This window comes from Magnolia sinica, chromosome 4, assembly GCF_029962835.1.
Source record: "Magnolia sinica isolate HGM2019 chromosome 4, MsV1, whole genome shotgun sequence".
NCBI lineage: Eukaryota > Viridiplantae > Streptophyta > Magnoliopsida > Magnoliales > Magnoliaceae > Magnolia > Magnolia sinica.
In genome coordinates this window covers 25750833-25822921 of record NC_080576.1, presented here as the reverse complement: position 1 = coordinate 25822921, position 72089 = coordinate 25750833, and the positions used below count along the sequence as shown (strand labels likewise).

The 72089-nt window shown below is 39.7% G+C and overlaps 2 protein-coding genes across 9 annotated transcripts; both read right to left on the bottom strand.

The window, feature by feature from the left end:
* Window positions 1-327: 327 nt before the first annotated feature.
* On the bottom strand, window positions 328-16221 carry LOC131242844 (probable ribosome biogenesis protein RLP24). Its single transcript, XM_058241758.1, has 5 exons — window positions 16091-16221; window positions 2299-2408; window positions 1109-1222; window positions 880-1016; window positions 328-749 (listed from the first exon to the last, which is right to left on the bottom strand). Exons 2-5 carry the CDS (start codon window positions 2377-2379, stop codon window positions 578-580), a joined length of 504 nt encoding a protein of 167 aa, XP_058097741.1. The 5' UTR covers window positions 2380-2408; window positions 16091-16221; the 3' UTR covers window positions 328-577.
* A 4862-nt stretch (window positions 16222-21083) lies between these two features.
* LOC131242843 (uncharacterized) lies at window positions 21084-54913 on the bottom strand. 8 transcript variants are annotated; one of them, XM_058241752.1, is made up of 15 exons: window positions 54758-54892; window positions 54607-54677; window positions 38650-38942; window positions 38410-38507; window positions 31584-31745; window positions 30750-30974; window positions 30430-30507; window positions 30153-30230; window positions 28738-29069; window positions 28522-28632; window positions 27925-28415; window positions 25079-25247; window positions 23825-24064; window positions 23611-23745; window positions 21084-21531 (listed from the first exon to the last, which is right to left on the bottom strand). In XM_058241752.1, the coding sequence occupies exons 4-15, from the start codon at window positions 38501-38503 to the stop codon at window positions 21403-21405; spliced, it is 2244 nt and encodes a 747-aa protein (XP_058097735.1). In that variant the 5' UTR covers window positions 38504-38507; window positions 38650-38942; window positions 54607-54677; window positions 54758-54892; the 3' UTR covers window positions 21084-21402. The 8 variants fall into 8 exon arrangements, with proteins under 8 accessions (XP_058097735.1, XP_058097733.1, XP_058097732.1 ...); XM_058241750.1 differs by lacking the exon at window positions 54607-54677 and having other exon boundaries at window positions 54758-54913; XM_058241749.1 differs by lacking the exon at window positions 54607-54677 and having other exon boundaries at window positions 38650-39066; window positions 54758-54912.
* Window positions 54914-72089: the final 17176 nt, after the last annotated feature.

Genomic DNA, 72089 nt, shown 5'->3' with positions numbered 1-72089 from the left:
ACCGGCAGCAAACAGTTTAAACATTAGCACATGAAGAGATGACAATGGCATTGCCTACAATACACAACAACAAAGACCCCTCAAATTTGAAGTCGCATTCATTTAAATCTAACCTGAAAGCTACCTGCAATTGGGAGCCCAATCCATCGATATCAATGGTAAGAAAGGTAACTAAGATTTGGTTGATTTTGCTGCTTCTAATAATAGCAATTCAATCTGACAGCATGCCCAAAGGCAAGCAATGCCAAACTCCGTTGGAATTCAATCATGGTGCCCAAATGATGGGCAAAACAACTTCCACCAAGCAAGAGAGATGGCCCCAGATCCTTGAACAAGGAACCAAAATAATCGCAATCCCATAATCAACACGCAGCAGTATACACGATTCAATAGCAACAAGCATCTCAAAACAAGAAAAACGAAATGCTTTACTGCATCTGCTGAAACTACCGGCCATACAAAAATAAGCTGTTTTCATTATATCTTTTGGAAATTTGTAAGCTCAGAACAATATTCCTAAGATATATAATCAGTTGCGATGCCTCACAGAAGATCTCTTTTCTCACGAGTACCATCATCATTCCTCCATTAGATGGTCCTCTGTTTGCGGTTTTGAGACTTGGACTTTGATCTTTGGAAGGGTGAGTGAGGGCTCCTGTTGGAGGGCGACAGGAGCTTTGACCATGTGAATGCTTTGTTCCAACTCCTTGGCTGCTTCCTTCTGTTCCTTGGCTCTCTTCCCCTTCATCCTGCAAATTTCCCCAAAGTGTAAGTACGAATACAACATACATGCATAGATCTGTCTGTGTATGAGAAATGATCATATTTGCAAAATACACAATTCATCTTAATAAACTGGATGGAATGAGATGGAGAAACCTTTGTGAATGGTGTTTGGCCTCCCTATCTACTCTTATTTTATCAATCTTCTTTATGGCCTTCAATGTGTTCTCCGCAAGATTCCTGTCATATCTCTCTGGCCTGTTTCGCTTCCTTTCAAACTCAAAGGTTGAATCCTTGAAAGAAACCAACAACCATCTTATTCATGCAACCATATGTCAAGGCAAAGTTGCAATTTGAGAAGGAGAAGGAAAAAGAATTGTCTTACCTGTGTCATATCCTTTCCATGCAGCCGTCTGTATGCCTTTGTCCATTTTACTTTGCGAGGATTCCTCTTCATCTTGAAGTTTTTGTGGCATTTTGATCGGCAAAACCGGAAAATCTGCAGACAGATGTTCAAGAGAGGCAGATATTATCACCGGGAAAGGCATCCCAGTACTCATGCGAAGTCAGAAACAACACATGAATTAGAATAGATAGCATAGAAAAAAAAACAAAAGAAATACATATGAACATGTGACCGACACACTCCCTAGTAGCAATGCGCCAACCAGCCTCAAGCTCGGGTAATGGATGGGGGTTGATATCAGACAGGCAGCTAGTTGTCAAAGCTTTGCCATAAATCTTGAAAGCTGACCCCAAATAGCTGGGACAAGGCTTATGATGATAAAGACGGACAATGACGATGGAGATGATGATGTGTGGATGGAATAGCACACCAATGTTTACGAACTTGAATGAGCAGACTCGATGGCATGATGACTCACATCAGGTTAAAGGAATAACTCGGTTTCATTTCTTTTAATAGGTGACCTAGGCCTGAACCCCGAGACCTCAATGTTGATACCCCCCATCTAACATTGACCTACAGGCTTGGACCCAGTAACATGGTGTTTTCTTCTTCTTCTTTTTTCTTCTTCTTCTTTTTTTTTTTTTTTTTTAAAAAAAAAAACGTAGGCTGGGCTTGAACCCTAAGAACTCAATCTGGATTCGCACCGTCTACCATTGAGACTCAGTAACTTGGTTTCTTTACAACACAGGAAAGAAACAAAGAAAATGGTAAGTAGTCAAAGCACTCAACACAGCACTCAAAACCGATCAAGTGCTCCAAAGACTTAAATGGGGAATGCTTACATGGTACCCGAATGATACCACCACTATCAGTGCTGGCACCAAGTTAATGGCTCTTGAATCTCATACATGTATGACATCCAACTTGACCAATATGTTGGCCCCCATCATGAAGATTGTCCAGTATAAAACCAGGTCAATCCACTTGTCAGGTGGGCCACATCATTGAAAACAATGTACAACCACCCATCCAAAGTACACACATGGCCCACTTGATAAGTGGATTGGCCAGATACCTTTTTCTACTAGGAAGGGATCCTAAAAAAAACGTGTAGAGATAGATAGATAGATACATACATACATAGAGAGAGAGAGAGAGAGCATTACCGTCGCATCATTGCGAACATATTGGATACCGTGCCCTGGATAAATAGTGGAGGAGCAGAACCAACACTTCTCTAACCTCATTGTCTTTCTGAGTCACGCAAAACTGGCCTCTGCCAAGCAAAGGAAAATCAAATGACAAAAAAGAGTAAAATGATTGCCCGCACGCATGCATTTATTTACTTATAGTTGATTGGAGTCTACAGGGGCCTGAAATGCACATAACAATCAGACATGCTCAGCCATGTAGCGAGACAAAAACAACCTCATCTAGCCACCTATTCACAGGTCGAAATTCCACCTAGGGCCCCTTTCCGACATTCCCATATCCTGAAGTGCCCCTAACAGTGGTCGATTGACCAATCACTGACCAACTAAACGAGGTTTCTATGGGCATGCAACTCGGTTTCACATTCATCTAAAATAAAAGTGGTGTTTGGATGCCACCTATTGTTCAGTTCTCTTTAAATCTGCTACTTACTGTGAACTTGTCAGGAAAGCTGCACTCTCCCCCCTCCCCCCTTTTTTCTTTCTATTTCTGAAGAAAAACACTTTTTTGAGAGGCAGTGATGACTGTGACTCACACACACTAATATGTGCCATGTATTTGAAATCTGAACTGTCAATCTAACTCGATATCAAGAAAACCAGTTTCTGGCGAAATTTCTGTCCCATTGGATGCCTAGGAGGGCACTCTTAGTTTGAATATAACCATTGGTGTGCATTCAATGGGCGCTGTCACCCATGGCATGAGAAAAATGCATTAAAACTCATTTTTAGTGGCACCGTAACATACCCTAAGGGCATGTTTGGATTAATGGAAAGGAAAGGAAACACCATTTCCCATGGAACTAACTTTCCGTTGTTTGTGAAGCCTTTCTTTGTGGGAAAAACCATTTCCCACTTGCTTTTTTTCGTTGGAAAATCAATAAATTTATTTTCTCACCTCCACTCCTAATGAAGGCATTTTCTAATGATGGATGGAGAATGAGTTTTTCAAGAGTTCAACACAAATGTACCATAGACCACCTTCAATCACCTCTCATGTGCCATTGTCCATCTTTGGTTATCACCCAAATGTGCCAATATGCCACATGTGCCTCCATCCCTCTTTTCTTGCAACCCACATGCACTAGTGCCTAGTGTCTCACATGAGCTACCATCCATCTTGTCTCGCACCCCACATGTGCAAAGTGTCCCACGTGCTAAAGTGCCACATGTACCACCATCTATCTTCTCTTGTGCCCCAATGGGCAAAGGTCCCATGCAGTAATATGAGACATGTATCACCATCCATCTTCTCTTATGCCCCACATGTGCAAAGCAACCCACATGTGCCAATGTTTCACGTGCCTTCAGCCATCTTCAATTGCTCCACATATACCACATATGCCAATGTGCCAATTGTGCACAAGTGCTACCCACTAGCTTTAAGTGCACATGTGTCAAATGTGCCAATTGTGCACAAGTGCGACCCACTAGCTTTAAGTGCACGTGTCAAATGTGCCAATGTGTTTCTTGTGCCACACGTGCCACCATACAGCTAAGCACGTGACATGTGCCACAATTTTGCTTCAAGCACCCCACGTATGTTATGAATGCCACGTGCAGCTGTCCACTTTCTAGCATCCCATGCGCCAAATGTGTTAATCTGGCACATGCCAATGGCTATTAGGATTTTTTTTTTCCAAGAAAACTTTTTTTTGGCAAACAATAAATTTGAAAATAGGTTTGACATTTCTAGGAAAATCTTGTTGAAAACATGCAGGGATAACTATGTTACCTTCCCCCAATTCCCCGGAAATAAGATTCCTGAGAAACACTATTTCCTTTACCATGCTTTTCACAAATCCACACAGGCCCTAAAAGTTAAATTGGATCGGAAAATGCAAATATTGATGCATGTTTGATGTGATAATACACTGATTTTCTTCCGGAATTTCCACAAGCAATGACTATATAATGCTAATTAAGTATGAACTGTGAAGGCAACTATAATTCAGAGACCATCTTTCACAATATTAACAGCCCAGTTACAATGTGATAAACATAAAATGTATGACAATGTGGCACTTGTGCGTGAGATCAGGGCCCTGTACCAAGCTTGGCTCAACAAGAACATGTACAGTCCAAGGTCCATACTGATCCATACTCCAGGTGGGTGGTACTTGTGCAGGTGCTTTTCTCTCTAACTGTCCATTTTTCTAGTAGGCTAGTACAAGTGTGGCCAACCTGATCAGTGGATTTGACTAATTTATGAGCCAGGACTACTCACAATTGAACCCACCTAATGATTGACCTGGATCACTCAAACTAGTGCAGTGATTCACCTCTTCAATCTCTCCTCACAGGAGTCGTGAGAGCATTCCAATGAAACTAATAAAGTGGAAATGATCAAATTGCAGTTACAATCCTAGGCGTGTCTGGTAGCTACTCTTCTTTCTTTTTCCGTTTTTGAACCAAATTTCAATGGAAAGCAAATTCTGAAAACTTAGTTCCAAAACCTAATTTTATTTGCAAACATTGTTTAATGGCATTGTCTGTTTTATATATTTTCGTACAATGTTGTTTAGATGTTGTTGTTTTGAAATAAAGGAAAAAAAAATTATTTTGCGAAAATAATGCCACATGATGCATTATTAACATAAGTAACTCTCCTAACCTCCCTTCACTTCTCCTCTCCAACCCCCCTTTTTTTCCCCTGAAAATGGGAAACAAAGGTGGACCTCACTTCATAGAGAATTCAAATCAATGACGGGACCTCTATTATAATCAATTTGGACCATCCATTTTCCTATCTATTGCTCAGATGGTTAGGATTATCCGATCAAATTGACCTTTAAGAGGGATGGGCAGCCAACGGTGGTTTATGTGGGGCTCACATAATTGACAGTCCAAATCACTAATCGAACTTACCATGGTTTAATAAATTCGGGCTGTCTATTTTCATAACCATTGATCATATGGTTAGGATCATCATCCATTCAAAAAAGTTTTTATTTTTTTTTGGCAGAAGGATAGACAACCAAAGGTGAGCCCAACGTGATGGACAATTCAATTGAGATTTGGACTTCTATCGTGATTAATATGGACTATCCATTTTTTGTCCATGATTAGATGGTTAGGATCCTAATTTCAAAGAAACTTTCAAGAGGTAATACTAATAAAAGGTTGACCCCACATGATGGACGACATAAACCATTAAGTGGACATTCTTTAGTGCAATAAATATGGCCCTTCATTTTCCTAGGCATTGAACAAATGGTTAGGGCCATCAAACCAAAGTGGCTTGTAGAAAGAATTGGCAATGAAGGTCTGGCCCATGTGATGGATAGTTCATATCAATGATTGGGCCTCCATTCTAACTAGTAAGACCTTCCACTTTTTCAACTCTTGATAGGATGGCAAGGAGCATCCAATTTAACGTGTTATTGAGACGGATTACTAGCCAAAGCTAGGCCCAACATGATAGACAGGCACAGATCATTAGATTGGACCTTCTCTAGTATACTAAATATGTTCCATCCATTTTCCTAGGCACTGATCAAATGGTTAGGGCCATCAAACAATGAGTTTTAAGAGAGAGACTAGTAATGAAACATAGCGCCCACATGATGGACATTTTCTTAGGCATTGATAAGATGATTAAGGTTGTCAGATTAAAGTGACCTTTAAGAGATTGACAATTGAAGGTAGAGCCCACTTGATGGCCAGTTTATATTAATTATTGGGCATCTATTCTCGTCAACAAAGGAATCCATTTTTCTAGTTGTTGGTCGGATGGTTTGGAACATCCAATCAATATATATTTTTAAAGGGATTGCTAATTAAAGTTGGTCGCAAATGATGGATGGTCTTATTATTAAGTAGACTCTCTCTAGTATTATAAACATAGCTTGTTCATTTTCTAAGGCATTTATGATCTCTGTGGGGTTTTTAATACTTAAAGGCAAATGGACTCATCTTCAAGGTGAATGATCACCAAAGAATATTGTTGAAATGTCAGCAAATGGTTTGATTAGAATGTTGGAATCAGTTTCACAACATACAACTTTGTTCATTGTGACCAATGGTTACCATAAAAATCGCTAATTATTACTCAACGCTTACATTTCTCATCTTGTAGCAACTCTTTGTCTCTAAGGATGTCAGAGAGCTTTACGAAGACATTTTTGCCTATTCTGAATAGTTCTCGTGATAAATCATCACAACGGTATAAAACACATCACATAAAATGTGCACTATTAAATTAAAAAGAGATGCTCACACACAACTGGTTTGATGTCCAACTAGTTTTTGTAATTTAGGGATTTATCAATGTCAATAAATATTCCCAAGAGAACAGTTATTAGACAATAGTTTGGAAAATGGGCCGTGGCTCAAATGGGCGCCACTGTGACGTTAACGTGAAGTCTACCTCGATCGTCAGGTGCATCGCCCTATGTCAGACCCGATGCTCGAAAATTATCCCCATTCATGGTTCAGGTGGACCACACGATTGGAGACAATGTACAGGGAAAAGTTCACCCTCCAAACTTTTCCCTTGGTGTGGCCCACTTGAATTATGTATGGGCCTAATTTTGGCATCCAGGCCTACCTTTTGGTGTGGCATCTAATGATTGGAGTGGATTTCACATACTTACCATGGTGGGCACTATAAAAATCAAGGGTGGATGTCTCTCTCCCATCTATTTCCATTGGTGCGGCCACCTGAATCATAGGCAACCTAATTTTTGGATTTGGGCCCAGCATGGGATCACACATCTAATGGTTGGAGTGGATCTCACATACACATCACGGTGGGCCCTGTCAAAAGCAAGGGTGGGTGTCCATCTCCCACCTATTCTGAGAAAACCAACTACCTCACCTAATTTAAGGGATTAATTAATGTTAATAAATGTTGGCAGAGAAGAGTTATTTAAACCTCACTTTGCAAAAGGGGTCGGTAGCTCACATGGGCCTACTGTGGTGTTAATGTTAAATCCACCCCGACCATTAAGTCTATCACCCCATGTTAAACCTAGGGTCCAAAAATCCACCCCATCCATGATTCAGGTGGACCACAGGATTGAAAATAGTGAATAAGAAAAAGCTCGCCCACCAAATTGTTTCCCTTGGTGTGGCCCACTTGAATCACGAATGGACCTAAATTTTGGGCCCTAGGCCTACATTTTAGTGTGACATCTAATGGTTGGAGTGAATTTTGTATAATCATCATAATGGGCCTTGCAAAAAATCAAGGGTGGATGTCTCACTTTTAATTGTTTCCCTTAGTGTGGTTCGCCTAAATCATAGGTCAACCTGATTTTTTTGCTCTAGATCCAACATATATTACACATCTAATGGTTGGAGTGAATCTCACATACACATCATAGTAGGCCCCGTCAAAAATCAAGGGTGTGCGTCTCATAGAATTCCTTTTTACAGGCTGGACTATATGTTAAGGTCCAACCGTCAGATAACGTTCAACCTTTCATGTGTATATGATATCCAACCTGTCTAATAGGTTGGCCCATCATGAGCATCACCTTCTAAAAAGCTCCCCAACAACCACACATTGAGTGGACTAGACTTTGTTTCACTATTTACCAATATCTAAATATTATTTTATATGGTGTGGACCACTTGATGTGTACATACTACTGACTATTGCACTAGGTGACCCTCATGGTGGGGCCAACTTGTTGGAAGGGCTAGATTTCACATGCACTTAATACTTTGGAAGTTCTTATATGGCTGGATTGTAGCTTGTGGTTCAACTAGTTGGACTTGAGAACTCCACTTTTTGGAATGTATCATTGTTTTCTCGGAATAGGTAGGAGATGGACACCCACACTTGATTTTTACGGGGCCCACCTTGATACAACCATTAGATGTGTAATCCCATGCAGGGCCTAGAGCCAAAAAATCAGGCTAGCCTGTGATTCAGGTGAGCCACGCCAATGGAAACAATTAGGAAAGAGACGTCCACCATTGATTTTTACAGGGCCCACTGTTATGAGTGTGAAATGCACTCTAACCATTAGATGCCACACCAAAATCTAAGCCTGGGGCCCAAAAATCAGGCCCATATGTGATTCAAGTGGACCACACCTAGGGAAAAAGTTTAGAGGGAGAGCTTTTCCATGCACACCGTTTCCAATCATGTGGTCCACCTAAACCATGAATGGGGATAATTTCCAAAACCTAGGTCTACCTTGGGGTGACGAACCTGATGATCGGGGTGGATTTCACATTAACACCTTGGTGGGACCCACTCGAGCCGCTACCCCTTTTCCAAACTTACATGAAATAACTCTTTTGTCGGAACATTTACTAACATTAATTAATCCCTAAACTACAAGGACTAGTTGGACGTATAACTAGTTGTGTGTGATCATGTCTCAGTTAAAAATATGTTTTAGTTGCTTAGACATGTATTTAAAATAAAATGTTATAACTTGTTCCACTAGTTCTTCCACGTCAGAGTCAATGTGAGAATACGTATCTATTACACAACTGCGTCTAAATAGTAGTGTCATAATCCAAACAAACAATAAAATTATATTAATGTCTATTAATTACTATTAAGTAGATAAAATCATATTATGAAGCAGATAACATCATCCAGCGTGGTCATATTACCTAGTTCTTCAAGTTGAACAACTCACTCCTTTTAATAGGTGCAATTCCAGATCTCCATTGCACAACCATCTACATCAACTTCTCCTCATCTTATTACCTACTTGTGTTACTTCTAAATTCCTCGCATAGGTTCATTTCTAATTCTAATTTTATGTGTCTTACCAGTAACCTTGCCTCAACGTCCTCATTTTAGCTACACTTGTCCTAACAACACGTTGTTCCGTGATTGCCATTTCCCGAACAATTGGTCCCATAAAGCATGGCCGGCCTTATAGCAATCCTATAAAATCTCCCCATCAGTTTGATCAATATGCAGCGATCGCATAAACTCCAAACTCGCATCTCTTCATCCGACCAATTCTAATTCTATGACCAACATCCTTCTCAATCTCTCATGAATTAACAACCCAAGATATCAAAAAAGGCCATGGGGTACTTCTTGGTCAGCAATATTAACTAATTCCTTGTTTCCACCTTATTGTTACTAAAATTGCATTCTACAACGTCCCTCCATAGTTTCGTGTGTTTACCTATTGCCTCATCTCGCCAATCAAAACTGTCATTTGCAACCAACATACATCATGGTCACTCTGCCTATAAAACATCTTTTACCCATCCATAACCAATGTAAAAATATATGTGCTCAATACCAACCTGGTGTAAGCCTACAATAATTAGGAACTCACTTGTCTCTCCACTAGCGGTCCTCACATTTGTTACTGTTAAGGGTGCAAATTGGGTTAGGCCAAGGTTACCGGGATCGTTGGTCGCTTTGGTATGTGGTACAGGAACAAGTACACGGTACACTATTTCCTCCAATGCGTGATATGCTGGGGTTATGCAATATTGTTTATAAATGAACTCATATTGTAATTTATATATGAAATGATGAATGCCATTATTATAGACCTTGCATGTTTGCTGTTATATTGAACTATAAAAATAGAAGTATAAATCTCCACATTGTAAATATAAATTTGCATTAACTTAATCAATAGTAAGAAACTCATTGATTGTAATCAACCTATGTAATAGAATATTAGGTAGCACTTGCTTGTAATCAACCTATGTAATAGACTATTACATTGCACCTATGGGAGTTCTATGCTCGCATTGATGGTCCTGAGCCCAAATAAAGGAGTGTCGCATTAGGTTGGCAGCAAGTGTCGTCACCCGATAGGTCCAACCCGAACTTTGGGTCGTTTGGGTTGAGGTGGGGTTGCCCTATCCTCAGGCCAACCTAGACTAGGTTAGTTTGGGCTGAGGCGGCATCGAGCAACCCGACCGAACCTTATGCGTAGTATATATACATGTGACTTATGACTAATATACATGATATAAACGTAAAATTATGGCCTAGATAGAAAATAGAGTTCATGCAAGTTTGACATACATGACCAGCAGACCACCATTACTTTTCGTCCATAGCATATTCACATTGCGTACTACTTGATGAATGATAGGGATCTCTGGCAAGCGTGGTGTTGTTTGGGATTGCTCACAAATGTTCTGCCCCTTCACGTAAGGGGCTCTCCATTGAATATTTATAAGTTGCAACTCACAAGTCACAACCCTATTAAAACAGTTCGCTTTGCCTTTACAACTCAGGATATAGGGTGTGTTGCTACATGTTGAGTGGTTCGATGATTGGAACTGTCCATGTTATGAACTTCTTGCTATACGGGCCACTGAAGAAACCTACACTAAATGGATGATTATGAACATCATTATTAGCAAGCTAATTTAACACAATGATGAGAAATTTTTCAGTGGCTCTCACTCAATTTAAAAATCAAAGGTTAAGATTGTAGACTTTATTTTGTCAGTGGTATGTCAGAAGCTATGTTACTTAGATGGTGTTATGAATGTTTCAAATAGCGCCCGTAGCGTAGCGTGGTAGTAGCGCTACGTAGCATCTCAAATAGCGTAAATCCCCTGTAGCATATGCTACAAGGGTCGTAGTATACGCTACAACTATGTAGCATGTAGCGTGAGCTACAATGTATTTTTTTTATAGATTTAAAAAAATAAAAATAAAAATTCACGTTTTATTTCTTTCTAATGTTGAGGAATGTGTAGAGGTGTACACGAGTCGAGTTAGCTCGTTAGCTCGCTCGGATCGACTCGGAAAAGCTCGACTCGACTCGAATTGAAATTGTGTTTGAGCTGAGTCGAGCCAGTTTTAATGAGCTCGAAACATTTCGAGTCAAGTCCGAGCTGGACCTAGCTCGAGTCGACTCGGTTCAACTCAGATCAATTTTTGAGTGTAGTATATATAGGTTTTTTTTTTAAAAAAAAAAAAAAACCCTTACCACCCCAGCGCCCAAATCATCTCAACTCTCGCTCGTTCGCCCAACTCTAACCCCAGTGCCCAAATCCTCTCGCCCGTTCACCCGAATTGTCTACTTCTCGCCATTCTCCAGTGCCCGACCGGCTATTACTCTCCATCATCTCCTCTCTCTCCATTTTCCAGCGTTTGTCCGAACGACCGGCAGCTAAAAGTGAGTCTCCTCTCATCTCTCTCCATTTTTCCAACGTCTATTCGGCGAGTAGTGTTCGTACGATTAGCGAACCCCACCCGACCAGCTTTGGTATAGTCGAAAACTCGGCTCGAACTAGACCAAGCTGCTGACTGAGCCAAGCCGAGCCGAGCCGAGCCGAGCTGCTGATCCAAGCTCAAAGGCCGAGCTGAGCCGAGCTCGAGCTGAGGACTCTAGCTCAACTCTAGGAATGTGACACTTGTATTGTACTTACTTTTAACCCATGGGATTTTTTATTTCTTTTCATAATTGTGACTTGTGGTTTCAATTTGATATTATTAATTAAAGTGGTTTGCTTAGAAAGTTGTTGATGTGATAATTATTTGATTTAGCTTATATATGTGGATTGGCTTTTGATAAATGATAACTAATAACTTTTTTGAACATGCTTATAATTGATAAAATAAATAATCTTTTAGGCATTTTTATATTTTTTCCCTTTTTTTCACTATTTATTATATTTTTCCTATTTTTAAATTAAAAAATAAAAGTATCATGTAGCTTACACTACACGCTACGTATATCTGCTACATGCTATATAGGGCTGAGCGCTACGCATCATACTACCACTATTTAAAACACTGGGTGTTATTAGATGGTTAGATGTTTTCACTTCATGCATTAGTTTACTAGTTGTAGGTATTAACCCGACCCCACCAAACCAAACCCGATCTAACCTAACCCAACCCGAATTTCGTAAGGTTGAGTATTAAATACATGGGTTAGGTTGGGCTGAGGTAGCATGGGTTGAGTTGGGCCTTGGCAAACTCCTCTTGAGGTTGGGTTGGGCTTGAGTTGACCCTCAACTCAACCCAACCCGCTTGAGTTGCACCCCCAGTTAACAGTCTCCTCTACATATCCTTAACCATGTTGATATATCCACTTGAGACTCCTTTCTTTCCCAACACCTACCAAGTTATCTCTCTAGGGATCGTATGCTTTCCCTCATTTAAGTTAAATTTCCCACATCTTATTACGCATTGGTATTAATCCTAAAAGCAGGAATCGTCGGTAAAATGCAAGAAAAAAAAAAGGATTAAAGAATGGAGGTTCATAATAAGCATAAACCAAACTCAAAATCATTAAGAAAACGAATTCATAAGGTATCGGAACATCCTCCCGATATTCTAGTGGATATATGACGATTAACTTGCTCAACCAGATGAAGATACAAAGAACGTACCAACAAGAGTAAATCAATTGTTGACACCATCAACCCCGTGTCTCAGTGGAAGAGAGCGAGTTTGACATGCTGGGAAATGACATGACCGATTTACTTTGAGAGATGGAAAGTACAATCGAGTTCAAGGTAGAAAATTGGCATGCTGATTCAAAAGGGGCGAATATTATTGTGGACAAGGCAGTGAATAGAAGTGGGTTTGCTAGCTGTGATGCTGCTGAAGGATCCGGGACTAGATATAGGTCTCGATCTCACTCTATAAAGTCAAGGCTTTAGCGCGCAACAGCTTTGAAGCTGGTCTAGCCGAAAAGCTTATGACTATAAAGGCACTAGGGCGCTTACATTTTTCGGGGGTGCGTCACGTTTTTCAGTTGGTTTGGCTCCAGGCTCCAACTCGATCCTGTGGTAGACTGCCCTCCTAAGGGGGACTTGGGCAACTAACTCGTGGGGCATGACATCCCCAAATTCCTCAGGTACTTGCTGCACTTCCTGAGAAAGTTATGCAAAGTGGAACTCCTCCCCAACTTGCGTCAAGGAGATAATGAAGTCCAAACAACTAAATGTTGTTACTCAAGTGAGCACAAGCAAAAAGTTTGACAATCATAGTATTAGAGCAATGTTTATGACTTAGGGCGGATACGTCCTTTATCGATTAAGAAAACTCTTTGAGGGTTGTAGCTTGTTGGCTCTTTTATGTTTGTTAAATTTTTGTAAGATGAAATAAGTATTTGATTTTATTATCAACATCATCATGGTTAGTTCTTAAAGCATTTTATAACTTATTTTGATATATGGAACTCATGTTAATGTTTTATTTATATACAATTTTTTTATATAATTCCATTAGATGATTGTATTATTTTATCTACTTATAATACTTGATAAGTATTAATATAAATTTATTATTTGTTTGAATTATAAAATTGTTATATAAATGTAAATATATGATGGATCTATACTCTGATATTGACTCTAACATGGACGAAGGATTAGTAAAACAATTTATAACATATTATTTTAAGCACGTGTAAGGAGCCGAAACACATTTCTACATTTAGTAGAACACATTTGATTCATGATATTTTATATCGCCATGATGATTTATCATAGGAATTATTTAAAATGGACAAAAGATGTTTTCATGAAACCCTTTGACATCCTTCAAAACAAGGTGTTAATATAATACGTGAGAAAAGTTAGTAATATGGAACAATTGACAATTTATTTTCTACGTTAAAATGAGCAAAACCGTACGTTGGGAAGCCGATTCCAACATTTCAATGGAACCAATAATCACCATTTCAATAATGTCCTCCGAGCGATCATTCAAGTCGACTTGAAGATGGGTATATTTTGCCCCTAAAGGTTAATACTTAACTAGAGATCATAAATGCCTAGGAAAATGGATGCATCATATTTATGATACTAGAGAAGGCCCAATTAATAATATAAGTCGATCATTTAAGCCCATCTTTGATTAGCAATCCCTTTTCTAAAATATGTTGATTGCATGCTCATATCCATCCAATGGACAACTAGAAAAATGGATGACCCTTATTGCTTAGAATAGTGGTCTAATCATTGATATGAATCGTCCATCATGTGGACCCTACCTTTGATTGTCAATCCCCCTTCAAAGTCACATTGACTGGATGATCCAAATCATCTGATCAATGCCTAAGAAAATGGATGTGCCACACAACTATTCTTTAAAAGGTCATAGATTGTCCTATCCATCATGTGGCACTCGCCTTTGAATAAAAATCCCTTTAAAAATTAAATTAATTGGATGCTCCTAACCATCTGACCAATGGCTAAAAAATGGACGACTCTTATTGATTATAATAGAGGTCCAAGCATTGGCCCTACCTTTTATTACGAATGATTTGATGGCCATAACTACATGATCAGTGCTAGAGAAGGTTTAATTAATGATATGGGCCGTCTATCATGCGAGGTCCACCTTTCATTAGCAATCCTTTCTAAAAATATGTTGATTAGATGCTCCTAACCATATGACCATTACTAATTAAAATAGACATCCAATCCTTGATATGAATTGTCCATTATGTGTGCCCTACATTCAATTTGTGATCCTTCTTACAAGTGATTTTGTTCCAATTACTCTAATCATCAGCTTAGAAAATAGATTCACCATGTTTATTATTCTAGAGAATCTATAATTGTTGATCCAAGTAGCCCATCATGTAGGCCTACCTTTGATTGGCAATCCCTCTTCAAAGTACCTTTAATATGATGATCCTAGTTATCTAGTCATGGATTGAAAATGGGCAGTCGATATTGATCATAAGTCCGATTAATGATTTGAATTATCCATCATGCAATGCCCACCTTTGGTTGCCTATCCCCCCAAAAAACCTTTTTACATGCATGCCTAACCATCTTATCAATGACTATGAAAATGGATGCGTACATATATAATATATTAGACTAGAGGTCTGATTAGTGGTTTGGAGTTTGGACTGTCAATCATGTGGGACTCACACGAAACACCTTAGGTTATCCATTCCACTTGATGGCAAATTTGATAAGATACTCATCATATTAATGGCTAGGAAAATGATCGGTCCACATTGATTATAATAGAGGACTGAGTCATTGTTTTACATTATCCACGAAGTTGGTCACCTTTGATTGCCATTTTGAGATAAATGGTAGAGGAAGAAGAGAGGAGATCGGATGCTTAGAGAGTTGTTTATGTTAATAATGTATCATGCTGCATTATTTTCATAAATAATTTTCATTAATTGGGCTTCAATATCAGGCACAGATCTGACCCACATGCCTTCAACAAGGTCAGGCGCAACATACAAAGGGCTGGGACCAGAAGCCCAATGGCCCAGCTCAACAAGCTGCCACTCCTGCCTTTTGAGCTGTGGACTAGAAAGGAGCAAAAGCTGCAATCCAAAGGCTGCTTCCTCGTCAAGATCGCTACAAAGAATCATTATCTTGTCATTTCCTCTTGACTAAGATCGAATGTTTGTGATTCAATTCACTTACGTTTGGATGCACCACATAATCGAATTGCAATCATTTGCCTAGCATAGTAGAAATAACCGGATTGAGATTTCTTTCAGTATCATTCACACCAAGTGTCTGTCTTCCAAATTGCAACTACATCGCTTTCGAGTTAGACTTGAAACTCGAAAGAACAGTGACGGCGATTTTGAGGGATAACTCCGCATGGCGAATGGTAGAAAACATCAACAAATTTTCATCATTTCCGCTTGATTAATCTCAATTACCTGAACCCCATTCGCCTGCCTATCCAAACACATCTCATGCCTCAAACAAAAAAAACAAAAAAAAAAAAGAAAAACAGAAAGTAGACCCTGAATTCTAACAACAAATGCCCGGAGGGTGATATACACACAGAGAAGGAGAGAGAAGAAGAAGAGAAAAGGAGAACCGTGAAATTTTACAAGCGTACCTGCCCAACCTTCTCTATCGTTCTTCTTCTTCAACGATGGATGCACGGTAGAGAGGTGCGGAGAGAGGAGAGAAGCTCCTAGGGTTTTAGGGCAGAGTAGTTACACGCAATCCACGACCCAAGGCTTTGCGCAGTGCACGCGGGTTTTCAACCGGACGCGGATTAGATACTCACAGGTTGAGTAGCGAGTGGGCTACTGAAGTGACGTCACCAAGTTCTGTGGGCCCCACTATGAGGTATGTGTTGTATCCACACCGTCCATCTATTTTGAGATATCATTTCAGGTCATGGGCCAAAGAATGAGGCAGATAAAAACCTATAGTGGACCCCACCATAGAAAATAATGGGGAGAGTGATTCCCACCGTTGAAACTATCCTAAGGCCCATCATAATTTTATTTGAAATCCATCCTCTTCAAAAGTTAAAAAAGACATAAAATAAGAGAAAACTCAAATATCAAATTGATCTAACCAGATTAATTTAAAACTTTTGTGGCCCACTAAGATTTATTACTCTAAAATGATTTCTCCAAATGGATAGATGATATGGATACAAAACATACATCATGATAGGGCCACAGAGCTTGGTGACACTTCAGTAGCCAGGCTCGCTACTTAACCTGTCAGTAGCTAATCCGCGCCCTGCTCAACCCCCCATCTAAGGGAAGCGGATTGGCTAGTCTTCCTCCGCCAGCTATATTGCTGATATTGACGGCAGCAAGTTTTGTGGGTCTCATTACGAGGATTGTGTTACATCCAAACTATCCATCCATTTGGCGCTTTATATCCAAATTAACCATCCATTTGGCGAGTTATTCTTAAGGGTTGAGATGAAAAATAAGATGGATCTAATTATCAAGTGGATCACACTTCAAAAAGTAGTGAGAGTGAACGTCTACCGTTGAAACCCTTTTTGGGGTCATAGAACTTTTGGATGAATATGAAATTTGTTTTTCCTCTTCATGTATGTCTTTGTGACATTATGAACAGATTGGATGGAAAATAACCATTATGGTGGGCCTTACAAATTTTTTAACGGTGACAATCATTATCTCCATGGCTAATTATGGTGTGGTCCAGATGATCTTTGGACATGATTCTTTTTTTGGATAATGCTCTAAAGTGATATCTAAAAATATATGAATGGTTTAGGTATAATAAATACATCACTATGGCCCATAAAACTTTGATCTCCTTTGAACCGTCCGTGGTGCTCGTCTTCGCGCGACACGTACCTACAACAGCCATATAGCTGGTGTGTGGTACACCAGCCAATCCGCCTCCCTCTTAAGTGAGCTGCAGGGAACTGAGTGCTGTGGGCCCACTATGACGTGTTGATGACATCCGCGCCCTCCCCTGTTTAGTCTTGGGCCCGAAAATCAGGTTTGATCCATAACCTTGGGGCGTGGTTTCGGTGGATCCACACCGTCCATCCATTTTGAAAGCTCATTTTAGGGCGCCATCCCAAAAATGAATCAAATTCAAATCTTAGTTGAACCATTGTACAGGAAATAGCAGTTATTGAATCCCCACCATTAAAAACTTCATGGGCCACCAGAATGTTTATTTGCTATCCAACCTGTTGATAATGTCACAAAGACCCAGACGATTAAACCACACAAATAACACCTTATACAAACTTTTGTGGCACATGAGAAATTTTTACTGGTCCATTACTACAATTTCTTATATTATGGTCCACCTGAGATTTGTATCTACTTCATTTTTGCGGTCATCTTAAATTGAGTATTCAAAACGGCTGGACATCATGGGTGTAAGACATATATTACATTGGGCCTCACGGTCAAGGATCCCACCCACCTCAGCAGATCCAAGGATCCACTTAAGCTGCACTTTAGTCATCATCCCTTGGTTGGATTAGCCACCATAGGGCGGTAAAAGTGGTAAAAATGTCTCGAAAATCATGAAAATTTGTCTGTGCATTAACGAGACAACTCTTATCACCTAAACTATATCGAAAAAATACAAAAATTGGCTACATCATTGAGAAAAATCATATTCCTACCAATCTAGTTCACAAAACGTGGCTCAAGTTGCTTATTGCTCATGTCTTCTCGTACGTCAAGAGAAGCTAAGTGAGAATGAGAAGTTCTGGAGTAAGGGTTATTTTGAGTGAGAAGTGCACGTGATGAGAATTTGCAAGGATAACTCTACACCATAAGTTTGACAGTTCCAAGGGAAGTTTATCAATCCATAGAGTTAGAATTAAGGATGCACGATCATCTATTTTTGCAAAAGATTATCTCGTTTGCTCCTTTCTCAATCTCCCAAGTCCACATCAATATCTATACATACCATTCACCTTCTTGCTTGTATCTTGATATTCTTTTACTCCACTGTAAGTTAGCTAGACTGTTTTAGTAAAATGACTCTCAAATGTAGTTTCTTCTATAATTTGTTTAAATTCTGGAAATTTTCAAATTTTCGAGTAGAAAAAGATGCTTAATTTCTTCATTTTTTATTTCTGAAATATTTAATTAGAATTGTCAGCCACAGATCTATCATAAAAGTCACTAGGGTCGAGAAATTTCACAATTCCCCAGCCCTTAAATTATTTTATGATTTCTAACTAGCTATAAATTTTAAGCCACATTGCGGCAATTCCAAATTATATATATTACTCTAAATCGACACCACACCTAGCATAGCAAAGCTCATTTACCGAATGTGCCAAGGAAGTTAGTGTGGCTGCTCGAACGGAAGCATTTGCAAGCATCTCACACGGCCTATTCAAGGTGAGTCCCGCCAAAATGAGGGGAAAGCTAAACAACAAGGGCTCTTCCCACTTTTCCGAGTGGTGTGGCCCACTTGAGTTTTAGATTGACCTTGATTTTTTGTTACACGTCCTAACACAAACTGGGACAAATGATGGACAGAGTGGATGCCACAAATACATTAAAATGGCCCCCACAGAGTTTTTTGTTGCCCGAGCTCCCTAGTGGTTGAGAATTCACACATCACGCAAACGGAAGTGGATTGCTCAGTGACCTTACCACCGGGGATATCCCAGCCGCCGAGCATTGTAGGGCCACCATGATGTATGTGTTTTATCCACATCATCTATCCTTTTTTTTTTCCAGGTCATTTTGGAGCATGAGCCCAAAAATAAAGTAGATATAAAGCTTAAGTGGACCACACCAGAGAAACAGTAGTGATTAAACGCCTACGGCTAAAAACATCTTGGGTGCACGAAAGTATTATATTATTTTAGAGGAAAATGAAATTCTAAACATTTTTTTTTTTTTTAAGGTGCAATTGTACGACTCTGAAGGAGCATTTCTATTATATTATTTTAATTTTTAACCCATTCCAATCCACGTAAGATCTTAAGAGATTGATCGTTATTTGTGTCTAGCCATCCATTTTTAGCTGAGATGCCTTGCTCATTTGATGAGTGGAACACAAGAGGATAGGATACGTTGGTGGGGGCAGCAGGTGGTGAACGGTCCGGATCTCTGGAGCCCTTCTTCTATCCGTCCTCTAGACGGTCGCCTTGGCATTTCCATGGCTTGTTAGGCACGGGATATCGTACCAATATAGCTCGAACAGTCCTGGGCTTTCCAGATTGTACTGGCCGTACGATGGACTTGTGATCCAACCGTCCCACTTTGGATGGTCCATGCGCCAAAATTCTTCCACTTCAGGAGATCCTAGACATTGGATAGGGTAGGCTCTCCTATCAATTTTGCACCACTTGCAAAATTGTGGCGACTCTTTAAACGTACGCATGGTTTAAATTACACTTAGAAAATAATATTAACTATCCAATTTTTTTCACCTTTGAATTGGGACCACTCACTATTTTACTTTCAACCATCCATTTGATAAACATTAATAACTAGTTAGGATAGATTAATTAGTAGAGAACTGTACAGATTACCGATGGGCCATCTGATTACAACAAGCGTTCATTGCAGGTGGCAGGTAGCTCATCAGAGTCCCCTCAGTACAGACTAGAATAGGGTGGAAATGGATGGACCGCCGGACCTTGTAGGGCCATGGTGCCAACCCTAAACTTGGGTCGAGATTTGCCAGTCTGAAGCCAATGATGATTGGCCCGGTCCATTCATTGCCACCCCTAAGAAGAATATGGTCCCAGTTCCGAGTCAAGAGATGAAATCAAATGGTTAAGGTTGTTCAATCAGGGCAATTTGTTCCCAACTCCATAAGAAAATAAAATTGGACTCTGCGAGTGTACATGAATGCCAGGTTTACCCATGCACGAGATGCCATGATTTCAGTAGCTCGTTGCAAAATCCATTCCGGGCTCAGTCGTAAAACGGAGGAGCTCCTTCAACTTCAAGGGTGGAGTGCATAGATGCTGATCCAGCCCGTCCAAATTGCACCCCTGACACCATTCTAATAGAGCCATTGATTAGATCGATCAAACTGTCAATTGGTGATCATGCCCATGACTACAAATCAAGGGATACGATCAGATGTAAGGCCACGCTAAAGTCCATCCAATTCATAAAACAACGCATTGGCAGGCCAATGCTAAAAACCCAGCAGTAATTTGGTGTTTTTAACCACAACATCCCTTCACAAGTGTGTTTGTTTTTTTTTTTTTCCTTCTTTTTTATTTTCTTTAACCACTCAATACGGTTCTGATGGTCAAACTCCACGGCTATAGCTTATCCAAGCTGTGGCCCACTTGCTGGGCTATTTACCATGTGGTCCGACCAACCAACCGTTCTTCAGGCCTGTACAATTCATAGGTGGTATCCACGTGCCCCCAATTCCTGAGCTTTGTTTTCCTTATATGCACAGGATCACACGCATGGCCATGGATCTGAACGTCCCAACCGTTGGACCCTGTTGTGGATAGACCGTTCATGAATTTTGGGGGTTGAGGCAAACAGCCATACTTGCACAAAATTGTGCGGTCCACACATTGAATCAAAGGGCTGTTAGAACATGCTACTGGAGAAATCGTTCAACCCACTCAGCAGGAGCTGTTGATTCAACGTGGATGGCAAAACCAATGGTGAAGATGCACTTTCTGTTTCTATTAAAAAAAGGTGTAGCCGTGTCACAATATAGGCTATGCAGTTTCCAATGCTTTGCGTAGGCACATTGCAGACAAGCATTCTTCAATGGCTTGGAAAAATCCACATTGCACCTGTTTGGTCAACCAAGACCCAACCTAAGTAATTCTACACCCTGTTTCTGAAGGCGAAGGTCTATGGATGCTGAAGCTCTTCTTTGTATCTTCTCTTTTGGCAATCATCACCAGAACAGCAACGGCAGCCTGGTGCTCTACTGTTGAGATGGGGACTGACCTCTTCCGAACTAGTTCTGTTCGATTACTCTGTTTATGATCCCTACTGCAACAGTCTTTCCCGACGATCGCAAGAAAACCCTCCCAAGAGCCTTACAATTAGAGAATTCTTCAACACAAACTGCCCTATCCAGAGCCACCTGAAATCAGAGGAGCTCCATGAGTGTCGCTGAGGCTGTTCTCACTTCTTTTTTTTCCTGATCTTAAATCACAACAAGAAGAGTGCATGTGCCCCATTCAGTGCAAGTGAGGCCCATGGTTCATTGACCCAAGACTGTTGTCCAACGGGCCACACCGGACAGGAAATGCCCCAAAATATTTTGGATGGGAATTTCCTAGCTGGGCGGCTCTGGCTTCTTTCCGCACTGGCTTACTTCCCTAACCATCCATCCATTTGTGGGCTATTGAAGTATGTTGTCAAAAACATTATCGAATCGCACATCGTAATAGAGGTTGAATCATATCAAATTGTAAATTGCAAGATTTTTTTCTGATTCATTTAAAATATTGAAAAATCAGAAAAAATTAAAAACACATCAATCGTTAATTTGCACCATGCAAAGTAATACGTGTCATGACATCGGTAATTGAGAACTTGTATGGAATCCACTGAGCGTGATAGAGTTAAAAATGACTTGTTTTTCCTTTTATGATTTTTCTTTCAAGAAATTTACCTTTAGAAAACATACAAGTGTACTTCTATAATTTTTACCTTTACTGAGTGTGGGATTATGTTGGGAATACCAGCACTTGACTTTGTTGACCAAAGAAAAAGATATTTTGATTTCTCTTGTTTGAGTTTTTGAATATCAAAATCACAAATCTTCTCTTATAAAGAATAAAATAAAAAATAATTGACCTTTTTAAAGCTATTCTCAAATCCCCCACCAATTAAAAAACATAAAATGAAAGCCAAGTTTAAAAAGAAGAGAACAAGTTTTATTTGAATCCTAAATTGTAGGATTCAAATCATAGGATAGTACGATTCATCTAAAAATGGATTCAAGTTGGAATTCAAATCATTTTGCTGAAGATTCGACTCAAATAGTAAATTGCAAATTGTAGGGTTTTGACAACTATGAACTGAACAAAGGCAGAGGGCAATCCAACCAGAAATATTTTTGGGCAATCCCAAAAACTACATGGGGACAATGTTGTCATATGTGATTGCATATCATGGCTCAGATCGCTTATGCCATGGTCGCATATGCCATGCAAGAAGTAAGCCATGATTATGCCATCACATAATCGCACATAATGGCCAATAGTCAAGTTTCGTGTAGATTGTAATAAGTTGTAAGTTATAACTTGTATTGTATGCATCAACTCATCAAGATTCAAGTTATTAATACAATTTCTATATTTGTAGTTTTCAATAATTAATTCCTTCTTAGTGTTAACTTGTCAATTATTTAAATCTGTTTTGTTATATATAATATAATATAACTCAACATATAGATGACCTAATAGTCAAACTACAATGAAATAGGTAAATAAACCCAATCCAATCACTTGTACTAATTATACATAGTTTTCTTAAAAACTATTTTTACTTTTTTTTCAAATTTTTAAATTTTCAAAAAGAGAAAAAAAAAAGCCATCAACCTGAGCGATCGATAATGCAATTTTATGCGATTTGACAACATTGCACGGGGGCCCAATCATATTACTGATCCTGAGCACCAAGCCATGGGCACCAACTGCATGGAATGAGCCCATCAGGAATTACAGGGCCTAATGACTGAACAGCAATGCTGAAAATATGTAAACACCCAATGCACCAAAAATAGCAACCAATGGAGAAAAGTATGGTTGGAAAGCTGGATATACAGGGACTAGAATACTGGAAGCAGTGTAAGAAAAGCAATAGTGACCAAGCCTTGGGTTGCCTCAGGGTCAACCTTAGCCAGACCTGATAATGAAAGGCCCATGCCGACCCGATTAATCAGGCACAAACTCATCCCAATGTGCAATTTCTGCATGTACATTAATGGAACAAATTGATAAAAATACAGTTAATCTGCATTATTATCATCACGGTTCAGAGTCTTCAGTTTGCCCTGAGCCAACCCAGGAGCATGGTGACCAGGATGCAAACCCACCTGAACTTTTAGAACCAACCTGGCCCAGTGGTCCCAGATTTCTAAGCATTAGCTTGGCCTGTCTTGAAGTCCTGAGTTTTGCAAACTAAAAGCAATTCAAAGATAATGATATTTTACCTCTATTACTGCACTCTGTCTTGCTAGAAGACAGCGCGGTGCCTTTTTAGAGACCTTGCCTGTCTTTGGATCAAGCAGAGACAATATCCTCACCACTTTCGCAGCCTCCTTTGCATGATGCACGTGAAACTCCACCTGCAGTTTCCATGTGAATTAGGTGAAAGTGCAACGGCAAGCTCAAATAACAAAAACAGAAGCTCGTTGGAGACGGCACCTGAGACCCAACTAGGATTGGCATTGAAATATCCAAGATAAGGATCTTCAGCTCCAAACATGTCGCAATCGCCACAGGGAAATCTGGGTGACAGAGCACTCCACCTGTCATCAGGCAATTTCCATCAATGCCTTGCAAACTGACTGATATATTGTCTCCTGCTCTTGCAATGCTGCACGTGCCAGAATCCCGTTCAATGGACCGCACTGTGGCTGAATCTCCTGAAGGCAATACTAGAACCTGCAACCATTGCAAATAGCAGCAGTCAAAACAGTAACTGTAGCTACATTGGCAATACTAGTAGCTGTATTACCAATAGTGGCAGAAGCAGCGGTCATAGAACAAAACCACAAATAGCCCAGAAATTTTAAATGCTAGACTTGCCAACAGATCTCCCACCGGACACTGATCACCAACAGTTCTCCCAAAGATGGGGAAAATGCCATTGTCATGATTCTTGGAAAAAACAGGGGAATACCAGAGTCCAGATAATTCAGAGGAGATCAACATATTCTTTCCTGTGATGACAAGCATAAATCCCAAACTTTTTGGAAGTGATGGGTTCTGCTGCACGATGCATGCATCTACTTGTGGCCACACATGCCAACCTGGCACCACCACCACCCCCATCATCATCATCTAAGCCTTATCCCAATTAGTTGGGGTTTGCTGCATGAATCCCATTCCACCATTCCACTCTATAAAGGGCCACATGCCAACCTGGCATATATGTAGGAAATCCAGGCAGTGCATCAGGTAGGCCCCAGAGTGTAGATAGCATTGCCCATAGGTAAGGCTAGTAAACTCACTAGGTCAGCTGTGTATGTATGAAACAATAGACAATGGGGAAAAACATCTACCATTGACCATCCATGTGTGGACCACTTAATGTGGACTGACCTGATTTTGGGCCATATCATCTATATGGTAGAAAGGGTCATGTAAAATTAATGTGCCAAGTTGGCATGTGTGATTGGTCATAGAGAACTGTGTTGACCTGGCAAATTCTAAAAATGATGGTGGCGGCATCAATGGTGACAAACATGACATGGTGCTTATTAATAACCAAAGTACCCATCATTTAAAATAATTACTGAATGAAATTGTCATAGAACTGACAAGATTGCACCCTCTCGGTGCAGTGCCCAGACCTAGTCCACAACGTGGGGTACCTCAACCTAGAAAGTTTGCGTCTGTGGATATTTGCTTGATTTATTCAATTACAAATACAAGGTCTACATGAAAAATCCATACCTTAGAACCATTTTTTAGAGCTCCCATCTCCAGTTTACCGTTAACTGCTACCTGGCCCAACGAATGTGACTTGATGACATCACATATGGGCATACGAAGTGGCTTTGAGACATCCCTCAAAGGAGGTTGCAACGAATCGATGGCATCCAACAAATGTGGTCCTTCATACCTGCAATGCACTTTTCTTAGTTCTCAAAGCATGGAATGTGACATCAATAATACTTGAATAGAAGTGTGTAAGCCTTATGATGAGGATGGGGCTAGTATTAAGGACTTGGAGGTGATAAATAGGGTGTTATTGCACAAGTTGTTGTGGAGGTTCAGGTTGGAAGAAGATGCATTAGGAGGGTCATGATTGCTTCCAAATATGGTTGTGGTGTTGGTGGATGGTGCACCAAGAAATCATACTTGTACAGAGCGAGAGCGATCTGGAAAAGGATTCTATCCATAAAATCAAGTTTCAATGAAGGGGTTAGCTTTAGTCTTGGGGATTGGAAGAAGATTCGATTACCGAAAGATGTGTGGGTAGGGGATACACCGTTGAAAATTTTGTTTTCAATAATTGCCCGTCTGTCTCCATCCCACAACATCCTGGTCACACAATGTGCCTCGATGTGCGGTATCTCTGTGGTGTAGTCTCCACCATGCCGCGTATTCCTTTTGGATGAAGAATTGGCTGATTTGGCTTTGCATCTTAATCTCATTCATTTGTATCAACCAACAAACGGGAAAAATTACCAAATGGTATGGCAAAGGGGGAAATCAGGGAGTTTCTCAGTTAGGTCTTTCTACTCTATGCTTTACAAGATAGAAGTCGATGTTGTGTTCATGAATACTAAGCATGTATGGTCCAATGCCACTCATTCAAAGATCACAGCTTTTTGTTAACTTGTTGGTAGAGAAAGGATCTTAACTACGGACAATCTTCAGAAAAGGGGAATGATTTTACCCAATATATGCTTGTTGTGTGGTGCTAACTCGGAATTAGTCAATCACCTCTTCATCCATTGTCCGTTTGCTGCCAAGGTGTGGAATGCCGTTTTCTCCATTTTCAATGTTTCTAGGGTCATGCCGAGTTCTATTGGGAATTTATTGATGGCTTGGCATGGTGCGGAAGTAGGGAAGGATCTTAACTATGGACAATCTTCAGAAAAGGGGAATGATTTTACCCAATATATGCTTGTTGTGTGGTGCTAACTCGGAATTAGTCAATCATCTCTTCATCCATTGTCCGTTTGCTACCAAGGTGTGGAATGGCGTTTTCTCCATTTTCAATGTTTCTTGGGTCATCCCGAGTTCTATTGGGAATTTATTGATGGCTTGGCATGGTGCGGAAGTAGGGAAGGATAAGAAGGCTTTATAACTACTGTGTCTGTTGGTGGGTCTTTAGCAAGGTGTTCCGTAGCAGCAATGGTGGGCATAACAGTGCCCACGTGCCCACCGTTACGGATACGTTGAATTGGCGTAACGGCCGATACGGGGGGTGTAATGGCCAATATGCCCCTGAATCGGGTTTTTTTTTTTCTTTTTGCTCCAAATAATTCAGAAATTTGTAACTATTCCAAATATACATTCATTTATGATTTTAAACATATTTATGGTAGTATAATGGTCCAGACTTTGGTAAGAATGTTGTATCAGTTGCCTGATGAATTTATGGATCTGACAATTTGGAATTGACGACAAATCTTTTATATTTATTTTTTCTAATGATATAATATCAATATAAATTTATTAGAATAAATGTAATACCAAAACATCTCATATTTATAGCTTTTACTATTATTTATACTATTTGTGTATTACATACGTTTTACTCGTGTATATTTCATTTCAACATACAAAATATAAAGACTGTCCTATTATGTAATTCATACAACTAGCAATTTGATATCATTTCTTTTAATAGATCTTAAGAAAAAATTAAAATTAGATTCGAGTAAAAAGTGTTGTCAATTTGGGGCTGATTTGGCGGACCACTCGGCCCCAAATCATCCTAAAACTCATGCCATTTATTGGCACTTATACCACTAATGGATCCACGGACATTCATTGGAGAGTGAAGAATGGAAAATATCAAATGGTCCTATTTCAAAAAAACAAGTGTCTGCAAATTAATGGTTAAAATCATTCAAACAATTTGATTCTGGGATTGTGACTTAATAACAATGGTCTAATAATTTAATTGATTAATTTTGAGTTAATATATGCCTCTTAATCTCATACAATTTTTTTAGCCCTTGTATGTGGAGCCCACCTCAATATGTGTAGTATATCCATGCCGTCCATCCATTTGCCAACTCATATTAAGTAATGGTCCAAAATATGAGGCAAATCTAGGCCTCAGGTGGACCACTAGTGAGTGAGGCCCTGAACATGGGGCCCACCTTGATATATTTGTTTATCCATGCCATCCATCTGTTTTGCCAACTCATTTTAACGTATGTTCCCAAAAAATGAGTTAGATCCAAATATCAGGTGGACCGCTAGTGAGTGGCCCCTTGAAGAAGAAGAAGAAGAAGAAGAAGAAGCAGACAAACAGAGAAGAGAGGGCCGCACAGCAGCCGCAGCAGCCACAACAGCTGCAATCGATGAAGAAGAAAAGAAGAAGAAAAAGGTAAGGCACCAACTGAATGGATGGTTTAGATTGATGACTGGAATACTTTTGTCATAAAATATCATGCCAATTCCCATTTCTAGAGGCACTAGATCATCTCCCTAGACATACATGGACATATACATGCATATATTCATAGCTAAAAACTTTATCTACTAGGATAACAAGATACAAGTCATATGAAATGTTAGTAAATTACTACCACATCGATATGAGAGGTATAACTCACCAAGATGATAAACGGGCATCAGATGCAGCAGCCACCAAATTCTGATTTTCCATGGCACTCAAAGGGATCCACATCATCAACGATTCCTTGAACCCACACAAACGGAGAAATGTGCCGAGTTGCAATTTTATGTTATCAAACCTTTCCTTGGAGTACTCCACAACATCCATTTTATTAACAGCAACAATGATCTGTTCAACGCCAAAACTTCTAATAAGTTGTGCATGCTCCTTTGTTTGCCCTCCTCCATTTCCTTCCATACCGGCTTCAAATGAACCAATAGAGGCATCTATAACAAGAATAGCAGCATCTGCTTGTGTAGCACCCGATATCATATTCGGAACAAAATCTTTATGTCCTGGAGAGTCGAGCACAACAACATGGTATTTCTTTGAGTCGAAATATGCGACAGCCACTGTCATGGTTATACCTCTTTCCCTTTCTTCACCACTCGCATCTAGTGCCCATGCATATGCAAATGATCCTTTCCCCTGCATTTGAGAAATAACAGCACATCACATTCACAACAGCTAAGCTGTACTGACTATAAGCTGGATGTTGTAAGCAAAAACAATAACCATTTCAGTGAAAGGATACCTTTTGTTTGGACTCTTTCTCAAATTTATGCATTTCCTTCTGAGAAATCCGGCCCATAAGGTGTAGCAGTCTCCCCGATAGTGTTGATTTTCCAGAATCAACATGGCCAACCTATTACAACATTGTAAAAAGATAAAATGTATTTTTATAATGACTTAAAAGCAACAATCAAACCATGATCAAAATGTGTGAGGTTCAGCAAGATGAAAAGCTTACGATTGCAAGACTTAGTTGAGTCAGGGTTTTTTCTTCCTGAATGGGAAGCATCCATTTTTCTGGCTTATACTGGGCATGTGACGTCGGTCTTCTAGTATTTGTAGAACTTTTCGAAGATCCAGTGTTTCTATCCAAATTCAAATTGCGTAAATTGCTCATCAGGGCCTGTGGCTTGTCCTCATTGACAGCAGAACCGGTGCTCTCATCTTGATTAGGTTGACGAGCTTTAGTCGACAAGGCCGACGAACTCCCTCTCATTTTATCGTTTGGGAGAATTTTCATCTCACTGGTGCTTGAAGACACTTTTGAAGGTGGCAACTGCAAAGTGTTGGCTACAGAACAAAGTAATATAAACAAAAGAATGTTAAAAGTAAAGTTTGACAAGTTAAAGAAAAAGCAACCAAAAAAATGAAAATAAAATAGATTTGTTATTCAGTTACAGCGGTTAGAAACCTCTGTAAGCATGAAGACAACACAATGAACTACTATCACCAAATATATATTGTTTTAAGGTAGCAATAATTTATTAAAGAAAGGCACTGAGGTGGCACAAAGGACTATAACCGAAACTAGAAAGATAACACCAAACAACATATAAGTGAGAACTTCTGAAAAGTGTGCTATCCAGCACTTCAACAAATAGCATGGTGAGTTGGTACAGGTAACTAGAGAAAAAGGTAATAGCACGGTAATGAATTGGGAAGGGTAGGCACTAGTGATGCTGTCGAAGTCTTGTTTCCAAGTACCATAATGTCCCTTCTAATCCCAGTGTTCAATGAAACGATGAGAAAGGAATCTACCAGGACACTCATCAAGGCTTTGCATGACCCCATGATCAACTACACCCTCCATGATTCAATGAGAGAATCACATAAAATTTTCAGGTTGATAATAGCTTGCTAAAAGCATCCCAGAAAGCAGATATGGGGATTATACCAATGGAGCATTGGATCTATGGCCGTCTTTACCTCAGACATGGGAAGTAAACCAATGTGGATCTATGGCCATCTTTGCTAGCGTTTTCTGAGAGACTGCATGTTAATATTTGTTCCCTATACTTCTCTGATTATTCAATGCTCTTGGTATGCCATCAATAGCTGTTTGGCAAGTTTTATTCATGGCAGAAGATAGAATGTAAAGCGTCTTTCCATGGTCGTCAACCTCCACTTTCACTAACTAGCTACCCGTATTCAACGAAAGCACGAAAGTGCATAACCAAACTCTGCGAAAAGAGAAGGTCTGGACATCATACACAGAAAGTTGGACAATTTTGAAAGGAAAACATGGTTCTCTGCGATCTCCTTTTCGTTGACATTTACATTGCAAGAATAGCAATAGTTCTAAAAGAAGAGACTTAAATACAAATCACACGCCACTAGTATCCTCATAACTTCTATGCAATAGTCACAAGATACCTTTTGAAGCTTTCGTAGAAGAATTCTTCCCAGCTGAAACCATATCATGTGGAGAGAAGTTATCAAACTTGAAAGGGGCTGTTACCATTAACAAATATGACTTAGAATCCACATATGGCATACAAGAAAACTAAACTGGAAAACTGAGCTGGCAATAATGGAGAGAAAATGTACTGTCCTTTCAGGAGGTAACTAAATTTGAACTACAGCAACTAAATATATTTAAGCCATATGCCACCAGTTTCATCATAAATTCTATGCAAAAGTCACAAGATACCTTTTGAAGCCTTCATAGAGGAACTCTTCCCAGCTGAAACCATATCATCTGGAGAGAGGTTATCAAACTTGAAAGGGGCTGTTACCATTAACAAATATGACTCAGAATCCACATACGGCAGACAAGAAAACCAAACTGGAAAACTGAGCTGGCAATAATGGAGAGAAAATGTACTGTCCTTTCAGGAGGTAACTAAATTTGAACTACAGCAACAAAAAATATTTATAGAGTATGGCAGGAAAATATTAGAGGAATGGAAACTCAAAGCCACATGATTGCATGATTTTCTGATACACATCCTTCCTTGATTACACACAGACCTATATCTCTAGAGTGACTGCAGTAAGGAGCCATAAAAGCTTTCTGGAAATCATTAAAATGTCCACGAATATTTCCAAACCCATGGGAGTTATTGGTCCCTTTACTGAGAAAATCATAACTTAGCTGCTGAAAGATTATATCCATTTTGGGCGTTCCACGAGGCGATGATGCAAAAAGAGACTTGGCCATAACCGATACTCCAGAATCTTTGCACATGCCATCAACTGCATGAAACAGCTCCACTCTATAACTGACCAGAGGGGCATGAACATGATGCGGCAGAAAAAATGCTGGATGAGATGCAAATAGCACTCGCACAAGTGCCCTTTCCAGGTACTAAAAGTTCACACATGCACAGCCCAGTCTGCAATATTGCGGGCCAAATATCTGCATTTAATGGGGACAGCTGATCAAAATTATTAAGGGACTCGTTCTTTTTGTACACATGGCCAACCTGATAAGTGGATCAGCCTATTTTTTGGCCCAAGACATCCGAATGATCTACACCTGATGCCCACCTGATGATAGCTTAGATGCCACACGCCAGCACATTGGCATATGTCAGCCATGAGTTCCAGGAAAGTGCACTTGTGTGGGAGCACGCTTACAAAGGAATCAAGGCTGGACAGAGGTCCATTTACAGCACTTAATTTGTCAATGTAGGAAGATATGATTTAACTGAGGATACAGTCCTCAATAAAGTGTAATGAAAGAACAGTATTTGTGTAGCCAGCCCCAGTAGTCAAGATAGGGCTTAGATGGTGATGGTGATGGTGATGTAATTTACATCTCTGCAATCTGAAAGAAAATAGTTTCCAAAGCATATCACTCACCTTTTTTCTCAGCACCATTATTGGAAATGTTGACGGAAGAATCCCGAAAAACTCCACATATATCACATGAAGACAAACTTTCATCGTTATCATATGTACAAATGGAGCAGCGCCAAAGCCCAGACTTCGCAACTGCCTTGTCTCCCTGAGATGTTTCCCCTTCTGTAACAAAGATATGTAAAAGTAAACTAGCATCATGGAATGGACTAAGCTCAACCATGTAGTATACCTTCATATGCAATCTTTTTAACTTTTGACTCAATTTATGAAAGGCAATAATTAACAAAATGCAAGAAAAATAAACTTGGAGAGAAGCCTACTTCTTTCCTAGCATTGGCATCAACCACTTAATTGGCACATATGCTCAAATGTAACAGTTTCAAGTAATTTAGTTGCAAGTTTCATGGCAAAACCAAATGAGTCATTGATCACAACACAAATGCTAAGAGAAAAGTCTGCAGAAATTTAGGCTCATCATATGCTTGGGACAGCCATGTTGGCATGCAAACAGTGTTCAGTAAACATGCAACGGCGGGCCTGCTACTCTTTGCGGCAAACTACTTGATCATATACTTTCTGTTTTTGGTCTGATTGTGTGTGTGTGGCCCAGTACCAACTTGGCTATTTGTGCTTATTACTAGATAAAAGGAAGCTCCATGTGTGCACGTGCCTACTGCTCAAAGGTATCTAGCACATCACCGGCCTGTGTTTGCTCCTAGTTTATCTAAGAGGAAACCCATACCCTTTGAGTTAGTCCAGTAAGATTTTTGGGGTCCTGCTCTTGTTACCTCTTTTATATATATATATATATATATATATATATATTTGCACACATATGACCGGAGTTTATCTTTTAAAATCCAAGCATGAAGTTTTTGATATGTTCGAGTTTTTTTTTTTACAATAAAGTGGCCAACCAATTTCAATGCCCCATCAAAGTTTTACATTCTGATAATGGGGGCAACTATATGTCAAATGTCTTTTTGTCTTTCTTGCAGGATCATGGTATCTTGTCCTGAACATCATGTCTACACACCCTTCAACAAAATGGGGTGGTTGAGCGAAAGAATCGTCATCTTCTTGAAGTTACTCATGCCCTTCTACTTGGAATGAATCTTCCAAAACGATTCTAGGATGATGCCTTACTGTTGTTTTTCTAATTAATCGCATTCTATCTCAAATATTGTCTCACAAGTCTTCATTTGAAATCTTGCACCCACCGGACAAAATGTTCCCATGACCCCCTAAAGTTTTTGGGTGTACATGCTTTGTTTGGATTCTTGATGTGAGTGATGACAAGTTGTGTCATCGGGCCACAAAGTGTTCTTAGGTTACTCTCAGTCTCAAACGGGGTATAAGTGTTATGATCCTTTGACTTGTAAAAGGTATGTGTCAGAAGATGTCACATTCTTCGAAGAGATTCCATACTTTTCTACTGAAGAAAGATCTCTACACCATCCTCTTGCTAGTCAGAGGGAGTTTATACAATCTAATTCTAACTCTATACCTCTTCCAGTTTTATGTGTAGATGATATGCTATCTCCCTCATCTGTCCCAAAACTTATTCTTGTGAATCATCGACGAACTAAAACTTCTATTGATCACCCTCCTACCACTTCATCTACTCTTGTTGGTGGTTCACGCATAAGCTCTCACTCTCAACCTCACGACGATCTTCCTATCGCCTTACGTAAACATTCCCACTCATGCACAAAGCATCCCATTAATAATTTTGTTTCCTACCACCATCTTCACCTTCCTTCAATCTTTTATAGCTTCCATATCTTCCTCTGCTACCTCATACAGCTTGAAGGAAGCCATGAGTAGCCCTAACTGGACTAAGGCTATGATGGAAGAAATGCAGGCACTAGAGAAGAAGAATGCCTAGGAGATGGTTTCCTTACTTGAGCAAAAACAAACGTTGGATGCCAATATGTTTACACCACCAAGTATTGTCCAGAAGGTTTCGTCAACCATTATAAGACACAATTGGTTGTAAAACTTTAAGACATTCTCTCCAGTGGCAAACCTTAACTTTGTTCGTGTGGTTATCTTTGTGGCCGTAAATTTGTCTATGCCCTTATTTTAACTAGATGTATTAAAAAAAATACATTCTTACATGGTAATCTTGTTGAGGAAATCTATATGGGCCAACCTCAGGATTTTCCATGTCTCACGATTCACCCCTTGTGTGTCGCCTGAAGAAATCAATTTATAGTCTCAAACAGTCTCCACATGCCTTCTTTGATAAGTTCGGTCATGCTCTTCTGGACGTCAACCCACATGAGTTATGGTACAAATTGTCTATGTGGATGACATGTGTTGTTAGGAGATGATATCGAGGGAATGGTGGATGTTAAATCATTCCTCAAAACTCAATTTGAGATTAAAGACTTAGAGGCTCTTCAGTATTTTCTGGGGATTGAAGTCGATTGAACAAAGTCGGGAGTAGTGCTCTCTCAAAGAAAATATGCCCTTAATATGCCATCAAAGACAAGGATGCTAGGATGCAAGCCTACCACTATGCCTATGAATATTAATATGAAACTCAATCTTGATTATGGTGCTCTCCTCTCTGATCCAGGGACGCACTGTCGGTTGGTTGGTCGACCTATTTATCTCGCTATTACTCAATTGGATCTTTCTTATGTTGAGGGTATAACTAGTCAATTCATGCATACTCTCATGCATACCCCTCATACCATGCATTTGATGGTTGTGTATCATATCCTTCGGTATCAAAAGTCTGCATTGGGCAAAGGCTTGTTTTTTCAACAACATGGTCATCTTCACCTTTCGGGCTACTCCGATAATAATTGTGCTAGAAGTCTACATGATCGATGACGGTCTACCTCTGGATATTGTACGTTCGGCAACGGCGATATTGTCACCTGGAAGAGTAACAAGAAGTCCGTTGTTACATGTTCTTCTACCAAAGCAGAGTATATAGCGATAGCTCATGCAACATGTGAACTTGTTTGGCTTTGAACCCTCTTACAAGAACTTGGCTATAATCCTTCCAAGCCAATTCCTTTGCACTGTGATAATCAAACTACCATTCACATTGCCAACGATCCGGTGTTTCATGAGCGCACAAAGCACATTGAGATTGATTGTCACTTCATTCGGGAGAAGGTGGCTAATAAGGAGATTGTAACTCGCTTCATTCGCTGTGAGGAACAACTAGCTGATGTCCTCACCGTCAATCAGTCAAGATGCTCTTCTCCACATTACTGGCAAGTTGGGCATGATTGACATCTATGCTCCAACTTGAGGGGGAGTATAGAAAGATAATACAATGTACTTATATAATGTTAGTGTGTGGGTGAGTTTTGTACACGGTCTTTTTGTGCTCTTCAGGAACATGTAAGGGGGTTCACTAGTAATAGAATAAAAGTGTGTCTAGTCCTATGGCTTTAACACACAAAGGTGTTTCTCTCTCAAAACTCTCTTTTCTCTTCTTCTTCCCTTCTTTCCTTTTCCTCTCTTCTTCTTCCCCCTTCCAAACTTCTCAAATCAACTGGGACTTGCAAATAATCATGAATTTTAAAAAATCGTGCTTTAGAGACTTCCAAATTTGTTTGGCATTCCCATCTCTTCAATGAGACAATGACAAATAGAGATAAGCATCAATACTGAATGTCTAGCACTACAAATGAAGATCATGTATACATAATAGTATTATTGCCAACAACTCAAGCCTCGAAGAATAGTTGATGTTTTGTTGCATGACATACAATGCTACTAAAATGTCCTAGTAGCCTCCACTATGAGACAACATTTCCAAGATAATCTCTTTTATAAAAGATGACTACTTTCTTTCCATATGTGGCATTTTTCGAAGTATCCCCAATATCATCCGTATCCCCAGCTCGGCAATACTGATAATACTGGTAGTATTAGAAATTCCTAGTATCGATGATATATCGCCAAATTTCGTTAATGTATCGATATTGCCAATGTTTTTGACTATGTAAATTGCAGGTGTCTCTTGTATCACCAATGTATTGCTAATATCTTCAACTATGTACATTCCAAGTGTCGCTTGTATTGCCAATGTATCGGTGATATTTCAAAAATATAAGAAATGTATCGCCAATGTATAGATATCGCAAAATAATAATAATAATAATAATAAAATTGTTTTAAAAAAACAATTTCAAATTTTTTTATGGGTGCATGGTTGTATGATGAAATGCATGTGTGTATATGTATGCATGCATGGATGGATGAATGGATGTATACATGGATAGAAGGATGACTAGATGGTTGGATGGATGGGCGTGTGTGTGTGTGTGCATGCGTGCACGCATAGATAGATGGATCATGCACGTGTGTTTGTATGTATGTATGTGCATGCACAGATGGATGGATGGATCCACCATTTCCGCATGTTTCCCCAGTGTTTCCATGAGTCAACGATACATGCTTTTAGGCCCCATTAAAGGGAAACCTATTATTTGATTCCTAAATATGCAAATATGTGTTTTTTTCCCTATCATTTTATTCTTAAATACGCAAATGTGTATTTTTACATCTACTGAAGTTTCACTAAAAAATTCCACCATTTTCCCTATGTTTCCCCACATTTCCGGGAATCAACGATAATAATAAAATATTAAATCCGATAAGAGTCAACAATTTTAGGATCATCAAAAGTTATAGAACATGGGCTTGTAATAATAATAATATATATATATATATATATATATATATATATATATATATATATATATATATATATATATATATATATAATCTATCACTTATAGCAACTTGATTTATTTTCATTTTGGGCAAACCTCTTATGAATTTTATTTTTTTACAATTCTATTCTAATTTCAGAGCTCCCATAGATTTTGAAGTACGATGCGTGCTTCAATGGTACCGATAACCACAATAATCTTTTCATAAAAGATAACTAGTTTCTTTCCATATAAGTTGTTGTCGCTACTGCTACTTGATTTATTCTCATTTTGGGCAAACCTCTTGCAATTGGGTTTTTTTTTCACAATTCCGTTCTGATTTAAAGAACTCACATAGATTTTTAAGTATGAGGGCATGCTCCAATGGTACCAATAACCACTGTAAGCTTATCATGGTACAGCCAGATGTGGGGCCCACGAGATCAATGCAAGCCATCCAACCTATCCATCATATAGTCACCCCATATTACCATCAAGTGCCAAAAATCAGCCAGTTCCTCAGGTGGGCCACAACACAGTGAACAATGTGAGCAAGGACACCCACCCTTGATTTGCACAAGGGCCCACCTGAATCAAAAAACAGCCTGACCCTTCATCCAGGCCAGATGAGGGTTGGAACAGCCTAGATTGGGGGTGACCTCCATGAAAATCAAGGGTGAGCATTCCCTCCCAACCTGCAACCCATGATGTGGCCCACCTGAGTCGGACCTGGCGTTTAATATGCACTGAGGCAACCGATGGACAGGTTGGAATCCATACATGCATCACATGGGCCCCACATCTAACCAGTACCACTGTAAGTTTACACTGGCACTGGTACCAGTGAAGCACACCTCTTTTAAGTATTTCTGTTAAAGAGAAAAAACTTTGTCGGGGGCAGAATTTTCTACAGCACTGAGTATCACATATCCCAAACAATTCTGTTTCTTGGTCATATACATGCTAGAAAGGTAAGTTCAAATTCCTAGACGTCTCTTGCATTGCCATGATTGAATCATTATATACTCTCTAAGGGGAACGTGTCTCACACGCTACTAATAATAGATGAAATTTTGGTGCAACTAGCTGCTTGTGGGGCCCATCATGGTGTATGTATGGCATCCAACCCATCCAACAGGGTCTCCCATCCATGAAAATAGGACACCCCAAAAATCAGGACTGAACAAACATCACGTGGGACACCATAGAAAACAATGGACAACCATCCAAAAACTTCCAAATTCATTTAGTGGCCCATCTAATGGTTGGATCTCGGCTGAATTTTTAGTGCGTCATTTTCATGGTGGTGTATCCTTGATGGATGGGTTGGATGCAATACACAAACCACGGTGGACCCCACATATAAGTTGGCAAAAGCTTGAAACAAATATTTGGATGTCATAAGAGAATCAAAACCAAAAAAAATAATAGTGACGAAAGATTCCTACCATGTGATGCAAGATATGGATCTAATCAGACATTTTATGAGATTTCTTTTCCACGACTTTAGGAATAGCTTGTTAGATCTTAGGATATTGGGTTGTATGAAATTAATTACCTATTAAGGAGACAAAATTATCTTAATCGAGGTTTAGGTGGGGCAGGTTCCCTTAAAATTAGACATTCAGAGTTAGCTTCTAATGGATAAGGAAGATATGTGTGAAAGATGGTCAAAGAGAAGAACTATTAACATTTCCTGTTTGGGGGCCGTAGCCCCTTGAAATGGCCTATATTAACATAAAACCTTGCCTTTTTATTTTCCATCCATGGATCGTTAGTAGCTAGCTAATTCTAGAAACTTCAGCATGAAGTTTTCCATGCCATATGCAGGGAATTTTCTCAAGAACAAGGGACCCAAAAAAAAACAACAACAACAACAACAAGTCAACAACCACCCCTGTCGAGAGGACATAAGCAATTTGCAAGCATATGTTAAGCACAAGCTGAAAGGTGGGGAAAAATGAAAATATAAGAACTAACATAAAAATTAAGAAACAATGGGGCGTGTTGCCAAGAAGCCCAAACAGTGGATTAAGATTTATTCATTGTTTTTTTTTTTTTATGAATGCTAATAATATTCAAGGGTGGGAAAATTTTAGGCATATAGATGTGAATAAGAAAAGAAAAGCTGAAGTAGTTACCATCTACTTCTACATCATAATCATAGTCATAATCATCATAGTAATCATCATATTCTTCATCATAATCAACTCCATGATATACTTTGCGAGGCATTTTCCTGAATACACAGAATTAGAAAGAAAAAAAAAATCAATTTATTAGCACATGATGCAAATGATAGATAGGCCAAAACAGGTTAAAGAAACATTACAGCACAAGAGAAGTATGGAGAGTTACTGAACCATAAAAAACCAACGTACCCGAAGGACCGTAGAACACTGCACTTAATAACTCCCCATCAAGTTGAGGATGAAGCCAGCAACTAGAATGATGTTCAAAATGGCATGATGTCAAGTTTTGGGCATCGGGTGAAGATAGAAGCTGGAACTTCTTAGGACGTGGACATAATTTAAGGGGCAGCCAGATGAAGTTTAATGTTTCCCCTTATAAATCACTCTCTTTCCCTGGTTTAGTAGGATGCCCCTCAATGCGTTTGGTAGTGGTGTGGAAACTAGGATTAGCTGCTAGAAAACCTTTGCCACCATGAGAGAAACTGCACATGAATAACAACTCATTACGGCTATTCAAGTAAAGGTTTGGACATCCCGACCTCAGCTGCAATGATGACCACCTCACATTGCTTGGAATGAAATCTTCCACATATACTATATTAGGGCCTGTTTGGAAAGATGCATTGCATTGCATTAGATGGAATTAACACTAGTATTACACAATGATTATGTCTAGAAATACCATGGTATTTTGACCATCCAATTCAACATTTGGGATCGAATTCTTCCTTTGAGCAAAACATTGTATTAAATTAAACTAGAGTTTGGTGGACGTTGGAATTATAATCAATGAACCATATTTCAAAACTGATGCATATCACCTATATTCATATGTAACTCGAGTGTCACGTGTAAAGGGTGAATGTGGACGGTCAGCGTGATGGATAAAACACATGAATCAATGTGAGGCCCACATATGTAGTTGATTTCGAAATCCACCAGAAATCATGTTGTATCCCCTACTAGGACTGGAAGGTCAAATAGCCAGATTAATCCAATCTTTCCTGTCGATTCCAAATGCTGCATGGAATATATATGCCACCTAATGCAATGTAATACCAACTAATCCCATGTTCCAAACAGGCCCTTAGAAAGTACTTGCAAAAGATTTGGATAGTTCCCACTTCTTTTCTATGTTATATGGCCAGTATGATTAAAGCAAACACTTTCAAGTGTGTTTCTGAATGACAAAAGAAGATTGTATTTCGATTTATCATTGGAACCAATGAACTTTTTTGCTATAAACTTTTTGCACAAGGGGCAAGACTGGATCCCATTTCACTCACTCCCCTGAGGCTCTTTTTAAGATGGTTGATTTTCTTATTAAGAAGCATAAATTAATGCCATATGATACGAGTGAACATGCTAAGATGAGATTTAAAATTAAAATGTTTCATTAAAAAAGTATATTAAGACAAGATTTGAAGTTTTTTTTTTTTTTAAAGGAAAGAATATCGGCAAAACTTCACTTGGATACTAATGTTTACAATTCATACATGTCAGTCAGAGCTCTATCAGTCTAAATAGTACAAGATATGCCTGAATTTCATCTATTATGTAATAATAAGGTATAAGTGATTTATAGAGCTATATCAAAGTTGAAGATAGACATAAGTCCTATATCCAGGTTGCATATTTCTGGCCTATTCATATAAACAACATTATGATGGTCATAAGATATTTTTGTTTCATCCCACAATGGCAGAATTCATATACCTTACGCCAACAAACTTACAGCAGATTTCTATTATTAACAACGAATACCAAGTCCCATTAGTCATGCACCATGTGTATATATCAAACTGGACCACTGGAAATTTTCTGAAACAGACCATTATCCAACTCCAACCTAATGAATTGACCAGGTCTGGTCCACTCAATAAACAACTCGAATGCCCCACACATATGGAGGTGCCTGTGGGCTGAGTAAAGCTCAACTCACACATATCAGCTACAAACCAAGCATTTGCAAATAAAATAATATATATAACACTGTTGGGGGACCGGGGAAGCTCACGGAGATGAATCAAACAAAGTACTCCGAATTTAATGTGGAAAAACCCTTTCGGGAAAAAACAACCGCACAAAGTGACAAATATCACTATGAAAGCAGAAATTACAAGAGATAGAGAGAATACCTGATTCGAACAAGCCTCGAATCTCCCCTTACAAGCCCTTGAAAACCCTAGGAACGAATTAGAAAGCTCTGAGATACACCCTAGTCCCGATTACACCCATATTTATAGCCTCTAGGAGATTCACAATCGGAATAGGAAACAAATCCCACACTTACATAACTCTGCGTATTTTCTGCGCAATCGTTTGATGGCACCTTTGATGGGACTTCGATGGCATCGAACAGCCTTCAATGTCATCGAACAGTCTTCGATTGCATCAAACTAAACATCAAACGTTCCAACGATGAATCATGGATTTTCTTGATTTTTCCGATGGCAGCAATTAGGCCTTCGATGGCATAGAGCCGGACACCTAAAGTGTCCAGCAACCAACATGAGAAATTCTGGATTTTTATGATGGCATCGAAGTCTGCTCGATGGCATCGAACTATCATCGACGGGCATGTTGATTTACAAATTTAAGACATCAATCAACAATCTCCACCATGTCTTCAATCACCAGTCTTTATAGCTCATTTTTCCTCATTTCTAATTATGCATTGCATCATAGCTCCACCATCACTTCTAGTGCACACTCCGTCTTCCTTTTACGCCTTCGCCAAGCCCAGAGAAGTTGCACAGAACTTGAACTTCTCTGTGGGAACCACACAAATAAGCACGTCCTCCGGATTCACGCTCGTGTGAATCTTCTCCAGAGTCACACCTCCTTCCTCAAGCACCTATCGGATAAAATGGTGATGAACATCAATGTGTTTAGTACGTAAATAATAAACAGAATTTCTAGCTAAATTGATCGCGCTTTCGCTATCACAATTGACTAACACGGCCTCCTATTAAAGCCCCAACTAATTTATCATCCCTCTCAACCAAACACCTTCCTTGAATTCCTCCATCATTGCCATATACTCAGCTTTGGATGTAGAAAGAGCTACCACAGACGGAAGCTTCGACATCCAACTGATTGCTCCACCCGCTAGCACAAACGAGTACCCTTAAGTCGACTTTCTAGAATTTATACTACCCTCGTAATCAGAATTCACATACCCAACTAACTTGGCCCCTGATTTCTCAAAAGATAAGACATAGTCTTGCGTACCTCAAATATATCGAAGTAACCATTTCATTGCTTCCCAGTGTTGCTTTCCGGGGTTAAACATATATCTGCTAACAACACCAACTGCATGTGAAATATCCGGTCTAGTACAGACCATGGCATACATCAAACTGCCCACCGCATTCAAATAAGGCACACTTGACCGGCAGTTAAGAAGATCGACGCTCTGCTTTCAACCCGTTTATCCAAACTGTTTGGGTTGGGTTTTTTCGTTCTTTCAACGTTTCTTGGTGTCTGCAGGAGAAGATCGACGCTCTGCTTTCAGTGTAGCACAGTGTGCATATAGGCAAATCCAAAACCATGGAGGATGGCGCTCCTAGCCGTCTGGTGGTTCATGTGGGAAGAGCGAAACAATCATTGTTTTCGAGACAGGGCTAATTACGCTGACTTTGTTTTGTCTAAGGCTAAAAGAGTCGTTATTGAATGGGCTGCTAATGTTGCTTCTTTTAAAGACAGCGATTTTTCTAGGTTTCTAGCTCTGATCTGCTATGTTAGCGGATCGTCTATGTTTCTGTTTTCTGTTTTTTCTATTAATAAAATCGTTATCTTTCCAAAAAAAAAAAAAACCACACTTGACATAACCTGCTTTTCTTCATCCGTTTTAGGATATTGTTCTGAGGAAAGCTTAACATGAGCCGCGTAAGGAACATTAACCGGCTTTGCCATGTCCATCCCATACTTCAACAATATATTCTCAAGATATTCCTTCTGAGATAACCAAAGCCTACTCATTTTCCTGTCTCTGTGTATATCAATGTCGAGAACCCTCTTTACAACCCTCAGATCTTTCATCTCGAATATCCCTGATAACTGAGTCTTCAGTAAATCGATGACTAGCAATCAACATGTCATCGACGTACAATATTAAGATAATGAATTTTTCGTCACTCAACGTCTTGTAATAGACACAATGATCATATTCAGGTCGAGTAAACTTCGGACTCACTATGAAAGAATCAAACTTTTTATACCACTACCTAAGCGACTGTTTCAGGCCGTACAACAACATCTTTAACCTGCAAACCTTGTTCTCTGCCCCTTTTATTTTGAAGCCTTCTAGTTGTTTCATATAGATTTGCTCTTCCAATTCCCTATGCAAGAATGCAGTCTTTACATCCATTTGTTCCAGCTCGTGATCGTATTGGGCAACCAGTGGCAACACAAATTTGATAGATACTTGCTTAACAATTAGCGCGAATATCTCAATGAAGTCAACACCTTCGCTCTAAGTGTAACCCTTGGCAACCAACATTGCTTTGTACCTATCTCGTTTCTTCTTGAAGATCCACTTGCACCCGATCGCTTTTCGGCCAACAGGAAGCTCCACCAACTCTCACGTCTCGTTCTTATATAAGGAGTTCATCTCATCGTCCATGGCTACTTTCCACTTTTCCACATTAAGCTCATCAAGAGCCTCCTGAAAAGTAGATAGACCCCCCTCATCCGTAATAAAGGCATATGCTATATTAGAGTCATCCATATATCTCGCCTGTAACCTGCAATCTCGCGGCGGATTCCTTCTCATAGGTGGTTGCTCCACCTCCTCCTATATCTCTATATGTGCATTTGTGTCAGCCTGAGTGTCATCTATGTCTATTTGAACATCCACAACCAACTTTTCTAGTTCCTCGTGCACATCCTTACGGAACAAGGATCCTTTGTCAAACTTGACGTTACGATTGATGATGATTTTACATGTGGCTCAGTCATACAGCCTGTACCCCTTCACACCACCACCATAGCCAACAAAGATGTACTTTTGAGCCATTTGGTCTAGCTTCTCTCTCTGAATTGATGGTACATGAGTAAGCTTCACAACCAAACACAAGCAATCCTGAGTAGTCCACCTGTTGAACATTCTATACTTCCTCTGGAATTTTGCAATCAATGGCCATAAAAGGAGATCGATTCACTAAGTAACAAGCCGTATTATGGCCTCAGTCCACAATTTCTAGCCTAACCCAGCATTATTAATCATGCATCGGACCCTCTCTAAGAGAGTCCAATTCATCCGCTCAGCCATACCGTTTTGCTCTTATGGCGCACTGTGTTGTACCTCACGATCCCTTCGTTCTTACAAAATTGATTAAATTCACCTGAAGTAAATTTTTCACCATTTTGTACTTAGAACCTTCACCTTTCACCCTGACCGTTTTGTCAACCATTGCCTTCCACTGCTTGAAATTGATGAAAATTTTTCATGAAATAAACTCATATTTTACTAGAGTAGTCGTCAATGAATGTGACGAACCATGATGACCCTTCAACGGAAATCATAGGTGACGGCCCCCATACCTCAGAATGCACATAATCAAGAACACCCTTACATTCATGTTTTACAGATTTAAAAAATAACCTTGAACGTTTACCATATATATACAGTGCCCGCATATACTTAAATTAAAACTTTTAAAAGTTGGAATTAAACAACGGTCAGAAAGTACCTTCATACCCTGCTCGCTCATGTGGCCCAAACGTGTATACTACATACATGTAGACATGGAATCCGCTACAAACATTGCAATTCCACCCAATGAAGCAAGGTGTCCTATATCGGTTACGTATCGGCCGTATGTAACAGTAACGATGGGGTCCGTTACGCGATACGGGGGCGTAACGGGCGATGCCCCGATTTTGCTACCGTAACGGCAAGCCCGTAACGGTCGAATAACGGTCTTTTTTTTTTCATTTTAAGCTCTGTTTTTTCTATTTTTTTTTAACCACTTGCTTCCAAACTGTTTCTCAATCATTCTATTACTATTTTCGACCAATCTTGGCTTGATATTTGAGATAAAAACACATTATATTATGGATTTTCTTGAATCGAAGCTTGGTGGGCCATTTTTCAAAAATTCGTCAAAAATAGGTATTTATACTTTTTATTGTATGTTTTGCTGTTTTAATCATATAATATGATGTGTTAATCATAGTAGAACATGTTAATGTACATTTTACAGATTTATGGTGTCATTTTATATTCTTTTTCTATTTACACAGTAATTTTGGCCATTTTTTATAAAATTCGAAAAATCATTTTCTTATGAATGGTTTGTTGTTTTAATCATACAATATGATGTGTTAATCATAGTAGAACATGTTAATGTGCATTTTACAGATTTGTGGTGTCATTTTATTTTTTTATATTTTTTTCTATTTACGCAATAATTTTGGCCTTTTTTTTTTAATTCGAAAAATCATTTTTTAATATATGTTTTACTGTTTTAATCATTCAATATGATGTGTTAATCATAGTAGAACATATTAATGTGCATTTTACAGATCTGTGGTGTCATTTTATATTTTTTTTTATTTACGCAATAATTTTGGCCCTTTTTTCTAAAATTCGAAAAATCATTTTTTAATATATGTTTTGCTGTTTTAATCATATAATATGACGTGTTAATCATAGTAAAACATGTTAATGTGCATTTTACAGATTTGTGGTGTCATTTTATATTTTTTTATATTTTTTCTATTTACGCAATAATTTTGGCCCTTTTTTAATTCGAAAAATCATTTTTTAATGTATGTTTTGTTGTTTTAATCATACAATATGATGTGTTAATCATAGTAGAACATGTTACTGTGCATTTTACAGATTTGTGGTGTCATTTTATATTTTTTTCTATTTACGCAATAATTTTGGCCCTTCTTTTTAAATTCGAAAAATCATTTTTTAATGTATGTTTTGATGTTTTAATCATATAATATGATGTGTTAATTATGCATTTTACAAATTTGTGGTGTCATTTTATATTTTTTTCTATTTACATACTAATTTTGGCCCTTTTTTTAAAAATTCGAAAAATCATTTTTTAATGAATGGTTTGTTGTTTTAATCATACAATATGATGTGTTAATCATAGTAGAACATGTTAATGTGCATTTTACAGATTTGTAGTGTCATTTTATATATTTTTTTCTATTTTCGAATTAGTGACTTTATGTTTTTATTTGCTTATATTAGACAGGTTTTAGAGCTTCTTAAGGTTTAGTTAGAACATAAAGTCATCTTTATTGACATAGGTCATACACTCATAGTCATACTCACATCAAGGTGTCCCGTATCGGTATCGGTTGGCGTAACGGTACCCTCCGAAACCGATACGGATACGGGGGCGTAACGGCGATACGAGGCCGTAACGGCCCGTAACGGCGCAAATTTTTTTTTTTTGCCAAAAAAATATAAAAAAATATGGATTAAATCCAGAATATTCTAAGCATTCCAAATATGCATTCATTTATAAATTGGAACATGTTTATAGTGGTGTAACGGTCCACTCTTTGGTAAGAAGTTGTATCGGACTGTCTGATTAATTTTTTAACCAGGTAACTTGAATTTGACTACAAAATTCATATATTTAATTTTTTAAATATGTAATTTATATACTTAACATCTTGATATCATTTCTCCCAATAGTTCTTTAAAAAAATAAAATTAAATTCAGGTAGATGGCGTTGCCAATTTGGGGCTGACTTGGAGGACCAATTTATTCTCCAAATCAGCCTCAAATTCATGCCATTTATTGTCATTATCCCACTTATAAATTGGTGGACATTTATTGGATAGTGAATCATAAAAAAAAAAAAAAAAATCAATAGGCCCTATTTTAAAAAATAAAAGTTCACAAATTAACAATTAAAACTATTCAAATAATTTGATTTTGGCATTGTGAGTTAGCAATTGCAGTCCATAATTTAATTGTCAAATTTCAAGTTAATATATGTCTCGTGTACAATTTTTTAAGGTTTGAATTAGGAGGGACTCGGATGTAAAGTGCAGCACACGTGTCAAAGTTTTTTGGGCCTCACCCGTGATGAATGTGTTATATCTACACCATTCATCCATTTTGCCAAATAATTTTAGGGCATGAGCCCAAAAATGAGGCACATCCAAAGCTCAGGTGGATTGCACCGTAAGAAACAATAATAATTAAACGTTCACCATTAAAAATTTATTGAGGGCTAGAAAAGTTTTAGATCAAGCTGACATGGGTGTTTTCTTTTCATCCACGTCAATGTGACCCAATTAACAGGTTAGATTGAAAATAAACATTATAGTGGACTTTAGGAAATTTTTAATGGTGAGCATTCTATAACCACTATTTCCTATGGTATAGTGTGGTCCACCTGAGATTTGGATATTACTAATTTTTTGAATCCTGACTTAAAATGACATTGCAAAATGGATGGACGATATGGATAAAATATATACATTATGGTGAGGCCCACTTGGGTCTGATATGATTGGATTGAAAATAAACGTTACGTGCGCCCTAAATTATTTAACTGTGAAAATCATTATCCCTGCTGCTATTTTTGGTGTGGTCCAGATGATCTCTGGATATAATTCATTTTTTGGCTGGTGCTCTAAAATGATCTCTGAAAATAGGTGAACGGTGTAGATGTAATAAATACATCACCGTGGAGCCCATATAACTTTGCGAAAACGCTCACCTGCGAACCAATTCGTACGTACTACGTACGAACTTTTTTGAGAACCCATCATACGTGATGTGGATCCAAAATCTGAACCGTTCATGTGAATCAGCACCTCCTGAAACCCTCCGAGCCCAAGTTTTACTTTGATATGAAATTTTGGTGGGCCATGAAAAATGAAAACAGTTTCCTCCCTTGATTTGCATTTCTCTTTGCTATGGCCCACCAGAATATTAGATCGGGGTGAAAATTTTTCACATAGGGTTTTATGGGATTCCGCATCACATGGACCGTTCAGATTAGACACCCATGGCACGTGTGCAAAGGTGCGCACATGCGTAGGTGCGCAGGGGAGTAATCTCCTTTGAACCGTTCGTACAACTCGGAGCTCGAGGAGTGTCAGCGCTCGTCTTTGCGTGACACGTACCGCAATCAGCTACAGCAAATTTTAAAAAAAAACGGAAAGAGAGGGAAACGAAAAGAAAAAAAGAGGGAAAGAAAGAAAAGAAAAAAAGAGGGAAACGGGAAAGAAGAGATTGGGAGAGAGACAGAGAGAGAGAGAGAGAGAGAGAGAGAGTGAGAGAGAGAGGAAGAAGAAGAAGAAGAAAAAAGGAAGCAGCCGCAGCCGCAGCCGGGCGCAGCCGCAGCTGCTCGAGAAGAAGAAGAAGAAGAAGAAGAAGAAGAAGAAAGAGAAGAAGAAGAAGAAAAGAAAGGAAAAAAAAGGTAAGGTTTTTTTTTTTTGTTTTTTTTTTTTTTAAGGGCCCGTAACCCCGTATCGCGTAACGGGTCCCACCGTTACCGTTACATATCGGCCGTTACGGCCGAAACGTAACCGATTTGGGATACCCTGACTCACATCTAATCTATATCTAATTATCTAGTATCTACCTAAACCTAAAGAAATGTCTGGGTCTGGCCAACAACGAGTGAGGATATTGGATGGCAACATTGTGAGAGGGTTGGTGATACTAGGCACCAAATGAGGTGCAAGTATTGTAATAGAATAGTGACTGGTGAAATTACCCGTCTCAAACAACATTTGGCACATCGAAAGGGTCAAGTTGCGGCATATACTAGAGTACCGAAAGAGATAATGCTTTTAATGCAAGCTAGTCTGGATGAGTCGAAGGGTAAACGTGCTGCTGTACAAAAGAAGAAAGATGATGTTTTGGATGCAGCTCAACAGGAGGTGTTTGGTCCTGAATATATGGGCGTTCATGATGAAGATATTATTGATTCTGACGAAGATTCAGATCGGGAATTAACTATAGTTAGGAGAGAGAGCTTGTGTCAAGCTCGTGAAGAAGAAGAACGTCGGCGCATGTTTGGCACGCATGGGTCAGTGCGTGATACAGGGGGGGCAGTGGGAGTAGGAGTGGGAGTGGGAGTGCAACTAGAAGTGCAACTGCTTCTGCAAGTGGGGGTGGGGGGTAGGTTTGGTGGGTTACGACGTGTGTTTGGGAGCCGACGACAGCCATCTTCATGTGATGCCCCTATACGTTTGGATGAATAAGTAAATGAGCCTAGGAGACCCTCTATTGATCCAATCCTGTTTAGGAAAGAATCAACTAAACAAAAGAAGATAAAACAAATGTGGAGTAGAACTTCCGTTGAGAAATTAGGTAGAGTAGCAGCAAAGTTATTTATACATGCCAATATACCTCCTAACGCGGCCAATTCTCCATATTGGCAAGTGGTAATTGATGCAGCAGCAGAAGCAGGTGAAAGAATAAAAGCTCCCACGGCTAAGGAGATTAGGGGGAAATGGACAGATGCAGAGTATGTGGATGTGAAAGCATACATGGCTACCTTTAAACCTGTATGGCAAGCCAGAGGATGCACGATCATGTGTGATGGTTGGACTGGCCCAACCAGATGCAGCATGATCGACTTCATGGTGTACTGCCACTTAGGAACTATATACCACAAGTCAATTGATGCCTCAGAGGTAACAAAAGATTCTAATTATATTACTGGACTAATGGATAAAGTTGTGGAAGAGATTGGAGAGAATGTAGTGCAGATTGTGACAGATAATGAAGCATCATATAAGCTTGCAAGACATATGTTAATGGATAAGAAAACATTTTTTTTGGTCACCATGTGCTGCCCATTGTATTGATCTCATATTGGAAGATATTGGGAAGAAGAAGAATGTTAAGGAAATGGTCGAAAAGGTAAGAGAAGTGACGACGTTTATTTACAACCATAATCAAGTAGTCGCAATAATGAGAAAGTTTACAAAAAGACAAGAGTTGTTGAGGCCTGCAGCGACTAAATTCGCAACAAACTTTATAACATTAGAGAGTTTATTCTAACATAAGGGAGAGTTGAGTGAGATGTTCGCTTCCCGAGAATGGCTCAACACAAAACATGGGAAGAAGACATCAGGGACACCGGTTGAAGTTGTGAACACCATACGGGACAACAAATATTGGAAGAGGGTCAAGTCGATCCTAAAGGTGATGGAGCCACTAATGAGGATACTCCTTGTTGAAACCGACGAAGCACCTACCATGGGCTTCCTATACGATGTCATGGATAAGGCAAAGTTGGCAATTCAACGTGATTGTAGAAGCTGGAAGTCTTATTGGAGGATGATCGACGGGAGATGGACAAGATAACTCCATCACAATCTTCATGCAACAGGTTACTACCTAAATCCTAGGTATAGATATGCCCAATCATTTGTTACGGATGATGAAGTTCGTGTCAAGCTAAAAAATGTGATAAAGAGATTAGAGCCTGACTTAGATCTGCAAATAAAGGCATTGAATGAATTAGATACATTTAGAAATCGCCTTGGTAGCTTTAGAGATGCTCCTGCACAGCATGCAGTATCTAAGTTGCAACCGGCTGAATAGTGAATTAATTTCAGAGAGAGTACGAAGGCTCTCCAAAAAATTACAGTAAAAGTTTTGAGCCAGACAACATCTTCCTCTAGTTGCGAAAGGAATTGGAGTTGTTTTGCGCTTATTCATTCAAAGAATAGGAATAGATTGCAAACTAGAACATTAGATAGACTTGTCTTCATGCACTACAATATAAAACTAAGAATACGACGACATCATAGAAGCATTACAGCTGCCGATAACGAAGACTACTGTCCAATAAACTTGGACAATATTTATGATGAGGATGACCCACTTCTACCTTAATTGGAAACAAGGGAAAAGCAAATTGAAGAGAATAGTGAAGAATTGGAAATTGATGACCCAGAAATACGCAAAGCGCAACAAGAAAGTCGTGCAGATGTGTTGGACCTAGTAAGAGGGGCAACGTTTATGCCAAGTACAGGTACGGCTCAACATCAAGAAAAGAGTACGAGCAGTGGTAGTGTGACCGTGTCGGATAATGGTGACGATGACCCCCCTGCCCCTGGTGTTGGCACTTCTAGTGTTGCTCAGCACCCTATATAGTCGTCTACAGATCGCGATGCCGATGAACATCAATGAGGTAGTACACGAGGTCGGACTTATGAGTGTATCGAGTCACGATACAACCAGCAGGAGGAGGGTACATCTAGTGGTGCACCGGGTCTGGGAGGTCCGGAATATCAGCAGGCTCATGGTCCTAGTTATTATGATGGATATTCTTATGGTCAATTGGATTATGATTATGGTGGTTATACTGAGCCTGTTCCATCACATTCATGTTGTAGTCCTCCCGATCAATATCCATACGATTATAGATATCCAGATCCAAATCCAAGTTACTCATCACAGCAGACGCACTCTCAATCTCAAGATTCTCAACAGCCTGAGTACGGGCACCAGTATGGCTATTCAACGGGCACTGGTGGATAATCTTACTCAGGGTTAGAGTTGTTGCCTAGTCAGGATCAGTCATCCTCTGGTTTCATTGATCTAGTATTTCCTTCTGGCACTGGATATTATGGATATGCAGATGCAGCACCTACACCTATTGGACAGCCTCAGCCTGATGATGATAATGACGATGATGTGGAGGTCGAGCAACTACAAAAAAGCATATTTTCATTTTGGTGGTGACTTGTGATTGTGAATATATATTTAAGGTAAGTATTTGCAGCAGACAGCTCACAGCAGTATTATTGCAAGAAGCTAAGCACACACTTGACACTGCCGAACTTGTATTTAAAATAGCTCCCCTGACAACCAATCAAGTAATCCTTAATCAAGTTGCAAGGGAGTATATCAGACACTACAAATTTTATTTTTTTAATATTCTTGACTTGAGGATGACAGGTTAACAATGGTCATAGACAGGAATCACAGTCACGTCCATAGGTATGCTCGAGAAATTCCTAAAAAATAATTGCAAATACCTAATGTAAGATATTTTCATATTACATTCATTCTACTATATCTATCATTGATAATAGATAGTTAGAAAATTAAATATTAATTTTGTAGTCAAATTCAGGTTATCTGGTTCATAAATTCATCAGACAATCCGATACAACTTCTCACTAAAGAGTGGACCGTTACACCACCATAAACATGTTCCAATTTATAAATGAATGCATATTTGGAATGCTTAGAATATTCCAAATTTAATCCATATTTTTTTGGCAAAAAAAAAAAATTTGCACCGTTACGCCCCTGTATCGCCGTTACGCCCCCGTATCCGTATCGGTTTTGGAGGGCACCATTACGCCAACCGATACCGATACAGAATACCTTACAATAAAGTGCTCTCAATCAACCTGTAAAGGTTCCCGCTCCTCTATGCTTTCATAACAACAAGTGCCCTTTTTGAAACTTTAAGGACATGATCAAAACCGGTGAACTTGCGCCCAAGCACTTCGAGTGCTCCAAGAGATATTAAGCTCTTCTTCATGTCAGAAACATGCCTCACCTTAGTCAATGTACGCTCCATGCCATTAAACATCTTGATACGCACTGATCCAGCACCTACCACATTACATGCATTATTATTGCCCATAAATACTTAGCCACCATCGCACTCTATGTAACTGGTGAACCAACTCCGATGAAGAGCCATATGATATGGTGCCCCGATATCCAAAATCCACTCATCCATATGATCATCATATAAGTATCCAACCATAGATACTAACAACATGTCACTTCCACTCGTACCTTCATCGGACTCGGTAGTGTTAGCCTCCCTAGAAGAAGCCTCTGAGTTCTCTCTTCTTACCTTAGGATTAGTACAATCCTTCTTCATATGCCCAGACATCCTACAATTACAGCACTTCAACTTTCCTTTGCCCTTGCCTTTGGATTTGGATTTCGATTGAGAAAATCCAGTGTCTCGCTCAGAGTTCTACCCCTTCGTAACCAATGCATCAGTAGAGGCGCCCATGTCCCTGTTTTTCTTTCTCATCGTCTTTCTTTGAAGGGCTGAGATAACTGTATCGAAACTAAGGTTCGATCTATCGGTGCACAACGAGTCCTTGAATTACTCATACGAAGTCGAGAGATAATTCAACAAGATGCATGCCTGATCCTCATCTTTTGATCACTTCCTCCACATCCAGCAATTTGCAAATCATCTTGTTAAAGTTACTAATGTGGGCCTCAACATCACTTACCTCCGTCATCTTCAGATTGAACAATTGAAGCTTTAAGTATAGGCGATTCTCAAGAGATTTCTTCACATAGATGTCCTCTAACTTCACCTGAAAACCTGTTGCGGTTTCTCTCTCATGACATTATAGAGGACCTCATCCGTTAAGCACAATTGGATAGAGGTTCTCACTTTCTTATCCATCTTGTTTCATTCATCATTTGTCATATATTCCAGTCGCTTCTCAAGGAGTGCATCATCCAATCCTTGCTGAACTAGGAGACCGATCATCTTGACCTTCCATTTTTCAAAGTTATTTTTTCCGGAATATTTCTCAACATCACACTTGGATTAGAAGCCATTGATACTCTATTTTCATATTCAATTTGCGCCCCAACGTTTAGCTCTAATACCACTTGTTAGGGGACCGTGGAAGCACACGGAGATGAATCAAACAAAGCACTACAATTGCAGCAGTTCAATCACAAATACTCCAAATTTAATGTGGAAAAACCCTTTCAAGAAAAAAAAAAAAAAACCAACGACACAAAGCGACAGATAGCATGCGGCTAGTCTCCCACATGCAAAACGATCACAAACTGCCAAAAAACGGCTAGTTTCTCACCAACACTCAGAAATGGTTTACTATATTTATGACACTAGACCAAAACGTCCAGCCACCCTTGCCTGTATAAACAAAGCTTGGCTGGTTCATTCCATCATCATAACCAAACCGACTCATTCTTCATATATACCAACAACCTTCAAGTGTTCTTTGATCAAGCCAACAAGTTCATTACGAACCTGAGACTGCCAGGTCCACAAGAACCAAACCAATGTAGTGGTCTAATCCAGCAAAGCTAATCTTCATTTTTTTCTCTCTCCTTTCATTTGGGAATTCTCTTTAGTTTTTATCTACTAGTAAAACTGTATTTACAAAATTCCATCAGTAGTTCCTTCATGCCTGCTAAACGCAAAACCACACACAAGCTTATCATATCCTGGAAGCTATTTGCCTGCAACCTGTTAGTTGTCTCAATTATTCTGAGAAGGAGCAAATAATGCTTTAAGGATAGCGTGATCACACGTGCTTCAGCCTATCCTTAATATTATATTTTTCGGTTTCCTATTTCCTTCTATTTTACAATATTTATAAATCTGTAATTTGAGATTATCAAATCTCAACAGGCACCACAGATGCAGTATCACACATTTGTTTGCTGAGTCCTAGTATTTGAAACAATGATAACATGCTATAGCATTCATTGACATGATCTTCACAAAGCAAGTAAAGCTGAGATATTCAATTCGCGTGAGCAGAAAAAGGGATGGGGGTAAATAATCAAAGAGGAATTATGCAATCCTTGAGACACAGTATCATCAGGCTCTCAGTTTGTACTAGTGGAACCCACAGTTCAGTGTCTCAAATCATCGGGCCCTGCTGTGGATGCATCATGACTTGGAAGTCTCCCAGCCTGGAAGATCCTGACCGCCAATCTCAGGCCTTCCTCAATTGAATATGGATCAGTTTGTACAAGTGGGACCTCAGTTCAGGGTTTCGAACTGAACCCTGGATGGATCATGCCACAGACATCTCTTAAGTTGAAAGCGGGCCATTGCCACATTTCTCTACTTGACTGTATATTTGCATGCCGGAACTCGCAAGGTCTGGATTTTCCAATCGAGTAGTTCCTTTTAGGGCATGCCCATCTAGGGTAGACCCAATCAGACCAACGAACAGGATCACTGATAATAAACCGTGCATTTCCGGATACAGCAACCGTATAATTCCTCAACAACGAATGCCGAATTCAAAGAATACCCAAAATTTGGGGTCAGGATCTTCCGATCAGGGAGATCTTCAGCTCATGGGCCATCCAAAATGGTCCCCACCAGACCAACGGTCTGGATCACTGAAACATGGACCTCACCAGAACATACCAATAAAAACCCAAGGACACTCCAAGTATTATCATCGGCTCGAGTGCTGAGGACCCTAAGATTCCGTTTCACTTCCAAGAAGAAGAAGAAGAAGAATTAGGGCAAAAGAGAACGGAATCCAATTTCTTCAGTTGAAAGAATTAGGGCTTACCCTTTCTTCAATAGCTTGAAATCTGGCGGGAATGTGTAGAAACTCTGAAAATGGGAATTTTTTTTTTCCCGTTTCTGCTTTCAGTGAAATGCTCCGCACCAAAAACCGTACGCGCAAGAAAGAGGACGACGGCTTTTCTGTTTTTTCAAGGACGGAAAGGTATAAGAGTAAGAGGAAAGAAAGATGCTCGGTATTGTAGACCGCGGACTAGGAAATGAATTCGTAGTCCCCCAATACGCATGGACGGTCGGAGAACCGTAATAGGGTAGAGCCAGTCATCCATACACGGCACACGGTAAAGAGTATGATAAAATCAGGTCCGTTCATATGTAGGTATTTAGCATGGATGGTTTATTTCTCAAAATTCAATCCTATTGGACAATCCATTCCGTCTGAACTGTGGGCACTAAAGCGATGGATATGATGACTCTCGTAGGTTTTTATTTTTGAAATATAAGCCATCCATCCTGTCGCCACTCTATGGGTGGACCCGATCCATACATCACCCTGCCATGCGTCCCATGTAGAGACAGTTCTGCGTGTCGTATCCAAGGAACCGTTCAAGCTGTAGGTCCCACCAAATATAGGCTCGTGGGAGCGGATTAGATGAGACTCGGGATTCACGGCCGTGGGTGCGTGGGACCCTGACTGGAAGCGGATTGGCACGGGGGTGGGTGCGTGGGACCCTAACTGGAAGCGGACTGGCTGATGTACGTCACACCAGCTAGCTGGTGTATTGACGGTGGGTCTGGTCATGAGGTATGTGTTATATCCAAACCGTCTATCCATTTGGCGAGTTCAGCTTAAGGCTTGCTGCTAAAAATAAGAGGATCTAACTATCAAGTGGACCACAATGCAAAAGGCGGTGGAGATTGAAAGTCTATCATTGAACTCTTTTTAGGATTACAGGAGTTTTGGATCAATATGAAATTTGTTTTTCCTCTTTAATAAGATTTGTGTGACCTTATGAGCAGATTAAATGGAGAATAAGTGTCACGGGGGCTCTACTAATTGTTTAACGGTGAAAATCATTACCTCTGCTGCTATCTGTAGTCCAAATGAATTTAGTATGATTCATTTTTTCTATGATGCTCTAAAATGTTCTCTAAAGATAGGTGAACGGTGCAAATATGATAAATACATCCCTACATCACAGTGGGGCGAGTAACTTTGATCTCCTTTGAACCGTTCGTTCAACTCAGTGTTCGAGTAGCGTCCTTGCTCATCTTGGCACGACAGGTACCTATAGCAGCTATATAGGTAATCCGCCTCCCCCTAATTGGGCCCATAGGACGCGGATTGCGTACACCTCCGCCCGTCTCTGGCTCCGAACGGGCAGTTCTGTGGGCAGGTCCACCATGATGTATCTGTACATCCAAACTGTCTATCTTTTTTATCAAATTATTTTAAGACATCAAAACAAAAATGAGGTAGATTCAACGATCAAGCGGACCACACCAAATAATAAGCTTAAACAAAAATGAGGCGGATTCAACGATCAAGCGGACCACACCAAATAATAAGCTTGGTTGCTTTAAAAGTCAGTTGCATTAATGCAAGAGTCATCTGTGTTGTGGTCCATTTGATTGTTGGATCTGCCTCATGCCTTAAAATAATCTGAGAAAAGGGATAGACGGTTTGGATGTACAGATACATAAAGGTAGGCCCGCCCACAGAATGCCCGTTCGGAGCTAGGGACGGACTGAGTAGCACGTAATCGGCGTCCAAGCTTACAGTGATGTATATGCCTTGACCCTTACCACAGAGAAATAGTCGCCATTTAATCCTCACCATTAAAAACTTCACAGTCCCCTTGAATGTTTATTTGCCACTTAACCTGTTAATAAGGTCACAAAACGTATACAAAGACACTACTCAAATATCATCTTGATCCAAAGTTCAAGAAGTTTTTAATAGTTAATTACTACTGTTTCTTTTACTATGGTTAGTCTAAGATTTGGATATGCTTCGTCTTACGGATTAGATCTTACAACGAGTTTTCAATACTGATGGACGCCATGGATGTAGTCATCTACATCAAGTTGGGCCCATAGTCAGGGTCCCATGAACTTGAAGTCCAGATCCATCAAGATGGGCAGGCTTGACCGTGGGGCTCACAGTGATGTATGTGCCTTAAATCCACATTGTCCATCCATTTTCAAAGTTTATTTCAGGGCACTATAGGAAAAAAAAAAGTATGCCTAAATCTTTGGTGGATCACTTCATGAGAAAAAGTCATAATTGAATCCCTATCATTAAAAACTTCATGGATTCCACTTAAATGTTTATTTGCCATCCAACCCTTTGATAAAGCCACAAAGACCTATACGAAGAGACCACCCAAATATCATCTTCATCCAAAGCTTTTGTGGCCCACAGAGAGTTTTTAATGGTCAATTACTATTGTTTTCTTTATCATGGTCCATCTGAGGTTTGGAAATGCTTCATTTTTTTGGATCGTACCTTAAAATAAGTTTTCAATACATATGGGTGACATGAATGTAGTCATATATATCATAGTGGGTCTTATAGTTAGGGTCCCACGGAGTTGCGTGGATCGTCGGATCCACCTTAGGCTCGAGAGTCAATTAGGTGAGACCTGGATCCACTGAGGTATGCGGGACCCTGACCTCCCCAAACTTGGAAGGGATGGGGAATCTACACCCAATTAGGTGAGACTTGGATCCACCAATATGGATTAACTTGGATATGATCTAAGATTTGGATGAGTGGCTTAGATGGGTGTGATGTATGGTTTGGGTAGATTATGTTGGATTAAATGAGTTTTGATGAGTGGCTTGGTTTTGGCTAAATTGGATGGGTTGGATGGCTTAGGTTGGATGGGGTTAGATGGCTAGGTTTGATTGGGTGGACTGGCTAAGGTTATATTAGGTTGGATGGCTAGGATTAGATGAGTGGCTTAGATTGACTAGATTGTATGGGTAGAATGGTTATTCCGAAATTGGGTTTGATGGCTAAGGTTATATTGGGTTGGATGGCTAGGGTTAAATTGGGTTAAATGACTATGATTAGTTGGATGACTAGGGTAAGATTATGTTGGATGGGAGTGGCTAAGGGAGGAGTGGTAAGGCCATCATGGTTAAAGGTTGAAATGGCTAAGGTTAGGGTGTGGCTAAATGGAGTAGTGGCTACAATTAAGGTGGCTGAAAGGATGAGTGACTAAGGCTATAGTGTTTAAAGGGAGGAGTGGCTCAGGCTATAGTGATAAAATAAATGTTGTCTAAAGAATGAAGGAATGAAGAGGTTTATAGTCGAGGAAAATAACATTCTTGTAATGAGTGGTATGTAAGGGAGAAAATGGCATGTGGGAAGATTTAATTGGTTGTTGAAACCCCCAAGGACATGTGACACTTCTTTATCAGCTATTAGAGTGGTAAATTGTATAATTTGGAGGAAATTTTGGGGCATTTGGCTTGTAAACACTATTTATGGATGCACCTTCCCAGCCTAAACAGTCTACCTAACATTCTAGGAGATTTTGAGTTTACTCTTTTTCTTCTTTTTTTTTAGCCATGAATATACTCATATCTCTCTTACAAGTCTGTTTTAGTGTTTTTTTGGCTCGTTATAAAGATAATTCAATTAGCTTTCCAATAAGATTGGAATCACCTTATTTGGAGGTCATTTAATCATTGAGAAGTTGAGCTAAAATCTTTATTAACCCTTGTTGCTTACAGATTTAGTTATACATAAATTAAGTAAATTGGCCACATCTTTTTTAATATGTATTGAATTTAAGTGATTTTAGGCTTGTTAAAAAGATCATTCAATGAACTTTCTAATGAAATATAAATCATCTTTGTCAAAGAGATCGCTAGGTCTACTATGCTATCTCAGTAAAACTAAATAACAAGCAAAGTGGGTCTTGGAGTAGCTTAGATAAGGTTGATGAGTTTCTGATGGGTTATTTGAAAATATGAGTTTTTTTATAGTTTTAAGATTGACGAGGTATTGGATTCTAATACTTATTGGGGATTATAAGTCATACATTGTCTAGATCTTATTGTAATTGGTCATCCCATGGAGAGTCGTCTCATGGAGAGTGGGTGACTACAATGATGAATGTGGACCTTTGGTCTGGGTGTGGCAATGGGCCGCATGGCCTGCTGGGCCTAACTTTGGACAAGGCATAGACTTAGTGTATGTGGCTTGATCAAGGGCTTGGCCTCGACACGTTTTAACTGCAACCAACTATCCAACTATCCAATTCTTTTTTACAAGTAGGGCCCACCCGATAATCAGGCAACTTGATTTTTAGGCCCACACGTTGTGGCCCCCTGATGTGATCTTGGATCTCCGTGTGCCAATCACGTGTGAGACTAATGAAATTCCATATCCAAGTTATGCACTAACACAATATGATACCTATTAAATTGCAGTTGCGCAAATCACCCTAGCACTGTGGAGCTTGCCATGATCCACCTCAAGTAACCTTGGATCTCCGTGTGCCAATCACGTGTGAAAGTAATGAAATTCAATATATGTGTTGTGCACTCAATACAACACACCTATTCAATCGCAATTGCGTAAATCACCCTAGCACTATGGAGCTTACCATGGCCCACCTCATGTGATCTTGGATCTCTGTGTGCTAATCACGTGTAAAACTAATGAAATTCAACATCTGTGTTGTGCACTCAATACAACACACCTATTCAATCGCAATTGCGTAAATCACCCCGGCACTTTCATGTCCAAGATGGACCAGAGAAGGCCTGATCGGAGGTGGAGGTGATCTGGACCGTCGGAACCCTACAATAAGTTGGCCACACCACGGGAAACCGTGGTAATTGACCATTAAAAACTGTTTGTTAGCCACAAAAGCTTTGAATCAAGATGAGATTTGTGTTTTCCCTTCATCCAAGTCTACGTGGTCTTATCAACAGCTTGGATGGAAAATAAACAATATAGTGGGCCCTAAGAAGTTTTCAATGGTGAGCATTCCATCGTCATTGTTTCCTATGGTGTGGTCCACCTGAGATTCTTGTGTCCTACATGGGTTTTGAATATGCTGATTTTTATATGACATACACATCTCGTGGTCTTGAATCTACCCAGTGCCAATGCTAATTGAACTGTAACTCTTGCTAGACTACATCCTGACATTGCAATTGCACATATTGGAATTTAATTAGGGCCCGTTCGATTTTCTAGTTCATTGGTAAATGTTTAGTAAATTGGTATTGATTATTTCCTTATGCATTTCCCTGTATTTGATTTGACATTTTACTTTTTTAATATAAAAATTGAGAAGGCTGCAAAATATTTTTAGGTCCCACTGTGGTGTGTGTCGCTTATCCACACTGTTCATCTATTATGCTAGCTGAATTTATGGCGTGAGCCAAAAAATGAGGCATATCAAAAGCTCAGGTGGACCACGCCACAACAAAAAGGGAATCGACCAATTACTATTAAAAAAAATTTGAGCCACTATTTCTCTTGGTGTGGGCCACTTGAGTGCTAGATCTTCCTCGATTTTTTGTTTATATCTCAAATTTTTATTGCAAAACAGATAGACGGAACGGATATATCATATACATCACTATGTGGTTCAAAAATTAAAACTATGCCTTTTGAACCGGTTTCAAATGCACAAATTCCTATGAATTTTCAAATGTTGTGAAACGGTAATAATTACCCATTTCCAATGTATTTACCTTTGCGTTGAAAAAACAAACAAGCCCTTACACTATTTGGGGTTTTTTCAATGATGCAATAGGGACATAGATTGTGGGATTTGATCTGCTGCCCGTCAGATATGCTCATGGGGACCTAACATGCCATTATTAGAGATGAGCCTAGTCATGGACATATTCAACACGGATTGCATGTTATGCGGAGCTCAAATATGTGTTTACATTACCAAAATATATGGGCCCACCATGGTGTGTGTTATATCCATGTTGTCCATAAATTTTGTGAGATTATTTCGGAGCATGAGTGAAAAGATAAAAAGAAAAAGAAAAAGAGGGAGATTTAAAATTCTATGAATCGCACCATAGAAAATAGTGGGTGAAACCATCCAAGGCCCACTGTGAACATTTACTTGCAATATAACTTTTTCATAAGGTTACACATACCTAGATGAAGGGAAAATAAAAATATCAGATTGATTCAAACCTTCTATTTCCCTGAGAACTTTTCAGTGGCAGTCATTCAATGCCCATCACTTTCCATTACGTGGCCAACTTGAGCTTTAGATCTACTTCCTTTTTTAGCCAATGCCCTGAAATGATCGTACAAAATGGATGAACTATAATGATATATCACATACACATGGTGGGGCTTATATAACTCTGCGATGTCAACGCATCACTCTTTTCAAATATGCTTTGCATGACCCCTCCCTAACAAAGGCACATGGCCAATTAAATCTCTTCACCGCCTACATAAGTTGTGGCTGAGTCATTGTGCACCATGTCCTGCAATATATGGCAAAATTCGGACGTACACAGCAAACATGCAAATTACTAAACTACCTTCAATTACCGACACTAAAGTTCCTGGGTGGGGCTCAGGGGTGTACATCGAGTCGAACCGAGTTAAGCCGGCTTCAGCTCAACTCGGCTCGGCTCAGTCCTCGAGCCTAACTAGCCAGATTGGCTCGGTTCGGTCAGCAGCTCGGGCTAGTTCAAATCGAGTTCAAGCCAACATCAAGCCGAGTTCGCCGTTGCAACATTTTTACAAACACTTCGATTACACCTTCAAAATCTCACTGTATTTGAGACATCATCAACAGTTTTACAAGTATTTTTATCAAATACCTTCTAAGCAACAAAAAAATCAAGAAAAAAAGGGTGTTGGTTTTCTATACATACATTCATTGCCACCCACCACACTTCTTTGAATCATTTGATCAAATACTTGGTGAGCAACGTCAATATCAAAGTAATTGAGTCACCGAACTGGTTCAATCCAAGTTTGAATCAAGCTGGGTTCAATCCGAGTCGAGTCAAGATGGGGCCAACTCGAACTTATTTTCGAGCTAAAAAAATCAGCTCAACTTGGCTCGAACTCAGCTTCGAACCGAGTCAAATCGAGCTTTTTTCAAGTCGAGTCGAGTCGAGCGAGTTAACCGAGTTAGCTCGATTCGTGTACACCTTTAGTGGGGCCCAATTAAATGTATGTGAGAAATTCATTCCATCCATCCATTTTGTAAGATCACACGAGAGATAAAATTGGGGAAAAAAATTCTTACATTTGAAACCTTCTTAGGATCTACCTTGATGTTTATAAGTTATCCAAACTGTTTATAAGGTTGTTCTGATATGAAGTTAAAACACCAAAAAATGGCTTGATAGAAAACTTTTATGGCTATAAGAATAATTCCTAAATGCTCACAGTTTCCTCTAGTGTGCCCCACTTGAGTGTATGCGGCCCACTTGAGTGTTGAAGACACCTCATTTTTCATCTAACTTACTAAAATGATCACAAAAAACGGATGAACACATTTCTCACAAGCATCTGCAGGCTCCACCCAGTATCCTTGGGCGAAAACTAAGCGAAGGCTGTAGCAGGAAATACGCGCCCTCAATTACTCCAATATTCTAATTCTACCCAATTATATAAATATATAATAAATTTTGTACCTTAAAGAGCCGATAAGCCAAAACTCATGATTTTATTTATAGCCACGTACAATTGAAACAACAAACCGACACGGATGATGTTTAAAACCCTCAACGTTGGGTCCTTACTGTGGTAGACTCTCAAGAGTTTCAACACCTATTGAGGGTTCGAGTACCCATAGGTGGTGAAATCCCACCATGGCGTGAGTGTGTGGTGGTGTGTGCGCGTGTGTAAAAAAAAAAAACAAGAAGAGAAATTTGCGACTGTACGACCCATTTATGGCCCATTTAGGAGACTAAGCCCACCTCATTTTCCTCTGCGAGAATATGCCCCAGCTGTACGGACGGCTTGCCAAAGGTCGAAAATGCCCATGCTTGTTCCTTCAAGCGGATAGGCGGTGCTCGAAGATGAGCGCTGACACTCCTCGAACACCGAGTTGTACGAACGGTTCAAAAGATATCAAAGTTACATGGGCCCCACAGTTACGTATTTATTATATCCACAACGTTCATCCATATTTCGAGATCATTTCGGAGCATTATCCAAGCACAAAAAATCATATCGAAATAGCAACCGGACCACACCACAAAGAGCAGCAGAAAATTGATTTTCACCGTGGAAACTTTTGTAGGGCCCACCATAACATTTATTTTCCATCCAATCTATTCATAATGTCACAAAGACCTAGATGAAGAGGAAAAACAAATTTTGTAATGATCCAAAACTTCTGGGACCCCTAAAAGGGTTTCAATGGTAGACGTTCAATCTTCCACTGCCTTTTACAGTGTGGTTGACTTGATAGCTAAATTTATCTTATTTTCCTTCCCAAGCGTTAGTATGAGTTCGCCAAATAGATGGACGGTTTGGATATAACGCATACCTCATAAAAGGACCCACAAAGGTGATGAGGATTACAACAGGGAAAAAAAGAGAGCCTGATATCTATGGCTACGGATTATAACCGTAGAGATAACAACAGCCAATGCTTTTTCAATATGTCCTTTACTATGCATCGAAGGTCTTTCGATATGTACTTCGATATATCGAATGTCTTTCGATTAATCGAAAAAGGTCCAAAACTGTCCAGCAACTTTGCATAAAAAATTCTGCAATTTTCGATTAATCGAAGTGTGTTCGATATGTATCGAAGATATAGCTACAGATTATAGCTGTAGCCATAACCGCAGTCCGTAAAAGTCTATGTAAATTTTTTTATTTTTTTATTTTTTATTTTTTACATAGAGAACTTTATTCTACCTACAATTTTCTCTAATACATATTTATATAAATATGTATATATAAGCATATAAAAAAAATTTCTCTCTTTTTTTTTTAATTTTATTATTTCTCTATTCATTTAACAAGAATATCTTCTAAACCAAAATTAGTTACTTGATGTACCCTATATGATTTTAGGGTGGGAGAAGATACTTTAGCCAACTAACCTAGTTATTTTCCAAGATTCCATCAAGTCGATGGTCGAAAATCCATTTCATTCACTTTGCGGTCAATTTCAATCAGTTCGTGGTCATTTCCATGCATTTCACCGTCAATTCCCTCCACTTCACAGACAATTTGCATGCATTTCACGGTCAATTCGCATCAATTCATGATCATTCCCATGCACTTCACGGTCATTCCAAACAATTTCGTGTTGATTCACGACCGTTTCGAGGCATTTCGCGGTCATTCCATTCACTTCACAGTCAGTTGTCAATTGCATGCAACTGACTGTGAAGTGAAGGGAATTGACCGCGAAATGCCTCAAAACAACCGTGGATCAACACAAAATTGTTTGAGATGACCGTGAAGTGCATAGGAATGATCATGGTTTGAAGTGATTTGACCACAAAATACCTTCAAACAACCGTGAATCAACACGGAATTGTATGGGAAAACTGTGAAGTGCATGGGAATGATCATGGTTTAAAGTGATTTGACTGCAAAATGCATGCAAATGATCGTGAAGTGAGGGGAATTGATCGCGAAATGCCTCGAAACGACTGTGAATCAACACGGAATTGTTTGGAATGACCGTGAAATGCATGTGAATGATCATGGTTTGAAGCGATTTGACCGCGAAATGCATGCAAATGACCGTGAAGTGAAGGAAATTGACCGCGAAATGCCTCAAAACGACCGTGAATCAACACGGAATTGTTTGGGATGACCGCGAAATGCATGGGAATGATCATGGTTTGAAGCGATTTGACCGCGAAATGCATGTAAATGACCGTGAAGGGAAGGGAATTGATTGCGAAATGCCTCGAAACGACCGTAAATCAACACGGAATTGTTTGGGATGACCGCGAAATGCATGGGAATAATCATGGTTTGAAGCGATTTGACCGCGAAATGCATGTAAATGACCGTGAAGGGAAGGGAATTGGCTGCGAAATGCCTCGAAACGACCGTGAATCAACACGGAATTGTTTGGGATGACCGCGAAATGCATGGGAATGATCATGGTTTGAAGCGATTTGACCGCGAAATGCATGTAAATGACCGTGAAGGGAAGGGAATTGGCTGCGAAATGCCTCGAAACGACCGTGAATCAACACGGAATTGTCTGGGATGACCGCGAAATGCATGGGAATGATCATGGTTTAAAGCGATTTGACCGCGAAATGCATGCAAATGACCGTGGAGTGAAGGGAATTGACCCCGGAATGCTTCGAAACGACCGTGAATCAACACAGAATTGTTTGAGATGACCACGAAATGCATGGGAATGATCATGGTTTGAAGCGATTTGACCGCGAAATGTATGCAAATGACCGTGAAGTGAAGGGAATTGACCGCGAAATGCCTCGAAACGATCGTGAGTCAACACGGAATTGTTTGGGATGACCGCGAAATGCATGGGAATGATCATGGTTTGAAGCGAATTAACCGCGAAATGCATGTAAATGACCGTGGAGTGAAAGGAATTGACCGCAAAATGCCTCGAAACGACCGTGAATCAACACGGAATTGTTTGGGATGACCGGGGAAATGCATGAGAATGATCATGGTTTGAAGCGATTTGACCGCGAAATGCATGCAAATGACCGTGGAGTGAAGGGAATTGACCGCGAAATGCCTCAAAACAACCGTGAATCAACACGAAATTGTTTGGGATGACCGTGAAATGCATGGGAATGATCATGGTTTGAAGCGAATTGACCGTGAAATGCATGCAACTGACCGTGAAGGGAAGGGAATTGACCGTGAAATGTCTCGAAACGACCATGAATCAACACGGAATTGTTTGGGATGACCGTAAAATGCATGGGAATGATCATGGTTTGAAGCGAATTGATCGCGAAATACATGCAACTGACCGTGAAGTGAAGGGAATTGACCGCGAAATGCCTCGAAACGACCGTGAATCAACACAGAATTGTTTGGAATGACCGTGAAATGCATGAGAATGATCATGGTTTGAAGCGATTTGACCGCGAAATGCATGCAAGTAACCATGAAGTGAAGGGAATTGACCACGAAATGCCTCGAAACGACCGTGAATCAACACGGAATTATTTGGGATGACCGCGAAATGCACGAGAATGATCATGGTTTGAAGCAATTAGATCGCGAAATGCATGTAAATGACCGTGAAGTAAAGGGAATTGACCGCGAAATGCCTCGAAACGACCGTGAATCAACACGGAATTATTTGGGATGACCGCGAAATGTATGGGAATGATCATGGTTTGAAGCGATTTGACCGCGAAATGCATGCAAATGGCCGTAGAGTGAAGGAAATTGACCGCGAAATGCCTTTAAAACGACTGTGAATCAACACGGAATTGTTTGGGACGACCGTGAAATGCATGAGAATGATCATGGTTTGAAGCGAATTGACCACGAAATGCATGCAACTGACCGTGAAGGGAAGGGAATTGACCGCGAAATGCCTCGAAACGACCGTGAATCAACACGGAATTGTTTGGGACGACCGTGAAATGCATGAGAATGATCATGGTTTGAAGTGAATTGATCCCGAAATGTATGCAACTGACCGTGAAGTGAAGGGAATTGACCTCGAAATGCCTCGAAACGACTGTGAATCAACACGGAATTGTTTGGAATGACCGTGAAATGCATGTGAATGATCATGGTTTGAAGCAATTTGACCGCGAAATGCATGCAAATGACCGTGAAGTGAAGGAAATTGACCGCGAAATGCCTCGAAACGACCGTGAATCAACACGGAATTGTTTGGGATGACCGCGAAATGTATGGGAATGATCATGGTTTGAAGCGATTTGACCGCGAAATGCATGTAAATGACCGTGAAGGGAAGGGAATTGACCGCGAAATGCCTCGAAACGACCGTGAATCAACACGGAATTGTCTGGGATGACCGCGAAATGCATGGGAATGATCATGGTTTGAAGCGATTTGACCGCGAAATGCATGCAAATGACCGTGGAGTGAAGGGAATTGACTGCGAAATGCCTCAAAACGACCGTGAATCAACACAGAATTGTTTGGGACGACCGTGAAATGCATGGGAATGATCATGGTTTGAAGCGAATTGACCGCGAAATGCATGTAACTGACCGTGAAGGGAAGGGAATTGACCGCGAAATGCCTCGAAACGACCGTAAATCAACACGGAATTGCTTGGGACGACCGTGAAATGTATGAGAATGATCATGGTTTGAAGCAAATTGACCTCGAAATGCATGCAACTGACCGTGAAGTGAAGGGAATTGACCGCGAAATGCCTCGAAACGACCGTGAATCAACACGGAATTGTTTGGGATGACCGCGAAATGCATGGGAATGATCATGGTTTGAAGCGATTTGACCGCAAAATGCATGTAAATGACCGTGAAGTGAAGGGAATTGACCGAGAAATGCCTCGAAACGACCGTGAATCAACATGGAATTGTTTGGGATGACCGCGAAATGCATGGGAATGATTATGGTTTAAAGCGATTTGACCGCCAAATGCATGCAAATGACCGTTGAGTGAAGGCAATTGACCGCGAAATGCCTCAAAACGACCGTGAATCAACACGGAATTGTTTGGGACGACCATGAAATGCATGAGAATGATCATGGTTTGAAGCGAATTGACCGCGAAATGCATGCAACTGACCGTAAAGGGAAGGGAATTGACAGCGAAATGCCTCGAAACGACCGTAAATCAACACAGAATTGTTTGGGACGACCGTGAAATGCATGAGAATGATAATGGTTTGAAGCGAATTGACCGCGAAATGCATGCAACTGACCGTAAAGTGAAGGGAATTGACCGCGAAATGCCTTGAAACGACCGTGAATCAACACAGAATTGTTTGGAATGACCGTGAAATGCATGAGAATGATCATGGTTTGAAGCGATTTGACCGCGAAATGCATGCAAATGATTGTGAAGTGAAGGGAATTGACAGCGGAATGCCTTGAAACGACCGTGAATCAACACGAAATTGTTTGGGATGACCGTAAATTAAGACCCTTAAAAAAGCATTAGCTGCGGTTATCTCTGCGGTTATAATCCGTAGCCATAGATACCTGCCTCTTTTTTTCCCTATTGTAATCCTCACCGCCTTTGTGGGTCCTTTTATGAGGTATGTGTTATATCCAAACTGTCCATCTATTTGGCAAACTCGTACTAACGCTTGGGAGGAAAATAAGATAGATTTAGCTATCAAGTGGACCACACTGTAAAAGGCTATGGGTGATTGGACGTCTACCATTTAAAACGTTTTAGGGGTCACAGAAGTTTTGGATCATTGTGAAATTTTTTTTCCCTCTTCATCCAGGCTTTTGTGACCTTATGAATAGATTGGATGAAAATAAAATGTTATGGTGGGCCCACAAAATTTTTAACAGTGAAAATCAATTTTCCCGTTGCTCTGTGGTGTGGTCCAATTGATCTTTGGATATGATTTTTTTTTTTTGATAATGCTCCGAAATGATCTGGAAATATGGATGAACGTTGTGGATATAATAAATACGTAACTGTGGGGCCCATGTAACTTTGATATCTTTTGAACCGTTCGTACAACTCGGAGTTCGAGGAGTGTCAGCGCTCGTCTTCGAGCACCACCTATCCACTTGAAGGAACAAGTAGGGGCATTTTGGACCTTTAGCAAGCCATCCGTACAGCTTGGGCGTATTCTCGCAAAGGAAAATGAGGTGGGCTTAGGGCCTGTTTGTTAACACTGAATTTTTGCACTTAACGCGGAATTGAGAAAATATTCCGTGTTTAGTGGTGTTTGTTAATGTGTTGTTAACGCTGAAGAAGGAAAGCGCTAAGTGGTTTTTCACTGAATTCTTTCCGTGATAGGAGTCTAGCTTAATGGTGAATGCGGAATGTGCTTCATGAATTTTTTATTAAACAAAAGTTTTTGCTTCCAAAATTACCTTTTTACTATGGATTCACTTCTCCCCCTTACACCAGCCCTGTGACTGATGGTCAGTGCTCTGTGGGCCCCACCATGATGTATGTGTTTCATCCATTCCGTTCATTCATTTTTAAAGATCAATTTAGGGATTTATGACAAAAATGAGAGAGATATAAATCTCAGGTGGACCAAACCACATGAAAACAATAGTGATTGTATATCCACCATAAAATCCTCCTAAGGCCTACTGTACAATTTATTTGACATCTAATATGTTGATTAGGTCATACAGGCCCAGGTGAAGGGAAAAAACAAAAATCAGCTTTATCCCAAACTTTTACGGGCCCCGAAATGTTTTTAATGGTCGACACTCATTCAACGTTGTTTCCTGTAATGTGGTCCACTTGAGATTGGGACATACCTCATTTTTTTGTCTCATACCATAAAATGATCTATAAAAATAGATGGATGGAATGGATGAAACACATACATTATGGTGGGGCCCACATAGCACTAGAATGTCGGGGAGTAGCCAATTCCCATACATGTGGTGCGAAGACGCAGCGCACACGCTACTGGACGCGGATTTCCTGCGCTAGCCTTTCCTAAGAAGTTCCTGCGCTTTAAACTTAGGTGGGGTCCAACGTGATGTTTTTCAGAAATCCACTCTGTCCATCCGTTTTGTGAGCTCATTTTAGGAGAAGAAATCAAAATCGAGTAGGATACAATACTCAAGTGGGCCATACTAAAGGAAAAGGTGGTTAGGGAAATTTCTACCGTTGAAACCTCCCTAGGTTCAACAGTGATGTTTACATGCCATCCATACCATTAATAACGTCATTTGTGCTTGGATGAATTGAAAACACAAATAATAGAATGATTCAAAACTTTTTTGGCCCCACGAATATTTCAACTGTGGATGTTCAATTATCACATTTTTGGCCCACTCAAGCATTGAATACGGTTTATTTTTGGCCTCATATCCTAAAATGAACTCAAAAACGGATGGACGGAGAGGATTTCTCAGAAATATGACAGTGGGCCCCACTCAGGTTCCTAGCGCAGGAACTTCCTGCGAAAGGCTTTCGCGGCAAATCCACGTCTGATGTTCCTGGCTCTCCCACTTGTACGAACGGTTAAAAGGAAATCAAAGTTACATGCCTTACAATGATGTATTTATCATATCCACACTATTCATCAAAATTTCGAGATTATTTTAGAGCATTGGCCAAAAAATGAATCATATCCCCTTGATCCAAAACTTCTGACCCCCAAAAGGTTTTCAATGGTAGACGTTCAATCCCCCACTGCTTTTTGTAGTGTGGTCCACTTAATTTTTGGATATGTCTTATTTTTCGGCTCAAGACTTTCAACGAGCTCAAAAAATTTATGGGCAGTTTGGATATAATAAATACCTAATGATGGGACCCACAGAACTTGCTGACGTTAGTACACTAACTATAGCTGGTGCGTGGTACAACAACCAATCCGGGAAACAGATTGGCTATTCCCCCTGCCACCAGCCAATGGCTGGTGGTCGCTGCTATGTGGGCCTCAACATGACGTATTTGTTTCATCCCTACCGTCCATCTATTTTGCTAGATCATTTTACTGTATGAGACCAAAAATAAGGTATATCCCGATCTCAAGTGGACCATGATACAGGAAACAGCGTTGAATGAGCTTCTACCATTAAAAACTTTTTGGGGCCATGACTTAGGTCACGTTTGTTAAATCTAAAGTCTAAAGCCTGAATCTACAGTGTTGAATGAGCCACATGATAGGAAATAAGATGTATCCAAAACTCAAATGGCCACATGATAGGAAATAGTGGGGATTTTGTGACCACTGTTGAAACATTTATATGGCTACAAAAGTTTTGTATAGGTTCAAGTTCATGGTGTTTTCACTTCATCTCAGTCAAAATGACCTTATAAACAGTTTGGATGGAATTTAAATATCAAGGTGGAGTCTAGGAATGTTTCAATGGTAGGCATTCCTTTTCCCACTATTTCATCTTGTATGGCCTACTTGAGTTTTGGATACTCCTCATTTGGTTGAATGTCCTAAAATGAGCTCGAAAAATGGATGGATGTGTTGGATTTCTCACAAACATCACAGTGGGCCCCACCCAAAATCCTTGTGCTGGAACTTCATGTGACGTCCACATGCCCATCCTTTTTGTGAGTTTATTTTAAAACATGGGACTAAAACTGAGGTGGATCCGATAATCAAGTGGGACCAAAACGTAAGGATTGAACATCCTGATTTGAAATATTCCTGGGGCAACATAAGGAATTTATCTTCTTCTTCTTCTTCTTCTTTTTTTAATTTTTTTAATTTTTATGAATGATGATATTTTATCCGTTTTTTTAGGAATAATGATATTTTAATTCTCTCAAGTACTTCAGTTTATTTGAATTAAATAGAATAATTTTATTCTCATTTAATAAAAATAATTTCTTTATAATTACAAATAGGAGATAGGGACAAATGCGTCAAATTAATGTATTTCAGACATTTCAGATGTTTGTTAACAAACAGGTTGTTTCAAATTCAATAACTAATTTTCAGACTTCATCCATAATTACCAAACAAGTTTTTTGACTTCAGCTTTCAGATTCAGCCTTTAGATTTCAGATTCAGGCTTCAGATTTCAGATTTAACAAACGGGGCCTTAGTCTCCTGAATGAGCCATAAATAGGACGTTCGTCACCCGAGATTAGACAAGTATCCCTTAATCAATAAATCCTGCCAGTTCACTCATTAGGTGCGCGCACGCACAAAAAAAAATCATGGTTTAAGGAAAACTATGGTCCCTAATCGTTGTACGTGCATAGGCCAAAGGATGATGAGCAAGGCAGCCTGTATCGGAACCGGATTGGCTACTCTCGGTGATCTGTGAGCCCCACCATGATGTATGTGTTTCATCCATTCCGTTCAGCCATTTTTACATATAATTTTAGTTCCCTGTTCCAAATATGAGGGAATATAAATCTCAGGTGGACCACAATACAGGAAACAATAGTGATGGGATATCCTCCATTAAAATCCTCATAAGGCCCATCGTACTGTTTATTGGACATCCAATCTATCATACAGGCAAAATGAAGGGAAAAAGCAAAGATCAACTTGATTCAAAACTTTGATTGTGCCAAAAGCAATTTAGTACGGACGCTCATTCAACACCGTTTCAGGAAACGTGGTCCACTTGACATTAGGATATACCTCATTTTTTGTTTCATGCCATAAAATGATCTTGAAAAATAGATGGACAGCATGAATGAAACACATACATCATACATATATCACGGTGGAGCAGCTAATCTGTTTCCGCTTGTATCTAAGCTAGGCAGACTCGGCCACCTTGTTGACGGCATGGATCTCTCACGCGTGTG

Excerpts from the sequence above, each read along its gene's own strand:
- LOC131242844 (XM_058241758.1), bottom strand. The coding sequence starts at position 2,379 with ATGAGGTTAGAGAAGTGTTGGTTCTGCTCCTCCACTATTTATCCAGGG. Across the intron at positions 1,017-1,108 it reads ATGGAAAGGATATGACACAG|GATTCAACCTTTGAGTTTGA; the intron begins GTAAGACAATTC and ends GTTTCTTTCAAG. Across the intron at positions 750-879 it reads GCCAAACACCATTCACAAAG|GATGAAGGGGAAGAGAGCCA; the intron begins GTTTCTCCATCT and ends GGAAATTTGCAG.
- LOC131242843 (XM_058241750.1), bottom strand. The coding sequence starts at position 38,503 with ATGCCTCGCAAAGTATATCATGGAGTTGATTATGATGAAGAATATGAT. Across the intron at positions 31,746-38,409 it reads TTATGATGTAGAAGTAGATG|AAGGGGAAACATCTCAGGGA; the intron begins GTAACTACTTCA and ends TCTTTGTTACAG. Across the intron at positions 28,416-28,521 it reads AGAAAGAGTCCAAACAAAAG|GGGAAAGGATCATTTGCATA; the intron begins GTATCCTTTCAC and ends TCTCAAATGCAG.